A 72,089-nucleotide genomic window follows, 5' to 3' on the forward strand; every position below is an offset into this window, starting at 1 on the left:
GAAAAACTATGTTATATTTGAAAAACATCTTACACTCACTAATACAAATAATATATTTCATGACAAAGCTTTCACCTCAGGCAAAAATAAATTGAAATATAACATTAAGGCGCGCCATATTTAAAAAATAAAAAAATAAAAACAACATATTCCCTCGGTTTTTTAATATAACCGAGGGGAAAACAACTCAGGACACACTTTAAATCACAAATATTGTAGTTTATGTTTTTATTATTTTATAAGTGTAAATTTAATTATCTATCCCTTCGGTTTCCGTAATAACTAAGTGTCATACCCCAATTTTTGACCCTAAGATCACACATCATTTGCATACCAATCATCAATCAAGAAGTTTTAACTCAGAGCTCTACTTGTGGTGTTATGCTCAATTCATCTGCAAGGGAATCATCAAGCACCCATGTTTAGTCTTGTATATATTGTTCTACTAACCAAAATACCAAAAATATTGCCTTGTGCTTTTGTGTGTTTGTGTTTTGTAGGTATCAAGTCAAAACATCCATCAAAAGGAGCATTTTTCAACATTTTCACTATGCAAATCGATTTGCATAAGGTGTAAATCGATTTACACAACTGATTCTGCACCAGATTTGCTTCTGCCATCAGTGCAAATCGATTTGCATAAGACAGCAATCGATTTGCATAACTGTTTTTGCCCCAGATTTTGCCTTTTTCAGCTATGTAAATAGATTTGCATAAGATGCAAATCGATTGCACCAGTGCGAATTTGGAAAAATGAAGGCAAATTTCAGCTTTTGAAAGTGTTGACATCATTTGCAAGCATGGGAAGCATGACTTAGCTCTTGCATTTGATTCTCTACATCATTTAATCATAAACCCTCATGTGATTGCATCAAGACCATTGGATTTCATTTTTGGCTCCAAATCCTTTTCCCAAGCCTAATTCTATTTTCCAATCCTAACTCCAAGCCACAAAATTTCCCAAGCCTAATTGCTATAAATTGAGGCACTCCCCTCTTCATTTTTCAAGCTTTGATAGCCAAGAAACTTATTGCAAATTCTCTCCTCACCTCTTCCAAACCCATCACTCAAAGCTCTTTTTCTTCCACACAAATTAGTGAGTCACATTTTGAACCTCACTAATTTAGAGCTAAACCTCAACATAAACACTACTTTTCTTCATCAATTGTGAGAGATCAAGGCTTGTGGTTGTGTGTTCTTGAAGAAGATTCAAAGTTTGTGAAAGATTTGGTAAAATTCTAGATCCAATCCATAATTCAAGATGTGATCCATTGTTGTTTATGCTTGATGCACCTTTGGTGCTATATTGATGAGATTTGCTTGCTTACTTGATACATTTTCGTGCACAAATTGATCCAAGATCACAAGGTGTTTGGTTTTATGTTTAAACAAGTTTTCTTCTCTTTATTTGTTGTTTTTTTTTTAAAACTGTGTTGTGCAAATCGATTTACATCTTGTGCAAATCGATTTACACAACTGAAAACTGCGCAGATTTTGAAAACAGAGTTATGCAAATCGATTTACACTCTGTGCAAATCGATTTACACTGGGCAGAATGCTGATTTTTGTGGTTTTTGACTTGTTTTTGGTTCTAACTCATCTTCTACTCCATTCTTTTGATATTTTCTTTGAATCACAAGTTAGAGGCCTAATTTCTCTCTAATTTCAATGGACTTAGGGCGTCGATAGGATGAGAATCCAAATTCACAAAATTATGTGATTGAAATTATGGATGAAAGGAACTTTTAATGTGGTTCCATCTTTTACTTCTCTTTATTTTGATCGATGAAAGTCTTAATACCTTGAGAATTCTTATGGATTCTTGGTAAAGACTAGATCACTCACCATTTTTCTTTTCGTGCGGTATTGCTTTCGGAAAACGATCTACATATCGTTCTTCTCGCATGCATTAGCACATAAAGTTTTGACCGGCCTCGTTGTAGGGTGATTTCTACATAAATCACTTGGCGATCTGCTTAACATAGCGCAATATTTCGTGTCCCGAATCAAAAAGATCAAATATGGAAGAGAATTGTATGCGGTTGATTTAAGACTTGTGGAGGTTTTTATCGTGTAGTCGCTATGATTTTATCAAGCTTCTGATAAACCCCATTGAATTTAAATCCGAGAACATCATTCACTCACCATCGATCTTAATTACTAACTTTGATAACATACTTGACAAGTTTCAAGATGGTTATCTTTAACATCTAACAATTGACTTTAATTTCCGCAATTTATTATATCGCTCTTTTATTTTACGCTTTATTGCTTTATTTTATCATTTCATCATGTTTATATTCCGCTATTTTCTCTTTGTCCATTTGGACGCTATGTTTATGCTTCCGCTATTTTTCTTTTGTCCACTTGGACCATACTTTACTTTTATGCTAAAACACTAATAAATAACAAAAATCTAAAAAACACCTAAGGCTCTCTTTTGGACTATTGGTTACTATCCCTAGCATTTTGGAGATTCGGACTTATGGACTTAGTACCTCTGGACTCTTATGATATTGTTACTCTGTTGTTATTCTGTTTGTCTGGCATTGGATTGTTGTCTGTTTGTATGTGCAGGTATTTCCTTGAAAGCCCTTGATGGTTAATTCCAAGGCATCGATATAAGGATTTTACCCGAAAACAGCCGTTACTCTGCCCGATTTTCGTCAGAATTTTAATGTGCTTGAATGCAAAGTGGTGCTAAGATAATAAGTTCATCTGGATCCCCAAGTGATAATGTTGGTTTAGTATTGATATTCCAAAGGAAGGGAAATCTACCTTGACTCATAATGTCAAGTGTTGGCTTCTTATTTTGGTTAGACCGTTCTTTTCCTTAACTTTTATTTTACGCAATAGGATAGCCTCTTCATCTCCTCCCATTCTTAAATTTTCAAAATCTTCTCCCTTTTTACAAAACCTTCTTATGTTTGCCAACATTTTCAAAACCTTTTTCTTAAAAAATATCTTTTGCCCTTAGTGGCTTTTTCTTCAAAAGTTTAGACACTGTTAATTGTCGAAACGAGTGGTTATACCCCACGATTTTGAAATTGATTGATATAATGAGATCTTTTCCGCGTGAGAGAGCTAGTGGCATACTCGTCGATTTTATCCGAGTTGGAGCCCTTCTTTCACTAGCGATGCAAAGAACTCGTTTGTTCTCATGCTCAAGATCAATGGCTGAGTATTTCTCTCCAACGACGATAAAGTGTTTATTCGTTTTAAAAATGTTTTTCCTTTAAGCGGAACTACATTAGCTCTGACTTCTCCATTGCACCGAGGAGGTATGTAGGCACAAAGCTTAATGCTTTGCCGAGTTTATTTTTAAAAATAAAATAAACCCTTTTTAGCACACACGACACAGATTTTCAAAAAGGTTCATGTGGAGTACCACAGATATGAGGGGTGCTTAAAACCTTCCCCTTGTATAAACAACACCCGTACCTTAGATCTCTTCTTTTTGTTTTAAAAACAAACTTTGGGTTTTACGTTCTTTTCCCTTTTCCTTTGAAAAAATAAAGCGCGGTGGCGACTTTCACTGAAATATTGATTCGAGTCAATTCTCATGACTTCGATATTAGATTTTCCCCGCTACACTAAGGGATAAAATAATCATATTTTACTATAAAAGCACTCGTTAAAAAGATTTTACCCTAATCCTTACTTATATGTAGCTGCCCAAACTCGTATGCATCATTCTTTGAGATAGATTGCAAGACATGAAAAATCTCCAATGTTCTATAATTGAACAAAACATGTTTCTACCTTGCAATCTATCTCATGTGATGATATTGATGTTGTTGTATTCTTCGAACAACGCACGGTTAAAGAATGTTTGAAAAATACTCTATGATAGATTGCAAGTGCAGAAAATAATTTCCAGCTTTAAGTTGAACAAAGAAGGTATTCAATCTTTGAAAAGATTAGAATTTGGATGCATTCAAGATATGCAGCAAAATCTAGAATTACAGCGACGATGACAAATTTGGATTTGTTAAATATTTTGTGTAAACAATGTAAATCTAAAAAAAAAGAGATAATTTACCTCGGTTTTCTTCTAATATCAGGTGTTAAACAAATTTTACCTCGGTTTTTTAGGGAATAATTTTCGTGTGATTTTTTAGGATATTGATCACCGTCCTAAAACAAATCTTTGTCGTCTGTTTTATGACTATCAACGCTCAAGATACTGTCATTAGTGATCTGCATGAAACATAAAAACTTCTATTATAAAAGAATTATGAATATCAAAAGAGCATTTTGAATTCCATTATTATTCTGGGTTGGGCCAAGCAGGCCCATCGTTGGCCAGACCCAGTTCAACGTCAAGGCCCAAATGGGGCGCACGCTCCCCAAACCGTTGGAACACCAAACCCACGTGCCTCATGAAGGGCATATGGTAAACTTTCCAGAGGAAGACTCGGTCCTCCACCTCTAAACCCTACGGTCGTTTCACCTAGGGTGAGAGTCAATTGATGACTCTGCCCTACCACGTAGGATCCTGACAATCTCGTGTTTTAGGCCTCTAACAATTCAGCTTAAACACCAGACCTTGGCCCAGCGCTAGGGGCTATAAATATCCTCTTTCACTAGAGGCTCATGTATTCATTCATAATCCTACTCTTATTCTCTGTACTTGCGCTCATTTGCTCTCTTTCTCACTTTGGCATCAGAGTACCTTGTAGGTACACCCTGTAACATCCTGAATTTAATTAACTGACTAATTAAATTAAATAAGGATTTATTTACTTAATTTGGACGAAGTTTGATAATTGATTGGATTGTAGGTGTTATTGAGAAACATGTTCGGATTATTAAGTGAAGTTGGAATTTATTCGGTTAATCGAAGAATTAATAAAGTGGAGTATGTAGAGAAATAATATTAGAAATAATATTATTATTGGATTTTATTTATTTGAGATAAAGTCGGATTTAATTGGTTTAATCGGAAAATAATATTAAGGGTAATAATATTATTTGTTGGAGCATAATTATTTATTTGACTACTCTATTTCATCAATTGGGCCTAATTAGTTAAGAAGTGGAATTATATGGGTAGAGCCCAATATGAATAATATAGTAAGGGTTGGAAGAGTAGAGGTATCATAATTTTGTTCATTTGCAAAAGAAGAGGAGAAAGGAGACTAAGAGAAGAAGAAAGGGGAAGAGCAACAAGGGGCAAAAGTTAGGGTCTGAAGCACATTGAAGAGGTAAGGGGGAGAATCCTTATTATTATGGGTTAGTATGATTGAGTCAATGGGTAGATTAACATGATTAGGTTATTGTTGATTGAAATCTATGAAAATATTATTGTGTATTTGTAAATGAAAATGGAAAAATTGAATTGGTAATAGGAATTAGGGATAAATGGGTACTGTGTATAAAAAAAAAAAGAAATAAGAAGAAGAAGAACTAGAGGCTATAGTGTTCGGTGATGTTCCTTAGATACACACAGACCATACGTTTTTTTCCTTGTTTTAATGCTACTTCCTGTGTATTGCTACCTGTTTCTATTACTAGGTGTGAAGTTGGTTACTGTAGCGTAAAGAGGCAAAATGTGGTTTCTATGTATTATTTTATCCAATAGTGTAGTGACATATATCTATAATGAGAAGAGGATACAATTTATGAAACTAATCCTAATGGTTACTATAGCATAGAAATGGAAGTGGGTGCTAGTGTTAAATTTCAATACTGTAGCGCAAAATAAATAATTAAAAGCAGTCTCGTCTGATCGAATAGCGGAATTAAACGGTATAATTAGTTGTCCGGAATTTAATGAAAATTTACATGGTAGCTAAGATTAATTAGTAGATTAACATGATAGTGTTATTTTGTTGAAATGATGATGTTTTACGAACCGACCGAAATTGGGTAAATTTGAATATTTCTTATATCAAATATTGGTTTTATAATAGAAAATAATAGAGTAAATTGGAACTAATGTAAAATAATTATTTCTTAGTTGATTTAATTAATAGTTGAAATAATTTCAATGAGTTCAATTGATTGGAATAAATTTGGAATTAGATCAATTATTCGATTTGTCGGTAAATTACGGTATTTTGAGGATTTGTCCGTAATTGTGTTTTGTCTTGAATATGTATGTTGAGAAATATATATTTCCATGCCAATGATGTTGTGCTAATATTGATTCTCTGTGAGTAGTTGGTTAATATTAATTCTAATGATTAATTGCTTGATGTTGAAAATGTGTGTTCATGTATAATTGACAAAAATGAGAATTAACATGAGATAGTGTGGTTACTAGTGTTAATTGGATTGTGTGAATCGTAATTGATTAATTGACCTCTTGTATGTGAATGATGTGTGTGTTGTGAATGTTGTGTACAATTGGTGGATAATTCATAGGGTTGAATTATTGTGATATGCGGAAAGTTAAGATGATAGAGATGATCTTAATTGCATATATTTGTGACATTGTACATACATTCATATCATAGTGTGCCTTGAAACACAGGAGGATTTGCTTTGAAACACAAGCGGGCTTGGATTCTAGAGTGAATCGGGATCCGTAAACTATATGTTTACGATGGGTGGACTTTGGTCTTGTCCGGATCAGAAGTGTGGCTTAGATTCTTGAGTTATGAATCGGAGGCCGGTGAAACTCAGAATTTCACATTGGTACCACATGCATAGTGTCACATGTTTCATTGAGTCACATTGGAGTTATGTGATAGTTGATTATGTGCATTATGTTGTTATGATGTGTGCATGAATGTGATAATTGATTATGTGCATTATGTTGTTGTGATAAGTGTACGAGCGAACAATTGATTATGTGCATTGATGTTGTGATGCTATATATGTGTATGAGTTTGGTAATTGATTATGTACACTTGGTGTTGTAGTGATAATTGTATTAGTTGATAATTGAGAAGGGGTGATGTTTGAATACGTAATTGGTTAAATGCGAGAATATGTGATAATTATGGCTATGTGTATAATTGAGAATATAGTATTGAGATATTATACTCTTATACTTGGTGCATGCTTAATATATGTGAATTATGATTAGTATTAATTTCATGATTAGGCAAGTGTAATGCATTCCTATAATTGTTGATTTAACCATTCTATCTCATTATACTTTCTTCATAATGGTTTGTATTCTCACCCTTCTGTTTTAATGTTGCCCTCGTTTGGCGACATGCAGGTTTGACGATTAGTAGCTGGCGTGTGATCTAGTCGGAGTTTCTTCCGAGTTGCTTGGTAATTAAGTAGCGAGTAAATGCTCTGGTCATGTAACACTGGGTAGCTTAGACGTTGAACTCATGTTCTATTTGTTTATGCATTTTGTTATAACTTGCGAACATGTTTAATTAGTTACTTGTTGTTGAGAGGCCTTAAGCCAAATATTATGATTATGGTTATCTTATGAGTTGTTTATGGAGATATGATCATGGTATGGGACATGTATCATTTATATGAAATACATGAGTATTATTTTCCGCTGTGAATGCATATTCTGGATAAAATATGATTAATTGAGAAGTGTTATTTGAAATGACCAGCTGTATCATATATTGTAAGTAAATGCTGTCGGTTTTTAAAGGTTTTTAGTTCTTCTAAAAACATCGATGTGACGCCCTTTTGTTATATGCATGCTTATTCTCTGATTATATGTTTATTTATTTTGGGGTATAAAAGGGGTGTTACACACCCCCCATTCTCAGAAGCTCACCAAGTTATAGGTCAAGACTGTTAGAACAAGATTTGTTCTGATCAATTATCTTAGTTTTGATGATAACAATAATATGAATTTTGCTTAAGATAATATGGTACTCTAATCCAATGCAATTTCCCTTTCAGGAAATATATAAAAGAGTACGCATAATTCAGCGCTCAGAAGCTTTGTCTCAAAGGGTTCAGCATGCAACATCAGAACATGGTCTGGCAAGACATCAGAAGATGGTCGAAGCAGAATCAGAACATGGGTCTATGGAAGCATCAGAAGAACAAGAGAACAGAAGCACTGAAGTTCTGATGGTATCACGCTCAGAAGCACTTCAAGGTCAGAAGATCAGAAGATGCTATGCACCAAGCTGTTTGACTCTGATGATATTCAAACGTTGTATTCACAAACATCAGATCAGAAGGAAGTACAAGTGGCAAGCTACGCTGACTGACAAAAGGAACGTTAAAAGCTATTCTAGGCTACGTCAGTAGACACAGCGTGAACAAGGCTCGAGGTAGTTGACAAAAGCGTATAACATTAAATGCGATGCTGTACGGAACACGCAAAGCATTAAATGCTCTCAACGGTCATCTTCTCCAACGCCTATAAATATGAAGTTCTGATGAGAAGCAAGGTTAACGATTCTGCACCAAAACAACTCATATCAAACTTGCTGAAACGCTGTTCAAATCTAAACTCAGAATCTTCATCTTCATCAAAGCTCACTACATTGCTGTTGTAATATATTAGTGAGATTAAGCTTAAACGATTAAGAGAAATATCACAGTTGTGATTATAGCTTTCAAGAAGCAATTTGTATTACTCTTAGAATTGATTACATTAAGTTGTAAGTAACTAGAGTGATCGTGTGGATCAGAATACTCTAGGAAGTCTTAGGAGTGAACTAAGCAGATTGTAACTAGAGTGATCGTGTGGATCAGTAGACTCTAGAAAAGTCTTAGAGGGTATCTAAGCAGTGTTCCTGGAGTGATCAGTGTGTGATCAGTAGACTCTGGAAGACTTAGTTGCTGACTAAGTGGAGAACCATTGTAATCCGTGCGATTAGTGGATTAAATCCTCAGTTGAGGTAAATCATCTCTGCGGGGGTGGACTGGAGTAGTTTAGTTAACAACGAACCAGGATAAAAATAACTGTGCAATTTATTTTTATCTGTCAAGTTTTTAAAGCTACACTTATTCAAACCCCCCTTTCTAAGTGTTTTTCTATCCTTCAATTGGCATCAGAGCGCCGGTTCTAAGGTGCAAGCACTTAACCGTGTTTAGAAAAGATTCAGGAAGAGAAAAACGCTTCAGTAAAAGATGGTTGATGAAAGTGAAAAGTCTACACCTGCATCTACATCTGGCTCTGCTGAGCAATACAACGGTAACAATGGTTATACTAGACCGCCGGTATTTGATGGTGAAAACTTTGAATACTGGAAAGATAAACTGGAAAGTTACTTTCTTGGTCTAGATGGTGATCTATGGGATCTTCTGATGGATGGTTACAAACATCCAGTAAATGCCAGAGGCGTAAAGCTGACAAGGCAAGAAATGAATGATGATCAGAAAAAGCTTTTCAGGAATCATCATAAATGCATAACTGTTTTGCTGAATGCTATCTCTCATGCTGAATATGAGAAGATATCTAACAGGGAAACGGCTTATGACATATATGAGTCCTTGAAAATGACTCATGAAGGAAATGCTCAAGTCAAGGAGACTAAAGCTCTAGCTTTAATCCAGAAGTATGAAGCCTTCAAGATGGAGGATGATGAAGACATTGAAAAGATGTTTTCAAGATTTCAAACTCTTACTGCTGGATTGAGAGTTCTTGACAAGGGATACACCAAGGCTGATCACGTAAAGAAGATCATCAGAAGCTTACCCAGAAGATGGGGTCCTATGGTGACTGCATTCAAGATTGCAAAGAATCTGAATGAAGTTTCTCTGGAAGAGCTCATCAGTGCCTTGAGGAGTCATGAAATAGAGCTGGACGCAAATGAGCCTCAAAAGAAAGGTAAGTCTATTGCATTAAAATCTAATATCAAGAAATGCACTAACGCTTTTCAGGCTAGAGAAGAAGATCCTGAAGAATCAGAATCTGAAGAAGAAGATGAACTGTCTTTGATCTCCAGAAGGCTAAATCAACTCTGGAAGACCAAGCAAAGAAAGTTCAGAGGCTTCAGAAGTTCAAAGAGATTTGAACGTGGAGAATCTTCTGATGACAGAAGATTTGACAAGAAGAAGGTCATGTGCTATGAATGTAATGAGCCTGGACACTTCAAGAATGAATGTCCAAATCTTCAGAAGGAAAATCCCAAGAAGAAGTTTCATAAGAAGAAAAGTCTTATGGAAACCTGGGATGAGTCAGAAGATGATTCAGACTCTGAAGACGAGCAGGCCAACTGTGCGCTGATGGCGACAGAAGATGACGAATCAGAATCTACATCAGAATCAGATTCTGAAGAGGTATTTTCTGAACTTACTAGAGATGAGTTAGTTTCCGGTCTAACTGAACTTCTGGAACTCAAGTCTCAGATTAGTCTCAAATACAAAAAGCTGAAAAAGCTATTTGAATTTGAAACAAAGAAGCTTGAGTTGGAAAATTCTGAATTAAAAGAAAAACTTTTAAAATTATCCAATAATGTTGGATCACCTTTTGATTCAGAAAAATCCACTCCCAGTCTAAACCATATTCTGAAAGAATATGATTTAAGTTTCAGGAAGTTCTTATTTAGAAGTATTGGCAGAAGTCAGCTAGCTTCTATGATATATGCTGTGTCTGGAAACAAAAGAGTTGGCATTGGTTTTGAGGGTGAAACCCCATACAAACTTGAACCTGTTGATGAAATGAAACTCACATACAAGCCATTGTATGATCAGTTCAAGTATGGCCACTCCCATGATATTAGGCACACTTCACATGCTCAAAGTTTTCACATAACACACACCAAAAAGCATGTGACACAACCTAGGAAATATCATGAAACTCACATTAAAAATTATCATGCTGTTCCTCCTTCTGCTTACAATGTTAAACCTAAGTTCAATCAGAACTTAAGGAGAACTAACAAGAAAGGACCCAAGAAAATGTGGGTACCAAAGAAAAAGACTATTTCTTTTGCAGATTCTCTTGGCGACAAGGAAGATAAAAATCAACATGACATGTCACCTGGACTCAAGTTGGTCTCAACACTTGAAGGGAAGAAAGATTGTCTTCCAAGTTCTGGTTCTTAAATCTGTTGAAGAAACTATGTTTGTAGGAATTCAGAAAAGAAAGTTTATTAGTCTTGGAACCATCTGTTTTGTTTGTCTCTAAAGCATTGATGTTTCATTCTTGATTATTCTGAATGCTCTAAATGCTACAGAATATACAACATTGAAACATTGATTGTGGACGAATCAATAAATATCTGGTTTTGATGATAAACTTGTTTCTGATGAAACAAAGCATCTTAAGAATTTCTGCGGATACAATTTTGTCTTATCAGAAGCTGCAGAACAAAGAAGTGAACCTCCAGAAGCTGTGTATATCAGAAGTAATGGATCAGAAGATCATTCAAATTTATATCAGCACACTTCAGAAGGAGTGTTTCCAGAAGAGAAACTTGATCAGATCAGAAGCAGTGATCAGAATCTGAAGGCGTAAAGTCTATTCTGAAATTTACAGCTGTCATCTATTATCTGATGGTGAACACGTGTCTGTACGGTTAGTACAAAGCGTGCAGTTGAAAAGACGCCGACCTAGGTAACTGTATTAAATCATTTCATTTACTGTGTTCTCTCTCCTAATGTCATTTCTCATTAAATGCATAATGATTTCTTTTTAAATCTTTTAAATAACCCGCTTCATCTTCATTCCCTCTTTTTCTCTCTTTCTCTCTATTTTGTGCATTCACTTCGTTACATCTCTCTTCAAACCCTAGTTCTCTGATCTGATCTCAAAGCACTATCATCATGAACTCTTCCTCTTGTTCATCTTCCTCAAAAGAGAGACTTACTTCTTCACAAATCCGTCTACGAAATTATGAATATTCTCCTTTGAAAACTTGCTTGATACCCTCGAAGGACTTGGAGGTTTTATGTGAAACTGCTGTGGACATTAACAACCTTAAAGCTAATGGCTTTCAGTGTGATGCAAGAATCTTTGAGCTAGGATGGTCTAATTATCTTGATAGATTGGTTGGTCCAATTTATCCTGAACTTGTGAAGGATTTTTGGGTACACGCAACGGTTACACCAACTGCCATCATTTCATTTGTGCTAGGGCATGAAGTGGTTATCACTGAGAAGCTCATCAGGAAGCTGTACAATCTTGATGATGAAGAAGGTTGGTCTGGTCTTCAACCCAATACAGTTGACTGGACTCCAGTTGAAAAACAAATCTCTACGGTTTTTGGAATTGATTCTCATAACACAGGCACCTTAAGGCCTTTCTATAAAGTATGGGCTGAGATTATTCTGGGTTCTCTTCACCATAGAAAAAGGATGCTCTTCTCCTCCTACATCAGTCCGACTCACAAGTACACTCTTTTCTGCATTGGCAAAAAGATAGAGATCAACATCTCTCATATTCTGTTTGAGAATCTGAAAACATCTATCTTTGAATCAAGAGAAGATGAAAGGGCGAAGTACCCTCATATTCCAAGAACAACCATTCCTTTCGGAAGGATGATTTCAGACATTCTGATTGAAAGCAAAGTTGTGGACTCTATCAGAAATCGCAATGCATCGCATTCTCTTGGAGTAATTCAAGGTCCCATCTTCAATGGTGTTGATTTGTTCAGACTGGAACTCATTAAGAATGTACCTTTCGTGTGCACAAGCTTTCCTGACATTCTGTCAAGAAGAATTGCTGTTGAAGGATTCATCTCCTTGTTTCATAAAGAACTTGATCATGTTGTCAAGCTTTACTTGGAAGATTGTGTTAGGAAGCAATCAGACGTTGATCCTGCTTGGATCCGTGGCAGAGTACTCCCATCCAAAGATGATATTCTGAAGAAGGATAAGAAGGAACGACAGGCAAGGCTAAAAAGAAAGGCACAAGAAGATGAGGCTGAGAGAGCCAAGAAGTTGAGGGTCACCTATGATCCTGACAAGGTGGACTCTAAAGAACGAAGAGATAAAAGGATCAGAGATTCCTTTCGCAGAACCAGATCTTCTTCTTCTTCTGTACAAATCTCCAGAAAGGTCTTTACTCCACCTCCTTCTGTCCCTAAACCATCTTTCCAATCACCTCCACCTGAACCTAAAATAAACTTCACCTTACCAAATCCTTCTCCATCAACCTCCTCCTCTCCCATTCTAAACCCCACACCTCTAAGTATTCTTCCCCCAACTCCTTCTGATAAATCTTTCTCACCTATTCCCTTTACAAATACTCCATCCTTGTCTCAATCTATCATTTCTGATATTCCTTCCTCATCAATCATTCTCTCAGATATCCCTTCTTCCTCATCCACCGTACCTCCACCTTCTATATCCCATCCCTTACCTACCAGAAAATCCAAACCTTACTGTCTTCTCTACCCTGACTACAAATTCACCTTCAATCCGCCTGAACCTGAACCCTATACCTACCTGGAACTTTTCAGACATGAGGTGATTAGCAGTCTAGACCTTCTGAAGGATGCATTCCTAAATGGTCTGGATGATGTTTCTACAAGAAATCTCTGGAGAAGATTTCGCAAGGATTTTCAAGTAGAAGCAATGGGAGTACAGAAAAGACTAGTGGCTGCTGCCCCTGGTTACCCTGGTTACCTTTTGGAGGAAGATAATGGTATATACTACCATCCTCTCAGAAATTGTGTTGCTGCTGAGGAGAAGCCCTTTGTGGATGAATTGGAAGTATTAAGACTAGCTGCTGAAATGGAAGCAAATCCATGCAGAGATATGGTTATCTTTATTCCTGACTATCTTGTTCTGCTCGGAGATTTCAAGACTCTCTTTGACTATCTGAGGGAAAACCCGTCTGAGAAAGATCCAAACTTGGTCATTCCAGAAGTTGTTGACCCACCAGTAGTTGAAGGTCCTTCTGCTCCAAGGAATCTAGCTGCCATTCTTCAGGCACTTGAGAATGGAGACTCGGAAATTCCTGCTGCAGAATATGGAGATGCTTCTATGCAAGAAGCAGATGCTGAAGATCATATTGCTAAAACTGTTCCTGTTGAGGAAATTCCTGCAAATGATCTATCTATGGAAGCTGCAGATCAACATGCCATTCCTGTGGTTGAAAGCGGTGAAGCTTCTTCTGATGAATCTTCTCGTCTTGCAAGGACTCTAGAAGAAATTCAGAGGAGACAGGATGAGCAAAGCTCACTCAATGCTGAGTATAGCGCTTTCATGGTGAGGCAAGAAGGACACAACAATATGGTTCAAGAGATGCTGACCAAGATCTTGTCAAGACTAGGGCCATCTTAGATTGAGTCTGTGTTGTTTCTTTCTTTTCGTTGCATCTGTCTTTGTGCATCTGATCTTTCTTATCTTCATGTACTTCTGTACCTGCTGTTTGAACTTTAATGAAATCATCTTCTTCCTCCGTGTGTTTCGTTGGTTTATCTCTGAATCTTTTTTGCTTTTTGATGATATGACAAAAAGGGGGAGAAAGATAAATGATAAATGATTTGATTAATCTATCAGTTGCTGGGTAAAGCTCCCACACATTCACTAACAAGAACTGCAAGTTCTACATGGTTTAAGTGTTTTGCAGGTATAAAGAAGTGAAGAAAATCTTCAAAGCAAACACAAGAAGCAAAACCATGGAAACTGAAGCAAGCCGAGTGCTGTCAAGCTTCAGAGATCAGAAGCAAGAAAGAAGAATGAATCAGAAGCACTGATAATAGAATTTGATCCATATTTGTCTATTTGTTTTGACAAAATTCTATTTGCTCTGATACATTATTTTAGCCTATATGGCTCTGATACATATAATGTTATAGCTCTGATACATATAATGTGTTAGAATATACATTTTATGTTCTGACTCGTTCATGCTGACTTTTGTCGTTTAGTTTTTGTTCTGTAACATTTCAGGATGTAGAGATGCTCTGATGATGCTCTGGTACATTCAACAATGTTCTGATACAAATCTAGCATGAAGAGATGTTGGTAGAAATTCAAAGTTCTGAAGCTATCCGAGGGAAGCAGAAATCAGAAGCTGCGAATGTTCTAAAGATCCAGAAAACTCAAGTTCTGAAGCTGTCCTAAATGGAAGCAGAAATCAGAAGCTGTGAATGTTCAGAAGATCAAAGAAATTCAAGTTCTGAAGCTGTCCTGAATGAAGCAGAAATCAGAAGCTGTGAATGTTCAGAAGATCAAAGAAATTCAAGTTCTGAAGCTGTCCTGAATGGAAGCAGGAATCAGAAGCTGTGAGTGTTCTAGGGATCTAAAGAAATTCTAGTTCTGAAGCTGTCCAATGGAAGCAGAAGTCAGAAGCTATGAATTCTCTGAAGACAAAAGCTTATATGATCGTCTCTACCGAAATAATCAGGGAAGTCTTTTATTAAAGTTCTTCGAGTATTTATTTCAGGGGGAGATTATTTATCTCAGGGGGAGATTGTTAATCTCAGGGGGAGACATATTCATATGCTTATGTTATAGCTGTGTAATTTGTCTTTTGCCGTCTGTTCTTTCTGATCGCAAATTCATATCATTTATATATGTTTTTGTCATCATCAAAAAGGGGGAGATTGTTAGAACAAGATTTGTTCTGATCAATTATCTTAGTTTTGATGATAACAATAATATGAATTTTGCTTAAGATAATATGGTACTCTAATCCAATGCAATTTCCCTTTCAGGAAATATATAAAAGAGTACGCATAATTCAGCGCTCAGAAGCTTTGTCTCAAAGGGTTCAGCATGCAACATCAGAACATGGTCTGGCAAGACATCAGAAGATGGTCGAAGTAGAATCAGAACATGGGTCTATGGAAGCATCAGAAGAACAAGAGAACAGAAGCACTGAAGTTCTGATGGTATCACGCTCAGAAGCACTTCAAGGTCAGAAGATCAGAAGATGCTATGCACCAAGCTGTTTGACTCTGATGATATTCAAACGTTGTATTCACAAACATCAGATCAGAAGGAAGTACAAGTGGCAAGCTACGCTGACTGACAAAAGGAACGTTAAAAGCTATTCTAGGCTACGTCAGTAGACACAGCGTGAACAAGGCTCGAGGTAGTTGACAAAAGCGTATAACATTAAATGCGATGCTGTACGGAACACGCAAAGCATTAAATGCTCTCAACGGTCATCTTCTCCAACGCCTATAAATATGAAGTTCTGATGAGAAGCAAGGTTAACGATTCTGCACCAAAACAACTCATATCAAACTTGCTGAAACGCTGTTCAAATCTAAACTCAGAATCTTCATCTTCATCAAAGCTCACTACATTGCTGTTGTAATATATTAGTGAGATTAAGCTTAAACGATTAAGAGAAATATCACAGTTGTGATTATAGCTTTCAAGAAGCAATTTGTATTACTCTTAGAATTGATTACATTAAGTTGTAAGTAACTAGAGTGATCGTGTGGATCAGAATACTCTAGGAAGTCTTAGGAGTGAACTAAGCAGATTGTAACTAGAGTGATCGTGTGGATCAGTAGACTCTAGAAAAGTCTTAGAGGGTATCTAAGCAGTGTTCCTGGAGTGATCAGTGTGTGATCAGTAGACTCTGGAAGACTTAGTTGCTGACTAAGTGGAGAACCATTGTAATCCGTGCGATTAGTGGATTAAATCCTCAGTTGAGGTAAATCATCTCTGCGGGGGTGGACTGGAGTAGTTTAGTTAACAACGAACCAGGATAAAAATAACTGTGCAATTTATTTTTATCTGTCAAGTTTTTAAAGCTACACTTATTCAAACCCCCCCTTTCTAAGTGTTTTTCTATCCTTCAAAGACGATCCATTCTGATTAGGTACGATCAATTATGAAGTATCATGAAGCGTTTGAAACTATTTACATCTACCATTTTAAGGTTTGCCATGAAAAGATCTCTACGATGAATTGCAAGAGCAGAAAATTATTTGGGTTTAAGGTTTGTGTTCTTTTATATTTAATTGAGTAGTAAATAATTTATTTATCTAACACTTTTTTGTTTTATTTCAGAAACAAATAAAAAAAAAAGCAATTGAAAATATCCTGCACCTAATATTTTCTCTTCTCTAGAATTATAGGATTTTAAGATTTAAAATTTAAATCCTCAAAATATTAAATTTTATTTATGTAAACAATATAATATTCTGGATAAATAAAGTAGTTTGTAAACAAATTAATTTATTAATATTTTGAGTAAACAATGTAACGAGTTTTAAAAAAAAAATTATCTTATCCCTTGGTTTTATTGAAACACCAAGAGGTATTATGCGCTAGTTTTGAAAATAATCGGAATGCAGATGATGGAGTTCGAACCCATGTGCATATAACTTAAGCTCTCGATTTTATATTAATCCTCGTATAGTGTAAACTTTTCATGACGCCCTTCGTTACTTCGCTACTATAGTCGAGGTTAAATGCATTTTGCATCCAAGGTGGAACGTGTTCTTTGTAGTACTAACTAATTAATATTTTTCTAGCATTATGTAACTCATCATTCATCTCATGTTCTTTTATGGTTAAAATCTCTCCAATACTTCTAATTTTCTTTCAACTTTCTTCCATACTTGTTCATTTTTGCAAAGCATCAAATTTTATATGCTTTGAAGAATTAATTAATATAAAAGGAAGTTTTGAATGAAAAAGTTAAAAGATTAAAGATATTTAACCATTAAAGAATCTGAGATGAATTATGAATTACAAGATATTCAAAAATCAGTGACTAGTGTAAGTTGTTCTTCAAATATAACTTAATTGTTCATATAATTATTTAGTAAACCAATTTGAGAAGTTATATGTTCAGCTAGGGCTTGATGAAATAAATAATCCACATTAGATATAATATACTCAATCATATTTTACCTGTCGGTTAAATGTCAAAATCGAGTGGAAAAGTGCTTTTGCCATTTAAAAATTCCAAAAAGGATCTACCTGAGGATCGAAGCCATGATCTTTAAGAAGGTGCAAGAAACACAAGAAAGGTGGGGTTTGAATTGAATTTCAGGATTTAAAACAAATTATTCCCAAGTAAAAAACGAAGAACAGAAGAACAAAAATAAATGACACAATTATTTTTATCTTTGTTCACTATTAACGAAGTTAGTTCAGTCCACCCGCCAAGGTGATTTTGCTTTCTCAAACAAGAACTTAATCCAATATAACCGAATTAATCACAGACACACAACAAGGACCAACTGTCAATGTTGCAAACCACAAAGACTACCCATCAACGTCTTCTTGAGAAAATTTGACTAAACCCTAGTCTCTCAAGGAATTATCAGCTTACAAGTTGAAATACAATGAGTGTATTTACAAGGTTGCTTCTTGAAAGCAAATTACACAAGTTTAAATACAGACAAATAAGACAACAGTGTTAATAGCAAGCTAATGACCAAAAGCTCATTTCTTGCAAGTTAACGAACAAACATTCCTTGCGTTCACAAAACTTTACAAAGAATATATCATAGAGATTTGAGCAGCGTTTCAGTGTAAATTTTGTAGAGAATAGTTGGTGTCTTCAATCTTCCAAGTCTTCCTTGTATAGCAAAAAAAACGTTCGTTAGAGGGTAGAATAGGAATAATTAATTCCAGTTGTTTTGTCCACAACAGTCAGTGAGAGAGTGGTAGACGACATAGTATTGTAGTACTGTCCTTGCGCCACTATATCAAAGTAGTGGGAACATTTGTACCTCGTACTATTTCCTCATGTAAACCAATATTGATCTTATCTTCTAATCTTTAGAGACTTCTGATAGTTGTTGATGAAGCATTCTTAAAATGACCAAAATTTGAATCTTCATAATCTAAGTCATAAGAGTCTTCGGAACTTGTTCATCCAGAACCTTGTATTCATAGTCTTCAACACTTGGTCTTCAGAATATTTGTCTTTAGAATCTTTAGAATTTTTTCTTCTAGAACATTGTCTTCAGAATTTTCAGAACTTATTCTTCTAGAATCTTGTCTTCAAAATTTTCAGAACTTGGTCAACAGAATCACAGAGCTAAAGAAGTCTTCATAAGCTCTTCCACAAGAGTCACGATTGGAAGCTATATCACTTACGTTCATCAGAATAATTGTTATAGAAGCATTTTGGAACTTGATAGAGTCTTTGTAAACATCACTGATTTCTTTCCGAGAGTTCAGAACCTCGTAACACCACACACCATATCATCAGATTCAGAACTGTAGAAACAAGATTGGTTCTACATCTGACCTTAAATTTTAGTTATAAAATTTACAATTCACATTCTCTTGTTTAAAAATTCACAAGTACTTTAAAATCTTAAAAATGTTATTATAATTGATTACTGTACTAAGTGATTTTAAAAGCCCTTCCTTGAAAATCATGTATTTGGCCACGTAACACATTGGTTGTTTGTAATTGTCACACATAGAAGAAAACAATGGTTTTACATTTGGAGATGTGGTCGATACTAGAACCAAAGATTTCGTGTGGCAAAGCAATTGCTTTATATTAACGACAACTTACGAAATGTCATTGATAATGAAACCACATCTTAAGCTACGTCTGTCTTCTTCTTCTTCAAATGTTACAATCATTATCGTAGCCATGTTACCATCGCAAGCATAATTAAATTCCTTTTTTATTTCCTAAATATTGAAAATTAGGTGTTGTCGTAGAGTAAAAATATTGGAGTTGGAGTGAATTATGTGTTAAGTTGACGTTGAAAGAATATTTATGAATTTTGTTTTACTAATGAAACACTAGTTGGCACAAGTTTCACAATTATCATGAAGCAGACAAAATATTGAAAAATGAAAAACAAAGTGGTCCATAGAAAAATTGAAAGACAAAAAGTTTGGGACCTGTAATATATAATGATAAAATCTTTACAGAAAATAAGATAGGGACATGTAGCAACGATGTCTCCAATACCAACCAGTCATTGATACTTCCTCCCTCTTGTTAAGCCGTTTCGGCTTAGAATTCTCAACCACAATTTCCACCTCAAGTTTTTTATCTTTCATGCAATTATTCTCCAATCGTAGTCTCAGTTTCATTCAGTTTTGGTAAAAGATGGATGATGCTAAAGTTGGTATGAGAAGAGTTAGATCAGTTAAAGATGTTATTAATCTATATGATGATAGGAATCATAGGAATGCTGAGACTGATAATTCTTCATTGAAGAAAACTCAGATGGATTCCTCACTGGTAAGTTCAAGCTTAAGAGACTAGTATTTAATTTGTAGTCTATTTGAAATTTGGATTAGCTTATTTATTAGCATAGACACTTGCGAGATTGGTTCTGAGAGCTTATGAAAACAACTTATAACATGCGCATAAGTTGTTTTCAGCTTGAGGGTTCGAATACGTGCCCTTGCATCTGGTGTCCTTACACGGCTATCAACTGAGCTGGCATAACGGGACAACAAGTCATGTAACTTTGTAGATTCATTATTGTGATATTCTTCTATTAACTTGTTATCTTTTTTTCTGTTTTCTCAGAACCCTACTTCAAGAACAAAAGAACTTCACAAAGCTAGAATGGATATTGGAAAGTACAAAGAGACTAGATGGACAGCAGAAACTACAAAATCTCAAGCAGAATCCGAGCTTTCAAATGCTAAAAAGACGATGAAAAATCTTTCTTCGATGATCGAGGAATCGAGTTACAAGGCTAAAGCGAGAATGAGGGATATAGAAACATTAAAGAAGGGAAAGAGTCAAGAACATGGTGCTATGGTTGTGAGCAGGAATGAGAGTTATGAATATGCAAAAGTGATGAAAGAATTGGAATATATCAAGAAGGAATTGTTCAAGCTAAAGCTTGATGTAGCTTCTGTTTTGGAAGAGAAACTGCGAGCCGAGAAAGAGATCAAGGCGTCAAGCTCGAAGATGATTGCTTGTTCGAGTAAAGCAGAAGAACTTAGAAAGGAGATTGAGGAAGCCAATGAAGAACAAGTACTTGCTGAATTGGCTAGGATTGAGGCTTTGAAAGAATTCGAAGATGTTAAAGCTCGGAAAGAAAGCAAAGAAAAAGAGTTTTTAAGCAAATTGGAAACTACAAGAAAAAAGATAAAAGAGGCCGAGGAAGAACGAGACGAATCAAAGGAACTCGAAATGAAACTAGCTATGACAGTTTCAGATGTTGAGCTCTTGCAGAATCAGTTGGTTTTGGTAACAGAAATGGAGAAAAGAGTTCAAGGAGATGAAAGTGTGAAACTATTAGAAGGAGGTTTAAGAAAAAGCGGCGAATCAGGCGAATTAGAAGAAGATTCGACTGAGTTACACGCCATAAAAGAAGAACTCGAGGCGTCAACGAGAGAATTGGAATTGATTAGAGCTGAAGGTTTTCAGTTTATGGCTTCTATGGATGTTATAAGAAATGAACTGAAGCATATAACTAAGGAAACGGCTCGCTTGAAGAAGAACGATTCGTCGGCTCAAAATCTCACTTCAAAGCTTCTAAGAATGAAATCTAAGCTAGAAGCTGCATCTGCTGCTGAGGAAAAGGCGAAATCGTTAGTTATAAGCCTATCTTATTCGCTCGAGAATCTGAAGACAGAAACCGATGAAGCTAAAAACGAAAAAGCGATTATAAGTCAAGAGATTATAACAACTAAGGATGAGATTCAGAAAACTGATTATGAGATCGACGCGAATGAGGAAAAACTGCAAGGCGTAATGAATGAGCTAGAAGAAGCAAAAGCGACCGAAGCATTGGCATTGGAGAAGCTTAAAACACTCTCCGAGACTGCAATGCGAGAAAGAGCTATAACAGCAAAACATAGTTCATTGATCACTATCTCGAAATTTGAATACGAGTATCTAACTAATCATGCAGCTGCAGCAGAAGAAATTGCTGATAAAAAAGTTGCTGCAGCCGAGGCATGGATCGAAGCGCTCAAGGCGAGCGAGAAGGAGATAGTAATGGAAACTAAAATAGCTCAAAGAGAGTTCAAGGAAACAATGTTGAAGGAAGAGAGGGAGTTTTACATCAAAGAAAAGAAAATGGTTGCAAGAAGAGTTGGGAGTGAGGAGTTTGATAGTACGAGAATACGCGATAAGAGTTCGGGGAAGAATTTGCAGAGAGCTTTTTCGAGGAAGAGTTTTAAGTCTAATGGAAGTTTAACTCCGGCTAAGAGAGCGAAGTTTCAGATGTCGTCGGGTTCGCCCGCGCCTCGGCATTTAAGTCCTTTCGCTCTCAAGAAGAGAAAGAAAGTTATACCAAATTTGACAAAGTTGTTCAGTGGCAAGAAAAACAGTAGGAGTATAGAGTAAATTCAACATCAATAAGAGTTTCATGTATTGTTTTAAGTTAAATGTTAGGTTACTGCACTTTGTATACTTGATGAATTTATTAAAAATTTGATGTATGAGAAGGCTAAAGAATTTTACACTTTTACTAGAAATACACCTTGTTTTGTTTTGATGCATGTGTTGTGTGCCAATTAGAATGCAAGGCTATGTTAGATGTTTCAAAGCAAAAAAAGTTGTTTGATTTGTTTTAGAATTTGGAAATTTCCTGGAAATGGAGATAATGAGCCTCCTTCATCAAAGCAATGACAAACAAACATATATTCTTCCAATTTACAGGCATAAGTAAATTAGATTACGACCGATGGCACAAAGAGATAATTATGATTATTTTTAGATTATGTTTGGATATTAGTGGTTTAGAATGAAACCAAGTGGAACTCAGCCTGATGAAATGAAGTAGCTGAGAATGATTATGAGATTTTTTTTAATAATTTAGCGACCGGAGTTCACCTAATTAAAGATGAACAAGTGAGATATTGCAAGTTCGAACTCACATTGATGTTCCTATACAACTTCTAACTGGACCGTCTTAATATTCTACTTCCTCCATTTTTGTATAAATCTAATCAATAGAATCTAATTATATACCTTTTCATTTCATTCAATTTATCTAATTCCATTTCATTGTGAGAGATAACTCGACTAATGGTTAAAAGAATTGGTGTTACATAAATTTTAAATTTAAAAAGTCAAGAAATTTGAAATTCATTGACGGTAAGAAAGAAAAATCTTGTAGCTAGGAAGAATATTGGGTGGAGACAAAAAAAAAATTACAATACTTGAGGGCAAAAGTGCAATTAAGCGGAATGTCACAAGACTAGACTATAGAGTATTACTATCCCCTTTTCTCCCCCCAATAATTAACCTAATTATTTTTAGTAAACAACAGAGAAAAAAGATTTTGAGAAGCTGCGAGTTATGATCGACAAAGAAACCCTAATCAATAACCACAATCTGATGAATTAAGTACCCAAATTTTTAGGAAGATGTAGTATATAATATAAGAAGCTTCATTTCCTTACCAGTTTCGTTTTTTGTTTTGGTATATTTTGATTGAATCACACGGAACACAATCAATCAATTATGATATCTTCCTTCGTAATGTGACCTAATCAGGTGGGTCCGTTTCCAGTTATAATCGTGTCTTCCTCTCTCTTTCTTTCCATATCTTTTTATTGTGTTCATAAATTAATTGAATTCGAGATTCCTTTTTATTGCTTCTTCTTTTTCAGGTCTCATTTTTATATTTGAATGGTTTATATTGTTTCTTTATACTATGGCTTGGTGGGATTTAAGACCCTTTCAATCTATAACCACCCGTTTTCAGGTCAGTACTTCCCTTCTTCTTCTTCTTCACTCTCACTCATACTTGGTAGAGAATTTAGTTGTATTGATTGTATTCAATACAGTTACAAGAGATATGGTATTTATATAGACATGCTAATCCTACACCTAATCATAACTAAAGCATAACTAAATCAGATAACTAACTCTGAGTTAGTTATTGCGGGCAATGCAATAAGCTAAAGATGCAAATCTCACTTTTAAGAGTACTACATCGGACAATATATAGCCTGGAGATGTGTTTTTTACAAGCCAGTTTTGCTGGGATGATTAGCCCCAACCTCATTTCTTGCTTAAGATCCATTCTACCACCTACTATGAAGTTTTCGATATCAGGCCACCCACCATTTAATTCCATACTCCAAATGTCGAGGGCGTGTGTCCCACATCGGACATTCTATGACATGAACATATGTGTTTATAAGCGGGGGCAATTCTCACTTACTAGCTGGTTGGATGGACTCTTGTTTTTACCAACTATTTAATATTGAGGAAATTATGGGTCAAAATCAAACTGTTAAGAAAGATTTTGATACCAAACTATGTGGCTGACTCCATTTTAGTGGAAAAAATAAAGTTTGATTGTGGTTATTGTATTTATGTTTACAGTATAGCTTGTAGTAGACATCTTGTTGGGAATGGGTGTATATGATAATTCATAGGTTTTGATGTGCATCTTAAGTTTACTGTTATGGCCATAAGCCATATTCATGATTGATGTTTATATTATTGTTTATTTGCTTGGAAAATTCTGCACCATGTTTTAGAGATTTCATATGCTGTTTCTGAGTCATGTGGTTAATTTAATTTACTGGCTGCTGATTTGATTAATGAATTATTGTTTGGGCTTATAAGTCTTATATTACAACTCTTTGATTTTGAATGTATATATCGCTTTGTGAGAATTGTGATTCATTTGACCTGGCACTCTATGCTTCTATTGATAGTCGTTTTTTCCCCCCTTTAGGATAGTGCCATCGCGGCATCTCTGTCATTTCTATGTATGTAAGCAGGTTGTGTTATCTGTATTTGATTGATTTCCTAGCTTACCTTTGAAGCTTACTATTATTGAAGACTAAATTGAATTGCCGATCTTGATTTTTGGTGCTTTTCCCGAGTCATTCTCATTAACCTATTTGTTGATGATGTTGCTGTTTACTTGTTTGCAATGGACAAATGCTCTTGCATATACAGCCAGCTATGCTGTAATTCTTTCTATATAAATTATAGATTTCAATAATATTTAAGATGGTTATATTTTACACTAAGAATTTACAAGTTTCTAATTTGGATACTTTGCTACATTGTTCAACTTTAATAACGAGAAAATATAGAACTTATATGTTGTAAGAAAAGCAAAGCAAATCAGGGTATTTTCATGAAATTTGTCCCTGAAAGTGCTTTTTTTGAGGTTACCTAGGATTTATCGAGAAGGATGCTGGGGTTCTCTGCTACGACTAGTGCTCACTTTTCATCCATTAATTCTCCACTGATAGACAAAAAGAATGAAGAGGTACAATTTAATTAAAATTTTCTTAATTAACCAAAGGACATTGGTTAAGCTTGGCCATTACCATATCGGCTAAGAGAAGAGGTATATGAGTATAACTTGTTTCTAGTATTTTCTTAACAAGGTAGTTGTGGAAAACGGATTGACATATAGTCTAATATCGATTTGTTAATAAGAATATATGTGTTCTCATGTCCGTACAACTAACATTCGCTAGTCTCTTTCCTATACTACTTTCTGTTAGTCATCAGCAATTTCAATTTGGAGCCAAACAAACATAGGCTCTGTTTGGTAAATTAGCGGTTGACTGATAAGCTAGCTAATAGTTTATATCTTATGGCTGATAAATAGTAGCTTATAGCTTTTGGTTGGTGAATCATAGCTGATAAGCTAATTGAATTGTTTGGTTAATGAAAGTTCAACTAACTTATAAATATAAGATGACATAAAAAGCATTCAACACATAATTATTTATTTTAAATTATAAAGGATAAAAGTGGATTTTTCTTAAAATAATATTGACATGATAATGTTTAGTATTCCCCCATTATAACAAAATATTAGCTATTATTAGTTGTAATTATTTTAGCATCTCCTTAATTATGGAAATAACTTGTATACATTATATATAGAGGAATAATACAGCAGAGGGACACACAGTTTTACTATTCATTTTTATGTTTAACATTTGTGACATCTAGGAATTCGGGCAGCGGGAAGTCCAGCTTGATTCACACACTATGAGTTCTCACGGATATGCAGTTGCTAGAATACACATGCATGATTGGATCATGCTATTACTCCTTGTATTGATTGAAATCCCCTTATACATGATCCATCCTTTCTATCGCTTTGTTGGGAAGGAAATGATGACTGATCTTAAATATCCCCTGAAGAGTAATACAGTTCCTGTTTGGGCTGTTCCGGTAAGTTTGCCGATTAAGATACGACACATGTAAATACGTTTTTCTTCCTCAATAATTACTTTAACATTGTCATTTACTATCATGGTTAGATGCTTGCAATGGTATTGCCTATCGTGATCTTTATCGTTCTTTATCTCCGAAGAAGAGATATCTATGATCTTCATCATGCCATACTGGGTATTAACTTTTAAATACTTCTTATTTGTTTGATTTCTAAGAAGAAAATTATATTTGAGATACTAAAACAGTTAAAGTTGATGACAATAAATTATTTGCTGGTATAGGTCTACTGTTCTCCATTTTAGTAACAGCGGTGATAACGGATGCAATAAAAGATGCAGTAGGACGACCTCGGCCAGACTTCTTTTGGCGATGTTTTCCAGATGGAAAGGATGTATGTCTTCCTCGAATTTTAGGTTTTCAGTTCATGTTTGTCTGAGAGTATTTCTCGTCCAAGGCATATTTAATTGATAATGACTTCTTATTAGGTTTATGATAAATGGGGAGATGTCATTTGTCATGGTGACAAGAGTGTCATTAAGGAAGGACATAAGAGTTTCCCAAGCGGCCATACTTCATGTAAGTATCATTTATTACGTATGACTGGTTTTGCCGTGATCACGACTTGGCCTGATTTAGTTTCATGAGAAAACTCAAATTTCGTTCGATGTTTGTTTAAGTAATTTCAACTTTTATATGCAGGGTCATTTGCTGGTCTGGGTTTTTTATCGTTGTACTTGTCTGGAAAATTAAAAGCATTTGATCGCAAAGGTCATGTTGCAAAACTTTGTATTATTTTTCTACCACTACTTGCTGCATCACTTGTCGCCGTTTCTCGAGTTGACGACTACTGGCATCATTGGCAGGATGTGTTTGCTGGAGGTCTAATAGGTTAGTTCATTTTTCGCGTTTCACTTAATTGCAGATTAACTTAACTTACAGATAAACCAAAAAAAGAAATACTACTTAGCAGTGTTTGTTGATACTTGACTATGGGTGACTTCTTCTTTCAGGGCTCGTAGTAGCTACTTTTTGCTATTTACAGTTTTTTCCACCTCCTTATCATCCTGAAGGTATGCCTCAAATTCAAGTGCATACCTAGATTTGAAAGACATCGATTCAAAGAATTTTACATGTTTGTGTCTATTACGATTACGAATAACGACCTATGCTGACAATGTAGCTATGTTGTTATTATCTTGTAGGTTGGGGTCCTTATGCTTATTTTAAGATGTTGGAAGAATCACGAGTTACGTCACAGGGTCCTAATGCTCAAAATGGTGCTCAATCTGAAAACCAAGAAGGACAAAGTCAACATGGGTGTATAGGGCTATCTTTAGCAGAGAATCAAACTTCAACATTAGAAGATGAACTTGAATCAGGGAGGAGATAAAATCTGCGCACATCACGATTTTGCTCTTTGTAAATTATATCCTAGGTTTTGTTGAATATGATTTCAACTCGGTTGTAGCTACTAACTTTGAAGACTACTTTTTGTTTACAAGAGTCAGATTTAGAACAGTCTGTTATTTTGTGAATAATATGGACATAAGGGTCCTGAATTGATAGCCAATTTAATATATGTTTGGTAAATCATCAAGTTAGAGAAAATTGCTTTAAAAAGTCATGTTAACGCAAAAGCTTCAATGTATAGCTTCTATTTTTCACATAAAAAATGCCTCAGGTATGTAAAAATGTCATTCCAAACGCCATACCAAACATATGTCATTTCAAACGCCATACCAAACATACGTTTAGAGAGGCTGTTTGTTTTCAAGGTAGATTAGATGTTAGAACCCAGCCTGTCGATGTAAAGGTTATAATGTGTAGTTCTTGTCTAGTCGCTCTATAACTGCAAAGTGATTTGAATTGTGCAAAAATATAACCATGCATCTATGAAGCGCAAACATCTTAAATCTTAAAGAGTAGATGTGTCGTGGTATTTGACACGCGTATGACACATGGCAAGAAAGTTTTATAAGTGTTGAAAAAGCCAAACAAGTGTCCCTTCAGAATATGTTTTTTTCCCTTAGTTTTGAGACTATTTGAATGTATAACACTCAAATAGCATATATTGTACAATTCAAATAAATATTTAAAAAAGTGTTTATTTTCTTTATTTTTGTATAAGTTAGTACATATTTTTAGACAAATCTCTAACTCATCTAAAATGGTGGTCTCGTTAAATCAACTCAATTGGTAGTTGTGCATAGACGCAAGTTCAAACCTGCGACACTCTATTTATTCATCTTCTAAAATGGTGGTCTCGTTAAGTCAACTCAGTTGGTAGTTGTGCATAAACGCAAGTTCAAACTGCGACATTATATTTGTTCATCTTCTAAATTGATGGTTTCGTTAAGTCAACTCAGTTGGTAGTTGTGCATAGACGTAAGTTCAAACCTGTAACACTCTATTTATTCATCTTTAAAGAGTGAATTCTAGACATTAGACTACTTTAAGAAATGGTTACACACATATTGCATCAATGATATCAATGCACGTAAATAAATGAATGTTACATTCTATCATATATATGGTGGTGTACTAAGTTTTTGACATAATCAATGCCCGAATGTCTATATGTTATCCCAATGTGCATGTGAGAGTATGTGATTCATGACTCTACACACCCTTATTCAAACACAAATTCATCAAATAAACCATATATATGACTTGGGCATGCTCATATAGTCATATAACTAAATACTTAAGGGATAAAATCAAATCAAATAAACCACATCATCTCATATTTTACATGATTTAGTGTGCCGCTCATAAACATTTTCCACAATTCAACAGCAAAATATGACTAACACAAAAGTTTATGAAAACAAAACGAAAAAAGTGCAACAAGGCTCATTCATCACAACTGAAAAACAATAACTTTGTTGGAATCAGCAAAACTTTTCTTAGATTTCGCAGACTTACGAGTTTGGTAATCAAAACTGTACCCAATCCCTTGTCCAAAACCATAGCCAACACCCAAACCACAACCCATTCCAACACCAAAAACTAAATTCAGATGGTTGAATAGCGACCCTCCATATCCCAACCCACCAGTCAAACCCAAGCCTATTCCAGCACCACAGCCGAAGCCAGCTCCGAAGCCAGGACCCAACACTGATGATGTTTGAGGTTTGTCGGATTTGTTTCCGAGGAACTTGTCTATCGAGAATTGCTTCTGTTGGTTGTTGTTGGCGTTCCAACTCCATTTTGATTCAGCATCCACTTTGGTTTCCATTGCGTTGTTGATTACGATTAAAAAATGTTGCTCAATTTCCGTGCTTGCGAAAGGATAATAACTTCTGCGCTTTGGGCACTTTCAATATACAAACACAAAAAATGCAACTTATCTTATTCTTAAGATATTATAAATCACTTTACAATTCTTATAAAATATTATTATTATTATTATTCTTATCAATAATTTATTGTTTAAGATTTTTTTTCTTTCAATTTATTTACTTTCTACTTTTATTTATTAATAATAATGGATAATTGTATAAAGTTAGTTATAATTTCCTTTTACCATATAAAATTAATTATATTTTATAATTTGTATAAAGTTTCTAAAATAATTTTTAATTTGAAACACGAGGAGTGCTTTCACTTGTCTAGTAATCAAATCATACTATATAAAAATAGTCTTTAAAACACATAAAGTTTGTTAATTTAATTCTTAAGCTAAATAAAATTCCATCATTTTATTTTTCGAATATCTTAATAGAAACAGAAAGTGTCTTAACATATTATAATAGAAACCATGTTTCACTAAATCGTGGTTTTGTTTTGATATCATATTTGTAAAAGTACATCAAAGATAAGTCTACTTGTGAATGACATTTTTTTCTCGCGTTCTTTTCATTATATATAGCCATTTTGACTCGTCTTACATGAAAACTCAATAGAGGTCAATTAATGCTATTGATTCTAATTGCTATGACATTTTAATGATGATTGAAAATCAAGTTTGATTGTTCTGAATTCCAGATCTTGATATCCTCCATTAGTAATAAATGTCTTCTAAATCATAGCTTCACCTCATATTGGCCTATGTCATATTTGGGCCGATATAAACCAATTCCTGCCCATCAATTATTTTAGCCTGGTCACGATCTCTTGAATATATTACTTTAAACAGAGCGAGCTCTATGGAATTTAGGTTGAATCCGGCCCTCTCTAGAACTCGATCTAAGAGACCACACATATACATAACCCCTTGTATAAGGGCAGAGTTCTTCTCTAAAGTCCTATAAGAAAATGAACATGTACACAATCCCTTAAGGATGAGTTGTGTAAAGGAGAAATGATTCACTAAAGTCCTTTTAAAAAAACGAACATGTACACAACACCTCAAGTAAGAGTCATGCAAGGACGAAGTACTTCACTAAAGTCCTCCAAGAAAACAAACATGCATACAACTATTCAAATAACATCCGTGTAATAGTGAAGTGGTTCACTAAAGTCCTCCAAGAAAACGAGCTTGTACCTAGTCCTTCAAGCATGAGTCAGCTAAGGGTGAAGTGATTCACTAAAGTCCTCCAAGAAAACAAGCATGTACCTATTCCTTCAAGCATGAGTCGGGTAAGGGTGAAATGCTTTACTGAGACTAGGTAACCATTAATCGGTGTGTCTCAACGAATCTACTTTTCAGGCGAGTTCTCCCTTATTTCTCAAAATGTGGTGGTCTTGGATTATGGTCGGCCAGTGTCTTTTGGTTGTTTGATTGTTTCACTTCACCCACACTGTGATGATGTCCAAATCTCTTGGGAATATGAGCCATTCATGACCTACTCTATTTCCTCCAACTCTAATTGGATAGCCCTAAATGTAGTCGTCACTTTTTCTGTCATTTAAATCTTATCAAATGGATATCTACGCTCTTATTTTTTCTCTTAAACCCTTAAACTTTTACCAAGCTTTTCTGCGCCATTCTCTATTCCAAGTTTCAAGTCTTAGACAAAGCTTGCAAAGTCCGGTAACACCCTATTTTTTAGTGGCTTTTCTTTCTTCTTTTGTGGTGTTTATTCAGGAGTATGACTCATACTACAACATTTTCTCCCTACGGCAACGCTAAAAAACCGTTGTAAAACATGAAAAAACCGTTTCCTTATGTTATAAGAACGGATTTCCAGCCGTGGCAAACCGAGGCGTTGCCTTAGCCTATGAAAACGGTTTTTTATCATATGACAACGCCATGTAAATAACCGTTGTTTAAGGTATCGTTTGAGAACGGTTTTCAGAGTTCCCAGTGGCAACGGCTTCTACGCATTCTCATTATAAAACCGTTCCATTTGGTATACTTAAGAAAACGGTTTGTTGTGACAGCAGTTTTTCATGGTTGCACATAAAAACCGTTCTAATAGAATCCATATCTATCTAGCCACCTAGCCTCTTGAGTGGGATACATTACGCTTTAAAAGCTACGCTAAGAGTTTTTCACTGTTTCAACAATTAAAGTTTTTGCTTTATGTTTGAATAATAATAAAATGTGGTATAAATTAATTTATTATGAATCTTATAAATAATTATTATTATTATAAGACTTAAGAACAATAATTTGATTAAAATACTATTCATATAAAATTTTAATATAATCTAAAAATTACATAACAAAATACTATCTTCAATGACATCATTTACATATATACACTATTCACAATAAAAATAACATCTTCAAAATAACCATCAATATCTATTAAAAATACTTAAACATCACTGAATGGATAATTCAAAAAGTGTAATGACTTGTAGACAAATATTCTCTTAATCTACCGCCCAGATCAGGAACATCAGCATTATATGTTGTAAATGGTGAATAAATTTCTTCTGCTTTGAGCTTTAATAGTCATGAATAATTTCTTAAGTGGTGATTAAACTATCTATAGACTTCAAGGCACTACATTTGAAGGCTCATGACTTGGCATTTGGGCACAATAATTGATAATTCCCCAGCGGTAGTCCTCTCTAACAAATGCACACTATTCCAATGAAAACCAACCTGTTGATAGAAACTCCAAAAATAACATTAAAGTGGTCCATCTTAGATTAGTTACTTATTCATGAGAACTTCTCAATTAAATTTAAGTTCTTTTGTTTTGCATTTATGAAATAGTTGAGAAACTATTGTTTAAAATTCCATAATTGTGATAAAATACTTTAGAGTTATCCAACTAAACCTAAAAACAAAACATTGCAACAAAGTGAAAAGAGAAAGAGTGTGAGAACCTGAAGTAATTAATGATTAATACTATGAAGTGCCAAAGATCAATAGTTTCTTTTCTCCTTTTGTTGACCACATATTGGCTGCATCATCATACATATATTTAATGTTAAAAAAATAAATAAATAATGTCATTAGTTCTAACCACCTATCTCTTCCACTATACCCTATAATGCAAATCAAAATGAATTAGAAAAGAGGTGTGATTCATTACCTTGTGGCAATAGATTTATATTGTGATGTTCTTTTTCCAGAAATGTCAATATATTTCCAACAAACTTGATAATTCTACACTGTAAATTATCTTGAAGAACCTTGTAACACTAGATTTATATTTTAATGCTCTATGTCCAAAAGTGTCAATATATTTCCTACACACTTGAATCTTCTGTACTGTAAATCATCTTTAAGGGTATTACATCACCTAAAGTATTTTTCACCTCATGGTAAAATTCAATAGAACTAGAATAAATTTAATGAAATTTTGAATTCACAATATGTGTACATTGGATTCTATCCAGAATTGCAGCTAAAAACTTTAGTACTTTGCTCCCAGTATCAAAAAGTCCATTCATCTTGCCCATAAACCTGTGACAGTAGAAAAAACAATCATAATTATTCTTTACTGCACAAATACACATATTAGGACATAAAGCTAACCAATGAATAAAATCGGCATATGAAATATTACAATTTCAATATTACTACTGAAATTTACAATAGTACACATTTAATGGGAATATCTATGTTGTTTAATCAAAGAGAAAACAAGAGAAACATTGTTACTTCCCAGAACTGCAAATGCAATACTCCAACCAAAGTTATGTAAGTTATTATTCATATATCAAAAAGAAGAGAAATATACATCAATTTTGAAACACCTATCCACAACCATGTTATGATCAAGTTTGAAAATCACTCTATCAATGCCTCTGATGGCACACAAATTTCTACACAAGTATCCTCTTACAGACAGAACATCACATTTAGAGGTTCATGACTTGGCATATGGGTACAAGGAGCCAAACAATTAGAGACAAATATCCATGATTATGGTTAAGTTCAACAGAAGCAGAATAAATAAAATGAAACAGTGGATTCACAATATCCCGACATAAAGCCACATATCAAGACAACCGAACAAACAATCATAATTATTCTTTACCACATACAAAGACACATATCGGGGCATAAAGCCAACATATGAATATTTACGATTTCAGTACCACTACTAGAATTTACAATTTACAATAATATACATTTGATCGAAATAACTTTGATGCTAAAAAAAGGGAAAACAAGAGAAACATTTTGACTTTTGACAATTTTAAGGAAAGAGATACTATTAAGGGACCTTCTATGCAACCAACATCCATGAAGGTGTAATCTAAATAAAATTGAAGCAAACTAAGCATAAGAAAAAAAAATAAAGATATGAATTTGTGATCTGTTCAGGCTTAGCAGTTGTGGCTAAGTTAGATGCTTTCTTTCTAGACACTATTGTTTTGCACTGTTTCAACTGATTTTTGATGCTACCAAGCCTTCATTCACAAGAGATTTAACATATCCAGCCAAACTTTGAGTAAAATTGAGAAGTATTTTAGCGTCTGCAACTTGTTCTCGAGGCTTCTTAACTTATTAAGGTAAACTCATCAAACTCGCTCTGAGTTGAATCGAATTTGTCAAATCTAGCGTTTATTAAATATATAAGAGACTTGAGTTTGAGAAACTCAGAGTGGATGATTATGCAAATTGTGGAGTCTTGCTCCTCCATGGTGTTGTCGTTGGTATTGACACAGTCTCTCTTCATGCACCGCAACCCTTAGCACAACACTAAACTGCACTGTAAAATAATGAATACAACATAACATGATAAGATAATGAAAAAATATCTAATTACTCAACAAGCCAAGATGATTGTACAACAAAGTTCCTATACCAGTTTTCCATGAAAGTCGTCTCAAAAGAAGAATCTCTTCACCTAATTTCTTATATTCTTGGTCTTGAAATTGATTACGTCATCCTTCCCTAATGGAGTATAGGCGAGAACATAAAGTATATATCTAAATTCTAGTTCACCCTGCAACATCACCACCACATCACAATTATTAATTTAGTATTATGATTCCTCTTTAGAGAAAAACTAAGGTTATCAAGCTACTTCTTCTAGATGAATACAAATATATATATATATATATATATATATATATATATATATATATATATATATATATATATATAATTAATCTTATAAAACAAATTTGCACTTGAAAAAGAAATCAGTGAGAATTTCAGGATTTCTACGAATACTAAAATGCCAGAGCATGGAACATGTGAACGTTGTGGTATATTAAGAGAAATCTTCACCTTCTCAATAATGTTAAGAGAACCATCATGTTCTACACAGATTTTTGAATCATTGCTTAACATAGAAGTTTCAGCTTGTTCCCAAGAAAAAGACAAATCATGTATAAAATTAACTAACCTCCTTATAATCTCCACGTAGATGAGGATCAATGTATTCCTTGACACAAAAGGCATAGATCTTCATTCTGTTGAGCCAACAAAAAGAAAGCTGCATGTAAAAATTTTGATAAGGGCTAAGAGCACTCTAGCTAACTAATCTTAAATTTCTCTATATTGGGTTCAACACAAAATAAGTACATGTCATACACAACTTCACAAATAGATCTCCTTCAACAGCTAAACATGCAATGTTTGGTAGTTTCAGAATTGATTATGCTATGGCTTTCAAACACAACATAGGTTGTGACAGTAGAAAAACTCCACACACAAAAAAACTACCGGTTAAGAATAACAGTAGATAGCCCATTAAGCACCTTAAGAATAACAATGAGAGAAAAAGTAATTCTAATAAAAACTAACTAAACATAAAAAAATATCAAAAACACTCACTCTAGTGCACACAGGGTGTTCGTTCAATGTCAAATGAGGATGCATAACACAACCAAATCAATCAGCAACACCTCTACAATTCAACCAACAACGCATTTTAGCTCTAAAACTCTACAAGTTATTGAGGAAATTTTCTCTACCATCAATCTCAACTAAGCCACCGAATATCAAAAATCCCAAATCAGAAACCCCAATTTCTAAACCGCTAATCAGAAGAAATCACAATGGAGCAGAAAACCTATCACAGTTGAGAAGGAGAGTTGCATCGCTCGAAGAGAGGAAAGTATGATGTAATGGAGGGGAAGGTTGCAAACGAACGCGAACAAGCGAGATGGAGAATACAAGTGGCGTGATTGAGGAGGATAAATGGAGATGCATTTACCATTTTCTATGGGAGAAAAGGAGTCGACACAACACAAGACGGAGAAATTTAGGGTTTGTCACCACAAACTCAAATGACCTTCGTTCCATTTCACAGAATTTTTTGAATTTTTATTTTTAGGGTTAGGTATATGAGAAGAATTACACAGAAGAGAGCTATTTTGATAGTTGGGAGGGAACTGTGAAAATTCAGAATGGCGCTAAGTGAATTTCTATCAAAAAGGGGCGCTAAGTGAATTTTGTTTAGTAAAGAAAGTAAAGGGAACGGTGAAAAAGTAAGCGCTCAATGAAAATAAATTAATTTAATAAGTAAAGAAGAATAACAAACGATATGGTAGGTGATGACCCCTGTTCGACTCTAGCAACAAACATTTTTTCTAGAAACTTTTTTTTACTATAACATATGAGAACGGTGTCATATATTAAACATTTTATTAAAATAATTAAAAATTATATGAGAACGGTTTTAACCCGTTGTTAATAAATGCCGTTCTCTTTATACTCTACAAGAACGGTTTTGAGCCGTTGCACAAAATTTACCAAAAATCAAATAAGCTACCGCAACAAAATATAAAATTTGTTGCTTATTATTCTCTACGAGAACAATATTTTTACCTCCCAAAAATTAGGCGTTGCTATAGGATAAAAATGTTGTAGTGACGGTCATAGATCCTCAAAATGACGTCGAGGTGTGCGACTTTTGGAATAAATGCTTGCAAAATTTCAGACGGGGTATATGTGTTGGGTCACCGTGGGGAGCATCCACATTTGGTCAAGAGCAACACACAAGTGAAAGAGACACCACATATTCATCCAAAACCTTAAGGTGATAGGTGTATGGGTCATCTTACTTATAAAATGCTCAACCTCCACTTTTCCAAGCAATATGGGGCTAACAACTCACACTTGCACACAACAATCTCCCCCTTAAGTGTGAGTCCATCCACTATGTTCCCCCTTAAGCGGAAGCTCTTTTCATCCATATACACTTATATCATCGTTGCGGGCTCTACAACGGGACACACCGCCTAACCACCATATTGTTAGGAAGACTTTCAATACAAGGAGTCGGTTTCTTAATTGAACCATAGACTCTGATACCACTGTTGGGTCATCACGGGGAGCATTCACATTTGGTAAAGAGCAACACACAAGTGAAAGAGACACCACATATTCACCCAAAACATTAAGGTGATAGGTGTATGGGTCATCTTACTTATAAAGTGCTCAACCTCCACTTTTCTAAGCAATGTGGGACTAACAACTCACACTTGCACATAACAATATGGAGATTAGATTGGAGATTCGATGAAATTAAACTCTTTGGAAGCTATGAGAGTTCTTCTAGTGGTATTTCTAAGGGTGGGTCGCTTACTGATAATGAGACTAACTTAGTGTCTTCTTCCTTAGGTCTGATTAAATATGTCATGGCAAACATAATATTGAACCCGAGCTCCTCCTATCAAGGCCGGTCCTTTGAATTTTGGTGCCCTGGGCGAATCAAAAAAGTGATGTCCCTATAATTTTTTTTAACAATAAATACATAAGGATAAAAGAAATAATTGGATAAAAAAACATTTTCATTTGACATTGTTCAAAAATAATACAAGTATGGATCTTTAAATCAATGTTTATACTACATCAAAATATAAACCACTATAAAGAGACTTCTTCTTCTTCTTATTTGGATATCATCCTCTTAGCATTTTTTGTTGCAAAATCATTAATAATTTGTTCATAATCAAGGTTCTTCAAAAAATTATTTTCAATTGAAATCAACACAAGACTATTTAGTCGATCTTGTGACATAGTAGATCTCAAATAAGATTTTAATAATTTTAATTTAGAAAAACTTCTCTCAGCAGATGCAACACTGATAGGAATAGTCAATATTATTCTATAAGCTATGCATGCATTAGGAAAACAATTAAAAATCTTCAAAGAACTCAATAACACATAGCTTGATTTTGATTCAACTGTTAAAACTTCTCTAATAACTTTCAATTCTTCAAACAAAATTTCACCATCAAGATCAAGAGAATCGTCATGTTTTAAACAAGTTTCAAGGTGTTTACAACATGCTTTCAAGTCCCTATAGATAATTAGCTAAGCCTTTCAATACTAAACAAGAATCCAAATATTTTCATATGTGCTATACTGCTCAAATCTTCGATCAAGTGAGCCAATTATTTGATCTACAATATATAAGAAATAGTGATTTCAAAAATACTCTTCAGCAGACTCGAGATTCAGTTGTTTGGGCTGAGATGGATTTTTATCATATTGTTGTTTTCTACAAATTTAACGTTTTTGAATAAACACACATTCAATCTCCATTTCATTCTCAATCTTTTCAGCACTAGCCTTAGCATTTATAAATCCAAATTCTCTATATTCTTTTATTAATTTTGACTTTGTAGTGCCCCTATATATTTGTTAGCCAGTATTTTAAAAAATATATATAAATTTTAACAAATATTTTTATAATAGAAAACTCTTATTTTAATATATATATATATATATATATATATATATATATATATATATATATATATATATATATATATATATATATATATATATATATATATATATATATGGATTAAAAATTTTGGTGCCCCTGAAATTATGGGGCCCTGGGCTCCCGCCCCGCGAGCCCATGCTCAGGGCCACCCCTGCCTCCTATTAAGTGGCCATGAGTATTGACTCAATTTTCCTGGAAGATGATTGGATTCAAGCCTTCCTGCTATACCTAGAGCTTTCCAACACCGAGAACGAGGCCGACATGATTTTAAAGTCGTTTTTCCTTTTGACAAGGTATGCATGCTGAGGCCTCAAGGGGGTGAAGGGTGAGTATATCTATTTTTGCATTAGGGATGATCGAGGACTTTAGGATTGGTATCCTCTTTACCATTGTACATTCCAAGATCTTGCAGGTCATTAAAGTTGCCCATTCCTAGCTACATCTGAATAGTTGGGTGTTTATCCGGGCCTTTGAGATCCTATGTTTGGATCTCAATATTACTCCTATATCAGCCATATTTTCCCCATCTATGAGACCAAAGGAACTAACAGAGTTGGATGGGTCTTTATAAGTGCCATCCTTTGGCAGGCTATTCTCCCCTTACACATTTAGTTACGAACACTAGAAATATAAGTTTGTCTGAGTCATAGATAGTGATCGATTTCGTGAGGTCATGTATGAACAAGATGTGACTAATATATTTTCTCTTTATTAGATGGTCAAGCCCTTTGCTATAATGGATTACGATCAGACCAAGTTGAGCGAAATAGAGAGAGCAACAATCGACCTATTGAAGAGATTTCCAATTATAAGGTGCAAGACCTGCTTAGGCTCGACAATGATCTCCTAACACTAATGATTTTTTTTTTTTGCGTAAGTTGCTTTATTGATGTCTTGAAGTCCCCATTATTTCCACTGGAGGTAAGAGGTTCGGGGATAGCCTTGGTGTGGTAGACATATTGGAGGATTCATTATCTTATGGTGTTTAGTGGGGAAAAATACTCCAAAACTCTTTTGGTGGGCTTGAATTCAATCTTTTCCCGAATAGGTACTGGGTTTCGATTCTCCTGCTGGCCATACACTTCAATCTTTCCGCCATCCTTTTCTTTTGCATCCTAACTTTTTTTCTTGGAATTACACTTTTCTTCCTTTAATGTAACATTTCTCCCTTGACATGATCTCTTCCATCAATATTTTTGCCTTTTGGACCAAATACTTTCCTACTATTTGTGACACTTTCCGGTATTTTCCTTTTCAAAGTTTACAATATATTTTTGGGCTGGACCATGTTCAATGACATGTTAGTGTTAGAGACAAGTTTCTTCTCTTCATAGTCCATACCACAAATCATATTAATGTCCATGTATTATTCGCCTTGAGGTACCCGTACGACTTAAAAGAACACTCGTATTTCCTCGTTTTGATATCATCGCGTTTCAACTTCCTGATAGGGGCTATAAACTTGCCACTTCATTCACATCTCATCGTCAAATACTTGTCTTCTATCTGAACCAGAATGTGACCTCATGATTACAATGTCGAACCCTAATTTTTCAGCCTCCATGCGAACCCATTGAAGCATATGTTCACGTATAACAAACTCCTATTTAATTGTAAATCGTTTTCCAACATCTACATGGACATTATCCGGTTTAACATCGACAGATAAAGTAGTGTTAGAAACATCACTAGGGTGTACCAATCATAACAAAAGACAATTCGAATTCCATAGCAGAACAATATTTCAATTTTCTTGACATAGTGTGTCAGAATTCGAATTTCAAAATTCGAACGCAACATACAAATTTCAACTAAAAAACCAAATGATCTAGAGCAATGATCAATATAATACATGTACATCATATGAAATTTCAACTTCTTTTGCTTATTTGATGTCAAAATAAAGAAAAATGTTGTTTTGAAGTAAAAATCTGAAGTGCTAATGGAAGGATAATTTTGTAGGATTTTTCAAATAAAAGTGTTTTGATAATGAAAAACATAAAAAATGGCATACATGCAAAGTGACAGTCAAATTTATTTTTCCGCATGAAATTCCAAAGATTGTAACTCCAAGTGTATCTGAAATTAAACTTCAAACATATTTAAGGGAAAAATGAGCGCTCCTTAGTCATGAAGTGATCTTGTTGTTCAATGGATGTGTCTAAAACTCTAAATTACGAAATATAAAGATGATATTTTAGGGTTTATAAAGGGAGTGTGGTCTCTGCATGGAGTATAGTAAAAAACAAGTAATGTTTTGTTTTCTTACTTTTTTTTTAATAAAAACTTTGCTTGATTTAACATGATTCAAAAATGATATTATGAGAGAAACACTCTCTCATAACTCAAACCTTTATGGTTAAGTCAAACCTTCATGTTAAGTCAAATGTGATCAAAGTTAATTAAAAGAGAATTTATATCATAATAACTTCTTTTTTCAAAAAAAAAATCTAAACTCGTTGAGTTAGTTAACTTTATAGTTTAGCTAATTGAGCTTATGAATTTGTATCCCAATCTACCAGTTTGATATTCTCGCATTTCAAAAAACTAGTTCAACGGCGGTCAAATTTTACCAGATTAATTCAATGTCTAAACAATCCTTATAGCCACATACAAGACAAGTTGAACAACCAGAGGGAAAACTGGAAAACCATCAGAGCCATTTCACAGTGGCACTTTCATTGAACCAGTTTGGCGTAATCATTACACTGTCATACCCTTTTTGTGATCATGTTTTGCATCAAAGAAATGGCCAAAAAGGAAGAATTATACTCAAATCTATTACGAGCATATGCACAAGACTCAAACTTTCTGAAAGGAACAGCAATTCACGCTCATTTCATCAAAGGGTATATCCCTTTTACTCTCTTTCTTCAAAACCATTTACTCAACATGTATATCAAAATCCGGGACCTTACTTCTGCACTCCAACTGTTTGATGAAATGCCAGATAGAAATGTGGTCTCATGGTCTGTTGTCATGGCGGGTTGTATCCGTAACGGCTGTTCTTCTGAAGCTCTTTCTTTGTTCACCAGTATGCACCGTGAGGGAGTCACGAGACCGAATGAGTTTACATTTGTTAGTGCTCTCCAAGCTTCTTCGTTGTTAACCGAGAATGAGACGCAGGCTTACCAAATTTATTCGTTAGTGGTTCGGTCGGGACTTGAGTCTAATGTATTTTTGCTGAACGCGTTTTTGACAGCTTTAGTTAGGCATGGAAAATTGACGGAAGCCTTGCGGATTTTTGAGACGAGTTCTATTAGAGATATTGTGACATGGAATACTATGATAGGGGGTTACTTGCAGTTTTCTTGTGAACAGATTCCGGTGTTTTGGCGCTACATGATTTGTAAGGATGTGAGGCCGGACGAGTTCACTTTTTCCAGTGGTTTAACGGGGTTGGCTGCCATCTTCTATCTTGAAATGGGAATACAGGTTCATGCAGAGCTTGTTAAAAGTGGTTATGGGGATGATATCTGTGTAGGGAACTCTTTAGTTGACATGTATATAAAAAATCAAAAGTTGGAGGAGGGTTTCAAAGCTTTTGATGAGATGCCTAACAAAGATGTATGCTCTTGGACACAAATGGCGGATGGATGTTTACGGTGGGGGGAACCAAGAAAGGCGCTTGCGGTCATTGTACAAATGAAGAAAATGAGTGTTGAGCCAAATAAATTTACCTTGGCAACTGCTCTAAATGCTTGTGCTTGTTTGACTTCATTGGAGGAAGGGAAACAGTTTCATGGCTTGAGGATGAAACTTGGAAGTGACGTTGATGTTTGTGTTGATAATGCTCTTCTTGATATGTATGCAAAATGTGGATGCATGGATAGTGCACGGGCACTTTTTCGATCGATGAATTCTCGTTCTGTTATCTCATGGACAACAATGATAATGGCGTGTGCACAGAATGGTCAATCTAGAGAAGCTCTTCAAATTTTTGATGAAATGAGGGAAACGAGTGTAGTACCAAATTACATCACATTCATTTGTGTTCTTTATGCATGTAGTCAAGGTGGGTTTGTTGATGAAGGGTGGAAGTATTTTTCCTCCATGAATAATGACTATGGAATCATTCCCGGAGAAGATCACTACATTTGCATGGTGAGTATCCTAGGCCGGGCTGGGCTTATCAAAGAAGCTAAGGAATTAATCTTACGAATGCCGTTTCAACCTGGTGTGCGGGTTTGGCAAACATTGCTAAGTGCTTGTCAGGTTCACGGGGATGTAGAAACCGGGAAACTTGCAGCAGAACATGCCATAAAACATGACAAAAATGACCCGTCATCCTATGTATTATTGTCTAACATGTTAGCTGAATCAAGCAATTGGGATGGTGTGGTGAGTCTGAGAGAACTAATGGAGGTAAGGAATGTAAAGAAAATACCAGGATCCAGTTGGATTGATATTGAAAAGATTTAATTATCAGGAACACATTACACATGGTTGAAGGAGAAGTTGTTTAGAGGATTCCCTCTCCTTCCTTTGGGTGTTTGTGATATATCCAGTTAGTTTATATATAGAGGGCAATATATTAATGTACACGCCTCGTCCTCCGAAAGAAGCTCAGTTTTGTTAGGATGTTTTCACTTTTTGGATGTTATTTTGTGCATCTTAATTTTTATAACATTTTTTGTTTTCTGTATCTTAAGAATTCATCATTCTTGATAGCTAGGATGAAATACATCTAATGCTGGCATGTAAGTTATTAGTTATAAGAACTCTGATTCGTGCAGTAAGAGAGAAAACACACAATTATACAGTCAAAACTAAGATACAATTGAATTCATTCTGTAACATTTCCTAATAGGGAATCATTTGGGAGTTCTTACAATAAAATCAAGAAAACAAAAAGAATCAAACAATTATATGGAATATAGTTCATGTGAAGCAACCAAGTTCTTAGAAATCTCAAATATAAGCCTGGCCTCAAATGCATCACTAGAATAACCTTTAGAAGACCCTTGCCGAATCGTTGGAGCCCCTTTCACACCAAACTTGTTATCAGTGTTCAATGCCCCTCCTACATTACCAGCCAACTTCAACATAAAGTTCATATAAACATTCTTAACCTTTCTCACCAATTTCACTGGTGATCTTATCATCCATCTTAGCTTTGGACTTGTTCTGATCCTCCAATCTCTATGTGGACCTCTAATCCGTATGATCTGCATCTTCTTTCGTTGGCCGGTGGTGGTTGTGCCGTAGTCGAGACGCCGATAGCCCCTTCTGCTTAAGTATCTCTTTATTTCCATATTCTTAACAGGTTGAACTTGGAGAAGGTGGTTGTGAATGAGGATGAAGTTTATGATGGTGTTTTCACTTTATGTGAATGAATAAAGATTGTTGCTTGAATGAACTATGCTAAGCTTATTGGACTATATATATGAGAGAGAAAAATTGAAAAAGAATCATGTTTAATTTGGTCAAAACATAGCAATCACATACATAGCGTAATTGTTCAATATAAAAAATATAGAAATGGCTACATTTTTGACAAGTAAAGTCAACAAACAAACACTTTGACACGAAATAATGCATATGTCTATATGTCTGACCAAGACCAACCATCCTTTCCGTGAAAAGCTTTCTTTCTTTAATGCTGATATCAACAAACAACATTTAAACAGATGAATTTTGTGTTCGTTTCTTCTAGATGCTTTGGTTTGCTATCTTTTTATGTTTTTTAAAAAAATCATTTATGATTACTTATTTATTAGCGCTGTTAAAAAAAAAAACAATCAACTAAACTCAACCGCAAAACTGAAATTAAAATAATTGAACCGTTATATTTAATTAGTGAACCAAACTATATTGCACAGACAGTTCTAAAATAGAACCGAAATTGAAATCAAACTGAACCGAAAAAAAATTGTAAATTAAAATAATAAAATCAAATTTTTAAATTTTTTAAAAAAGTTTAATGGTTCAGTTATTTAATAAATGATTCGGTTTGAAAAAAAATAACTTTTAACGATTTGGTATGATTCAAAATTTTAAAACGGTATATCAAACAAATAATTTTGATCCAATTTAGTTCTGAATAAATTGAAACGATTCATTCTAATTTAAATAATTTTTTATTATTGTTTAATTCTGTTCAGTTTAATTTTTTCATTGCACCATACCATGAACCGCCTAGCTCTTATTTGTATTTTTGTTAGATGTCAAAGTTAGACATTACATTGTGTCCTTATATGAAACTATGACAAATATCATAAATTAATTTAAAAGTTTCATAGATATGCCTAAAATATTTTGAAGCCCTTTAAATTAATTTATGGTATTTATTTTTTTAAGAGGCAATATATATATATATATATATATATATATATATATATATATATATATATATATATATATATATATATATATATATATATATATATATATATATATATATATATATATATATATTTCAAAATTTTAAAACGGTATATCAAACAAATAACTTTGATCCAATTTAGTTTTGAATAAATTGAAACGATCATTTTAATTTAAATAATTTTTTATTATTGTTTAATTCTGTTCAGTTTAATTTTTTCATTGCACCATACCATGAACCGCCTAGCTCTTATTTGTATTTTTGTTAGATGTCAAAGTTAGACATTACATTGTGTCCTTATATGAAACTATGACAAATATCATAAATTAATTTAAAAGTTTCATAGATATGCCTAAAATATTTTGAAGCCCTTTAAATTAATTCATGGTATTTATTTTTCTAAGAGGCAATATATATATATATATATATATATATATATATATATATATATATATATATATATATATATATATATATATATATATATATATATATATATATGAAGAGGATGGACCTATGTCGATTGGGCCGGTTTTGTGGATCGTGGGCCAGCTCGAAACAATTGTCTTCCAAGTTTTTACTATAAGTCATAAAAAGAGATTGCTAATATAAGAGTATATGAAACTGATCGTACGTGATTAGAATGAATCGTTTTGGCATGCAACTTGATGAATTTCAGAGAATGGATGAGGTGTACCTGCAAGGTACTCCGATGCCAAAGTAAAAAAGGGAGCAAGCGGAGCGCAAGTTCAAAATGTTTAGAGTGAGAATGAATGAATACCTGACCATCTAGTGAAATAGGATATTTATAGCCCCCAGTGCTGGGCTAAGGTCTTCATATTATACTGGATGCCCAGACCCAATATGGAGATTACTAGGGTCTACGTGTGTAGTGGAGACCAACACGTGGTTCCTAACCTGGTTCAACTACTGCGAAATACATGAGAGACGCGGTCTTTCTGGGGCAGGATGACTCCGTAATATTCGGAGAGACGTTGCAACAAACCCTACAAGGAGGTATCCTCGTCGACACATGCGAGGGAGGTAGTTGCCCGAGATGCACGAGCTAGAGCTTTCGTATGACGAGGGCTGTTCGGGTAGCCTCATCCTCCTCGCCTGCCGGGCAAGTTTGGGCCTTTCACCCAATAACCTCGGATTTGGCCTTGGATTGCCTATTGGGCCGAATGTCGGCCCAATCCAGAACATGAACCAATTCAAGAGTCTGAATCGTTGTGATCTCGTCTGTTTAGTAGGGTTTGTTGCTTAATAAGAGTGATTGTCATGGGAGAACATGGATTAAATGCACACATAGTTGATGAAACATGTTTTTATGATGATGGCCTAAACGCGTCCCACACGCGTAGCGGGGAAGGTGATGCGCCCAGACACACTCAAGTGCAATTATCGTTTCAACATGTGACTCGGGCTGTTGGATGCCTACTTTGAGCTTCTAGTGGACAATTCATTATGTCTAGCTATTACTTTGCATATAAAACTAGCTTTTTATCTTATTCACACTTTTTCATAATCTTTTCGTTCAAGGGGCTTCTTCATATGAAACTTAGAAGTTTTGTTTGCTTCGTCTTTGTTGGTGGAGGTTTCCAAATTTAAAATGCTCGTTCCATTAGATGCTTTTTCACTTGATTTCTTCGGTTAAACAATGCTTTAAATTCAGAGTATTTCCTTTTTCTTCCCTTTCCCATATTCATTTATGAGATTTATCTTGAGTTGAACATGAATAACCTAAAAAACTTACTTGTAGGAGTCCTTTTTAAAGAGCTTAGTGATGTTTCTTCCACCATTAAATTAGAAATGATCGACCTTGTTCCCATTGATAGAGAGCTTAATTCCATCCCTTAACAAGAACTAGACCGGGGCAATATTTATTAAAAATTTCATGGATAGCCTAAAAGTGCAAATATTTGCCAGGCGTCTAGAGCGTAACTTCAAGGGTCTATTTAATGTTGAAGAAGTAATATGGTGGTTTAATGGTCTTCATATTTTGCCCTTAAACAACGACGAGAAAATGGGAAAATAACTTCTTCACCTAATCAAGAACTCTAAGCCAATGCTGAAGGCTATCGCTGGGTGAATAGTGAAGTCTTGGGATCCTAGTCTTTCTACCGCACCGAGAACAGGTTGGAATGGGTATGTCGAGATCCGGGTTGTCCTTCAACTGACATGTAACTGTCTTGGAGAAGACATAAGAATCTGTACCCATTAAGAATGCTTATTGACAAGCTTCTAAACCTTACAACAACAAGACCATATATTTCTTTTTTTTAATGTGCGACCATATATTTATTGCCTTTGTTGTACAACAACTTAGTCAATATGGGATCAGGATACTATGACGTTAGGGCGCTAAAGTTAGAGTGCCTTTTGAAGCTTTTGCACCGTTAGATTAATTAGACAAATCTAAAGTAGCCACGTGCTTTTTTACTTAAAAATACAAAATATAACACGACTGAGATACTGTTGGCTGGAGATTTCGATTGAAGAAAATGTTCTTTGAAGAATTAGAGTTCGAAGAAGAATGGCTTCAGATGGCCATTCCCGAGAATAAATGGCTCCTGATGGCCATGTTCGAGGATGTTATTTAAGTTGAAGTAAAGATGATTGAAATCGAAGCTGAATCGAGATAGATTGTCATTGAGACTTAAGTGTTTTCTCGAAATACGAAGAGTACTGAAGCTTAGCGTATTTCGTGGCATTCTCGTTAAGGATCACGTTGCCATGTATCGAAAGAGAATTCAGGCGGGAGGATTTGAATTTTGAATTAATCTGTATAACCGAACGAGGACAGATGGTGCCCCAGGGATTCGAAGCGTATGCATGTGAAGCAACGTGGCATTTCGTTAGTATAGGACCATTAGGGTCGAATTAGTATAAATAAGGGTCTTAGTATCAGGATCCAGTGTGTTCATTTTATACAAATCACTCACAAAATTACTCAAGTATCAAGTGTTAAGAGAAAGAGTTCGCTGAGAAATGTACGTATGACACCAACACCACTTTAAATACGTTTGTATTTTTCTTTATTCAAGTATCTTTCCAATATCTTCATCTTTCGTTTAGTTTTAATTCGAAGTTTTTTCGTTCACCGTTATTTTACATTCCTGTACTTTACTTTCTTGTACTTTACATTTCTGCAATTTATATTTCTTTTACATTTCGTCAAAGTTATATTTACGTGTATAACAAGTTTATTTCGCAAGATTATTCACATGATCACACCATAAACAAGTTTCGAAGCAAAAACCAACAAATATGAACCAAATTATATTAAAAGACAACTATTTGACTATGTCCTAGGATCAATCTAGTCGATCCTGCGAGTAACCAAAGTATAAACTATAGTTTGGAGGACTAGCGATTGTTTACCGGAAATCACCGTAAACAGATACACCGCCCATCACCGCCATAAAACTATCGTCGAACCGCCACTCCCAAAGTCCCTATATTTCTTTCAAACACTCGTAACATTTTTTCACCACCACAACCAAATCTTCTGATGAATGAATCAACTCACCAACACTTTATTCTAATTTTAAAAGGCTTCATGAATAAAGACAGCGTAATTTTTTCATCGTATATTTTCATCGTATGGTAGCCTCTTGACAGTGTAGGGAATGATATATGGAAATTTATGCCATGAAAATTAAGCAATCAGGGGATGCAAAATTTTTCTTATTTTACCGAAAGTGTAATGGATGGAATGGAAACATGCTCCCAAGTGGTCGGAATAAATAACACTTTGGCGACATTAAAATGATGTTGCAACCAAAAAAGTTACTTTCGGGGCGGCGGATCTGCAGCAAAGTGGTAACAAATACAGCCTGCTATATATATTTTTTGTTGGTAAGAACAGCCTGCTGTATTGTGTATAAAATTGTACTTTAAAAAATGGAAGAAGATAAATAGTGAAACTCACGTGGCATATTTGAGATCATTTGATAGATCAGACGGCTTGAAAATAGCGAAAGTTAGCCTGACTTTCCCGCAATAAAGTTAGATAATCCGTTTCCGTCAATATGTCTCCCAATCAAAACAACTACATTTCCAAATTTCCACTTGTGGGCTACTTTATCTTAAATCATGTCATGCAAGATTTTTTCTATTATTCCTTTACTAATATTAATTTATCTGGATTTTTTAGATTTGGACTGGGCTAGATGTCTCACTGCTAAAAGATTCATTACTTAGTATCTATACTCCGAATATGACTCTGACATTGACACGACAATACTGATAATATTTTTTAAAAAATAAACATAATTACAAGTATCGATACAAGTGTTTGATATCGACACAGACACATACAAGTTTGTTTCTAGAAGTGTCGGTGCTGCATAGCTTATTATGTTATTTCCTTTAGATCCTTCCTCATTTCCCGGAAATCCAATGGAAATCCAAGAAACAAACCATTTTCTCTAAATCCTACTCCAAGGCATAATACATAGCCCTAGCTAGTCTCACTTGTGAAATTCAGTGGTTGTACTACCTCTTGAAAGACATGCACATTCATTTTCAGCAAACCAACTTCAGTTTTCAGCGACAATAATTCAACAATATACCTAGCTTAAAACTCAACTTTTCATGAAAGAACAAAATATACCGACATAGATAACCATATTATTAGTATAGAAAATAGAACAAAAGTCAATCAAACTTTTTTCCCCTACTTCACAAGTGGCTGATTCATTCACCAACCCTCTCTTCAAACCATTTTTTTATTTTTTAGAGTGAAGTCTCATTTTAGTCCCTCACAAAAACGGTAGAGGTCGGATTAGTCTCTGAGGGAAAAAAAGTCCCTATTAAATTCCTTAGAAAATTTAGCTGAGCCATATTAGTCCCTCTACTAATATTTTTTTCAAATCGATTTTTTTTACTTTTAAACCATGACTGGACCACCAGTGAAGACCCATTTTAGTCTCTCACAAAAAAGGGAGAGTCCAAATTAGTCCCTGAGAAAAAAAAAGTCTCTATTTAATCTTTTACAAAATTTAACTGAGCCAGGTTAGTTCCTCTTTTAATATTTTTTTCAAACGATTTTTTTTCCGTATTTTTAATCTATGACTGGACTTGACAAAATAGACTTGCTTTCATTAAATACTTCGTTATCATCAAAACCTAAGTGATATGGTATAAACCAATTTCCTTCCAACATACCATGTGTATTATTTTCGCCACAAGTATTATTTACAAAAGCAAGAAATTATCCTAAATCACCTTAGTAACAAAACTAAACCTTCCTAAAAGATCATTAACAACTAAAACAATAACGGCACCTAATACACAAGAATACATAACAACAAAAACCATAATCAGCCACCCATAAGCCTGATATTAAACCAAACAAAGAAAATAACGTCGTGGTATCGCGATGATTTATCTACAATTCTTTCATAAATAATTTCAATTCAAAAGTCGAAAATAGAAGTCCAGTCACAATTTAAAAAACAATCGATTTGAAAAAAATACTAAAAGAGGGACTAACATGGCTTGATTAAATTTTGTAAGGGATTAAATATAGACCTTTAATATATATATATATATATATATATATATATATATATATATATATATATATATATATATATATATATATATATATATATATATATATATATATATATATATATATATATATATATATATATATATATATATATATATATATACCATTTATGCATAGAAATAAATGTAACGTACACATTAGAATATTAGGAAATCTCTTACTACATCCCTTGGGGTTCTTAGGCACCATGTGTGTTTCCAAATTTGTCTCTCTGCTTTCGTAGATATACATCCGGAAGCATCTTATTTACATTTACGTGAAAACCTTCCGTAGATACATAAACGGAAAACTTCCTTAAGTGTATCTACGGAATAAACCAGATACAGAATACTGGAAAAACAACATTTGCAACGATAAAAACTACATTCATAGATTAAAATCGGTATTACATCGATAATTTCAACAGCAAATTAAACATTATGTTTCAATAGTCTGGTGGACGCTTGGACATATCTAAGATTTGCTCGGCCATTCTTTGCACTGTAGCTACGAACTCGAGCGGGATTTTCTCTTCGAAATCGAAATACGTTCGCCACATCGCCAAAGTATCCGCTTGGTTCTTGAGCTCAAAGTTGTTGTAAACGATGTTCCATCTGTTGTCAAATGAAGGTGAACGATACTCGAGCTTCATAACCTTCCGTTTGTCACTGTAAGGTAGACAGTAGTGAATTTCGTCAATGATAACATCGAGCGAGGTGTACTCATTGAGTTTGAACATGCGCCCGGGTGTTCTACTGTTGGAGTAGGAGACACTCGCGACATACCAACGGACGGTGTACTCATATTGAGACATATTTGTATTTGTGTGAAATACAACATTAGAAACCCCAAATTTATAGAAAACCTAAGTGAATATGGACCACTCATTTTCTGTCACAGAATGTTTCGTAGGTATATCCACGGAAGGAACCTAGATATTTTGTTTCCGTAGGTATATCTACGGAAAATACTCATGCAAATTTTGATCATTCCGTAGATACATCTACCGAAATTTCCCTGTTACTTTATTTAGCATAATAGAATTATAATGCAGTCCAAGATTTAAAAAGACATAAACACCAAACCAAACCTTCTATTAGAATTTATAATTGACAAAAAATGTTTATATTGCAATGTTAAAGAGTGCATATATTACACTTTGAAACTACAAAACACATCTAAAGAACTATCGCCGGTTAAATCTATTGGTGGTTCCAATTTTGACTTTTCCTTATTCGCTTCCTTCTCGATGTTGTTTAATCTTTCAAATTCGCGCATCCTATCAACAAAAAGATTCGGCCACGTCTCGACATCTTTGGAATGATGAAGGGCCCATTCCGATGACGTAGGTGGTATGGTGCATTCCGGTTTCAAGTAAACTTGCACAAAATGACTCGATTTTGAAAGCCATCCAATACACATGATGCGATCATTTGAATTTGTAGGTGGTGCGGTGCGGAGGGGGAAAATGTTTCCGAAAAACCATAACGTGTCAAGTTAATGCAGACCCTATCATACACGCATGCAATAAGATGTCTCATTTCCTGGAATTTCATCAATTTTGACACTAGTGCGTAAGCGACCAACCAAGGACCAAAAGCTTCGTTAACCGCTTCAAATTTAACTTCATCACCATATAACCGCATGTACGATTCTTTACGCATCTTCAACTCTTGGATAAGTTGATGACAGACAAGGGTATGGTTATCCTCTCTATTACCTAGCAACGCCGAGACGGTGGAATAGGCATCTTCGATGATTGGAATTTTCGACGGAATAGGTGTCGGAGGCGACTTGCTTATACGAGCTCCTTTGTTTGAACTTGTTTGAGATTTTTGAGATTTTGGAGTCGGTGAGTCGGGAAAAACGGCGGGTTTAACCTTACTTCTCATATTACATGTTATGTGATATCAACAAAGTAATGCGTTAGAAGAAGGAAATAACTTTGCAACCGCATTCATCAATACGGTATCGATGTTCGTAATAATCGCCTTAGGCATCTCGATTTATTCTTTCAAAAGTGACCAACACACCTCTAATGTCCACCTAAAATTATGCAAGCCACAAATAACACTAAATTTCCACTTCTTGCTAGCAAACATGTAACAAAAAAATTTAAAAGGACATTCACATTTTCTAGTACCCGTGTCGTCTATTTTAAACTTCCTTAGAGGAGGATGGTATTTCCCGCTTCTTTCACACAACATTGTTACGAACACGTTTCTTATTTTCGTACAATTATCCGATCTTCCTATTACCGTACCAAAACCAAGGTTAGCTGCATTTCAACGAATCCATGTGAGCATGCTATCACGATCATCAAACTCTTGCTTGTTATTAAAGTCATCGCCGACATCGGCCGTCTTTACGACTATCCCTTCAACCTTTGGTGAAACATCGACGGAAGGAACTAATTCTCTTGATATATTATCGGGGTGCACCATACCTATTGGTAAACAATAACATAAATAACACAAAATCATAAGACTGTTGGAAAAAAAAGCACAGAGACACGTTCTGCAGATGCACTTCTGAAACGTGTTCATCTTCTACACGTTCCGTAGATGTACCTACGGAAGCAACGTTACTTTTTTTGATAACAAATTGATGCATATTGAGTCTTTTCTTGCTTCCTTTGATTTGTTGCACAAAAAAGTTGAAGTTTTGGAGTAAAAAATGATATTGAAGATGTAGGGTTTTTAGGTTGTGGAGAGGAAGTGTTGAAGAAGAAATGTAACAATGGGGGAATGATCATGTTGGTTCAAAATATACCAGATACTTTCGTATGTGCATCTAGGGAACATTCTAGCGCTAAGTCATTCCGTAGATGTACCTACGGAATATTCTCTGAACTGAATTATATTTGTCATTTTCCCCCAACGTTCACTAGTTTAAATTATTTTCGTAGATGCACTTACGGAAAGATTCAATTTTTGACCCAAAAAAAATACTTCCGGATGTACATCTACAAAAACAACATATTTAAAATTTCGCCAAATACATAAGAGAATCAAGGGGCGTAACGAGATGTCTTCTACTATTATTTTTTTTTCATATAATAAAGAGAATGTGGTATATACAGATATTTTGGCATATTCCTTTTTTATATCAACAGTACCCTAAACTAAGATACAATTGAATTCATTCTTTAACATTTTTCCTAATTGTGGGAATCATGTGCAAGTTCTTACAACAAAATTAAGAAAACAAAAAGAATCAAACAATTACATGGAATATAGTTCGTGTGAAGCAACCAAGTTCTTAGAAATCTCAAATATAAGCCTGGCCTCAAATGCATCACCAGAATAACCTTTAGAAGACCCTTGACGAGCCTTTAGAGTCCTTTTCACACCAAACTTGTTATCAGTGTTCAAGGCCCCTCCTACATTACCAGCCAACTTCAACATAAAGTTCATATAAATATTCTTAACCTTTCTCACCAATTTCACTGGTGATCTTATCATCCATCTTAGCTTTGGACTTGTTCTGATCCTCCAATCTCTACGTGGACCTCTAATCCGAATGATCTGCATCTTCTTCCGTTGGCCGGTCGTGGTTGTGCCGTAGTCGATACGCCGGTAGCCCCTTCTGCTTAAGTATCTCTTTATTTCCATATTTTTAATTGCTTGAACTTGGAGAAGGTGGTGGTGAATGAAGATGAAGTTTATGATGGTTTTCTCACTTTATGTGAATGAATAAAGATTGTTGCTTGAATGAACTATGTTATGCTTATTGGACTATATATATGAGAGAGAAAAATTGAAAAAATATCATATTTATTTGGTCAAAACATAGCAATCACATGCATAGCGTAATTGTGCAATATAAAAGATATAGAAATGGCTACATTTTTGACAAGTAAAGTCAACAAACAACACTTTGACCCGACTTAATGCATAGTATGCGCGAGTGAACAAATATGACCTAGACAAATTGTACTTTTCTTCCTTGAAAAGTTTTCGCTTTAATACTAAATAAACGGTATTAAAAAATGAGTTTGCATTCTTTCCTTCTAGATGCTTTGAGTTTTTTTTTTCTTTTTTATTTGTTTCTTGATAATGGTTTGTTATTTCTTTTTAAAAAATGAGTGAACAATGTTCTTGTATGTATTTTTATTTTTTTTTAGATATCAAATTTAAAACATTATGTTGTGTCTTTTACTTTATATTGTAATTCTTGAAAGGTAAATTCTAGAGGATGTTAATGTTTATTAACTACATTGAATCAAATCACATTTATAGTTCGATTTAATTTGTAATAATAATTCTAATAAAAATTCAGTTAACTATTAAAATAATTTTAAATTAATTTATTACTAGTTTAGAGTCAGTTTACAATTTTAAATTCTTTTAAAATCAATTTTTATATTAAAAAATAATATTCTTAGACATAATATCTTTGATTTTTGGGACAAAATTGTCTTTTTTATTTTTTTGGAAACTTTTTTCCAAAATTTGTATGGAAAAAATAATTTTTGAATTTTTCAAGAAAAAAATAATTCTTTATTTTTTTTAGATTTTTTTTTGTTTTCATGGAAAAAATTATTTTTTGAGAATTTTCTTTTGTAATTTCAAAAAAAAGTTTTTTAATTTTCTGATATATTTTTTATTTTTTAATTTTTTTGTCTCAATTGATTTTTATTAAGAAACTAATTTATATAATAAAATCAGTTTATAAAAGAAAATTGATTCTGAACCAGTTTTAAAATGAGTTTGAATTGTTTAAATTAAATAGTCCAGGTTAATAACTATTTAAGTGATTCAATTTTTTTATGGTGCAATACAGTTTAATTCAAGTATAAAATTTAGTTAACTATATTTTTGAGCACTCATACTAAATTCTCAGTTAACAATGAGTTTTGATTGGTTATAAGTAACATTTAGATAACTACACGCTCCTCCATGTGAGACTTACATAGGATAGGTCTAGCTCTACTCAAACATTTGACGTGCTTAGCTCAACTTATCCATTCAAGTTATTTTGAGGTTTCACCTTGACCATTACAAAATTTTCCTCAAAATAAATCTCTTCCTAAGATTTTCTTATGGCATGCATGTCACGTGTCCTACACGGACGAGTGACGTAAGATGTGAGTGCTCAACTCCACATTCCTGCATATACAAGTGAGGTAAGATGCGTATGTTCAATTTTACGCTCTTTTACAAACGAGTGATGTAAGCTACGCGTACTCAACCCCACGCTCATGTACAGACGAGTTGTGTAGACATTAGACATAAAACCTAATGTACATGTACATCCAAATAAAAGAACATTAGGTCAAGACAACGTGTATTGTAAGAGATGAGACTTAGGAGAAAAAGGTAGATTTTGGAATCTAGGAGAAACAATGGATTTTATCATTAGTAATTTTCTTAGAGTACTCTAGGCATTTTGCCTAAGGTTTTCTATTGAGTAGCTTATATGTAGAAACTATCTTGTGTTGTATTTACATACATGAACATTGGCGTCCATAGTGGGGCTACCGTAAAACTTTCCAAATACCTAGCTCCATTTGCTACCTACATACCACCATTGCATGACTCAAGCCAACCTAAACCTCTTCCGATTATGTGTTTAACGATGATTCTAGCTCACAACTAGCTCAACTTATGAAGGCAATACAAGAGTTTAAAGAGCGAAATATGGAGCAACAACAAATGAGAAGTAGCAATGTCAACGAGAAGAAGCTCAACTTTGGGAGGCTAAGCTCAAGCGACAACTAGAGGAGCGAGAGAGTGAACTCATGGAATAGATGGAGGCCATGGAGAGAGAGTTGGGACAACAGATCGGGCTCTTAACATGGACGGACCTACGTTGTGGCAGGGTGTGGCTATAGCCACACCAGTTTTCAATTTTTTTTATATACTATATATATATACACACACACTTAGTTAATTAAAGAAACATGCATTCAAGCTTAACACTAACCTACTGAAATGCTTTTTAGTTTACAGAAACCCTGCCTGCAAGTCTTCATATGGTTAGTGGCCAAACTTAAACAACTTACTTTATTATTAAATATATATTTTTTGTGTTATATTATTTTATTTAGAATAAAAAATCTGCAATCTAAAATACTTGAACACTTGACCAATATATTCATAATAATTATATTATGTAATTGATAATTTATTATAATAAATATTAATAATATTTAAAAAAATTATATAATACATAAGTTTGTGAGTTCTTGTCAACTCAATTTTAAATAGATTTAAACTATAAGTACAGTACTATAAATTTTAAAAAATTATAATAAAGACATCATAAATTACAACTCTTATTCACTATATGTTGTTAAAATTTTTTTTATTGAGCGTAAATAAAAACTTATAATAATTGGCATAAATTCAAAAATATTTTGTTAATTAAATTAACAAATCGTGGAGACGACCATCATAATCTTAAAAAAATTCTTTAAAATAAAACTGGTAGGAAACTAAAGTTATCAAATAGAATTTAGACACCTCTAAAATTTCAAACAATTTTAAATTTAAGAAATATAACTACTCATATAACTTATAATTATTGTGTTAATATATTTTAAATTTTTGAAAAAAATGAATGTGATTATAATTTTTTTGTAATTATAATATTTGTTGCTTTTTGACAGATCCGCCACAAGTAAATATACTTCATTAAATTATATTATTTTTTATTTTGAATATAATTTGATTTATACTTTCTTTTATATTTAGCCACATCAATATATAATGTCTGGATCCGCCCCTGGCTCTTAAGGAAAAATGTCATTAGAACCGAAACAATTAGGTTGATACATGAGGTTTTCAACATTTTACAAAGGCATTCAAGAAGTAGTTATTCCTTACCACTTTTGGGAACTTACCATTGACTCTTATGACAAAACAAATGATTCTCAAAGTCATGTTTCAACACAAAATACAAATGTTTATAAGTGGAACTCATGATACGCTGAGCTGCAAATTTTTTGCAAGAAGCTTGAAAGATGAAGCTCATAAGTGGATTGTATGGTTACTTGCTAAGTCCATCACGAGCTTCAAAGATCTTGCCACTCATTTTATTGTTCAACTTTTCGATAAGCAAGGTTCATTGTCCCACAAAGTTCTACTGAGTTTTTGAAAAGCTACATAGTCTAGTTTAACAACATTTCCCTTAAAGTGGTGAAACCAAATAAAGATATATTTTCACGGCCTTCGAGAAATGTTTAAGCCCAGGAACTTTCATCGAGGCTTTAATGTTGCACCATTCGTACTCGATGAATAAGATTCGAAAGTGAGCTGAGAAACACATTGAGGCTAAGGAGATTGCTCGAGAGAATGGGTCCTCGAAGATGCGAAGCAGAGATTTAAAAAATGAAGGCCGAAGAGAAGAGGGAGCGAGAAGGATTGAAGAAGAAGATAATACAAGGAATGCTCGGCAAAGGCAAGGAGGCCGACCAGAGCGCGAAGCACCGTTTAGAAGAAATCCTAAGGAAGAAAACTTCACTTTGAAAATAAGGACGACCCAAATACTCAAGGAAATAATGAACAATCAAATCATCAAACATAATGGTGTCAATACCATCGAACACAAGGACATGATATTGATAGTTTTCGTACCCTTAAAATTTATATAGAAAAATTGATAGAGGCATGTCACCTAGAGAGATATGTACAATGACGAGATGGAGGTTGACCCTACAAAAGACCATTATCCAAAATATTCTTAAGTCGGCCCCCAAAGCGGATACATGGAAGAGAAAAGACACTAAGACAAGAGTCAAGAGGGAGGAGATAAGATACATAGTTGAGGCATATTCAATAAGATTGCAGGTGGAATCTGGGGGAGGTGGAGCTTCTAGCTCGACAAGAAAAAGATAATCACATTCTACCTAGTCTTGCAATATGGTTGGAGTACATGCATTCACCTCAAATTGTATTCGCTTTCCAAAATATTAAAGTGATACATCCTCATGATGATGACCCTTTGGATATCTCGATGGTCACTGCCGAATTTCAAATTAAAAAATGTGTATCCACCCCTATATACATACCACATTTAAGTAAGAATGTGTTTCTAATTCTAATTTGTCCCGCATTTAATGAAAAATGTGTAAAGAACCTTACATTTCTACCACATATTACAAATAAATGCACTATAAACACATTCAAGTGAACCACATATATTTGAAAATGTGGTCCACCCAAACCATCATTCCACATTTCCATACAAAATGTACTATTACCCTTAAAACCCACAAATATCATACATTATTACGATATTTTCTATTAAAATGTGGTTAATTTGCACATCATATATACTACGGATTCAGATCATCTACTGCCATTTCTCTGCAGCATTCTCTCATATTTTTTCCTATCTCTCTCATCATTTTATTCTCTCTTCTTTATTATTTATATTTTTAATTCTAATTTCTCTCTCTTCACTCTCGAAAAATTAGAGCAAAGCATGAAAGGATCTAATTCCTGTATGCTACAATTAGTAATACATGATATAAATGCATAAATTTTAGGTAAAATATTTTTTTGGTCCCGTATGTTAACCTCTGAGTTCATTTTGATCCCTTAACTTTAAAAAATTTCATATTGGTCCCTTAACTCTTCAAAATGTGTCATTTTAGTTCTTTTGGTCTAATTAGCGACGGAAAAACTCAAAAATCGGTTGCTAAATCAGTCACTAATATGACAAAAAGACTAAAATGATACCTTTTGCCTAAATTTTATATTTTATAAAAAAAAGCAAACTTACTTTTTGTTTATTAGCAAAATTATATTAAATCGAGTACTAGGGGTACTCAACCCAATACAAAGGGAACCATCTAATCAATAACCTTATATATTGTTCAAGAAATCTAAAGGAGAATGGATCCAATTGTATAAATTTGTGACATGCTTTCCTCTATTGCTAAAGGCCAACCAATTCCATGAGTCAACCTTAACATTCATCACTAAATCTTCAAGGATGTAGCTGCCATTGTCAAAGATAATGTTGTTTCTTGTAATCAAAATGGACCAAAGCACAACTAGCCATAACATGTCCATGTTCCTCCTCTTGATTTTACCAGCCAAAGCAGTAGTAAATTGAATATAATGACTTCCCCCAACATACTCCTCAACCATGTGAATGCGCCTAGTTGATTTAAAAATGTAAAAAATTTACTAAATTATTTGCAAAGTGTAAATGAGGTAAGAATTTTTTTATTGCTTTACTTATTTTACATTAAAATTAAAGAGAATACGGTCATTTCATATATCATATAGGGGGTAGGAGTGCCAAGTAGATTTTTGGGTTAATAGCCAGTTTACCTCCTGCCATATAGGTGAGATTTGATTTTTGGCCATGGAATCTTCAAACTTGGTCTGCCAAGTGGCTTTTTTAATTTTTTTATAAATTATTTTTATAGAGTATTTATTAGTTTTTATGAATTGTAAAAATTAATGTATGGGCCTAAGCCCTTACTTGTTGCATTATAAGCCCATTTATGGGAGTCTGTTTCTAATTCAAATGTATGTGTGTGTGTTTGCGTTATAAAGACTCCTTTTGTCTTTGTAAAAATCGATGTAGGACTTGTTAATATACATACAGCAGTAGAGATGAGTAATATACATACAACAGTAGAGATGTGGGACTTGCTTAACAAGCTGCAAAGAAAAAAACATAAATCAACAATTTTGAAATGACAATAAGCTCCTCTTTCTTTGAAGTATAAGGTGATCTGTACAAAGCTATATAAAATTGGCCAAAGAGAAAATGAGGCGCTAACTAATTTTTATAGATAATGTTAAGGGTAATACATCAAATACAATATTTCTACCTTGCCGAGATGACTAATAAACTCAAAATCATCAACTAATTGCTTCCTTAGTGTTGGTGGAATCTGAAAGTTGACAAGTTTATCAGGAAGAGCCACAGTTTTTTCCTGACATTAAGCAAACAATAAAACCAATTATATTGTATCATGTAGTAAGAAAAATTGTAAGCAACCATTATTCCCTCACCACATACCATACCAGGGACAAAACATGAGCAAAAAGATTGAAATATTTCATTAGAACTTTCCAAATAATTTAACATAGCTTATCCTGATACAAATGAATTACATAAACTTCAATGATGCATTAGTGCATATAATGTTTGATTATTTCCCTGTACAAAATAAAATTTAAATTAGAGAAAATACCTTAACCAGAGAATCACTCTTTCGTTTCCTGCCTCTTGCTACTGCAATACATTTTTCCCAGAATGTCTTAGAGTCGGTTTAAACATATTTTAATGAAGTAAACTTCAATGAAAATAACAACAACTTAAAACAACAGCAACTTAAAACGCCTTCTCGGCGTGCCAACAATGAGTGGATCGGATGCAAAACCATTCTCTTTATCCGAAAAAACCAATCTCAGAGGAGACCTCAATCCTATAGCAGTGTGATCTGAAGGACCCCTTTTATCAAAATCATCTTTTTGAACGTGACAGATATGGAATAATGGAAGATGATAGTGCATGCAAGAAGATGTGAGAAACAATAGAAGAAGAGATGTAGGGGGTGAAGCATAGTGCAAACTGATAGAGACGTCCCACATCGAAAAATAATTTCTAAAATGCAAAAGTTTATAAACCCCTTCCACACAATACATTTCAAAACTTTATTTAATGGACTATATGAATTAATATTGGGCTTTAAAGCCCAAGTTTATATTTTAATAATAAATTTATAAATATAATTTCATAAAAAATATTAATAGAAATAATTTTAAAAAACGTAAAAAAATTTAAAAAATGACATAAGCCTAAATTTTTTTATCCAGGCTTCATTCTCAAAAGTTAAAAAGGTACAAGGATGGTGAAAGTAGTGATAATGGTTCATTTTTTAAAAAAAATGTATTCTTGCAAAGTACTCCAAATTAAGATACACTTGAATTCATTCCTTAACATTTCCTAATGGGTAACCATGTGGAAGACTTTACTCTAAAATTAAGAAAACAAAATGAACAATCAATTACATGGAATATAGTTCATGTGAAGAAACCAAGTTCTTAGAAATCTCAAATATAAGTCTAGCCTCAAATGCATCACCAGAACAACCTTTAGAAGACACTTGAGGAGCTTTTAGAATCCTTTTCACACCAAATTTGTTATCAGTATTCAATGCCCCTCCTACATTACCAGCCAACTTCAACATAAACTTCATATAAATATTCTTAACCTTTCTCACCAACTTCATTGATGATCTTATTATCCATCTTAGCTTTGGGCTTGTTCTGACCCTCCGATCCTTACGCTGACCTCTCATCCGTATGATCTGCATCTTCTTTCGTTGGCCGGTGGTGGTCGAGCCACCGTAGTCGAGACGCCGGTGGCCCATTCTGCTCAAGTACCTCTTTATTTCCATGTTTTGAATGGCTTGAGCAGGTGAATGAGAGTGAAGGTTTTCTCACTTTATGGGAATGAATAGAGAATGTTGTTTGAAATTAAATTAACTATGCTATATGCTATGCTTATTGGACTATATGTGTATTAGGGATATATTAAACAAATAATTGCACGTTTAATTTGGTCAAGACATAGCAAAAGTGGATACATAGCATAGGTGTGCATATATATAAATAATAAAATAAAGGGCTGCATTTGAAAAATGAAGTCAAAAAACTACATTTTGACACTATATAATATGTTGGAGTAAATAAATATATGAGTGTGAAAAACGAGATACAACAATTCAATTCGCATCTTTTCTTCTAGTAGCTTTGAGTTTTTAAATATTTTAATTCAGTTTTTAAATATTGGAGTAACACTTAAAATTTAATATAATTGTATAAATGAGAGTATCAAACATGCCGCCTTTAAAGACGGACATACAGACTACGACACATAGCCATAAAAAAATCTTCTGAAATATATGTTACATATGTTACAGTTAAGGCCAGTTTGTTTCAGCTTTAAAATAGATTTTTTTTTTTATATTTTTAAAAATAGATTTTCTAAAACTGTTTTTTAAAATATTACAAGTTTTTTTATATTCGTTTTTTCTAAAATGAAACACTTAATTTGACATCCTATAACATAAACATACATATAACATAATTGAAGACCAAAATTTCGTCAAAATCATAATTTTTTAAAAAAGTTGTATTTTAAAAAAAAAATTTATGAAAATCTATTTGAAATAGCTTTAAAATTAAGTGATTTTTTGAAATGTTGATATCCAAATTTTTTCTTCATAAATAGATGAAATACTTAAAATCACATTTTAAGAATAACTATTCAAACAAAATTTTCATTTAAAGCTTTTATAAAAAGTTTCTTTGTAAAAATTTTTTTCACAAAATTTGATAACACTATAAAAATCATTTTAAAAAAAAGCCAAAACAAACGGGCCCTAAATCATAATAAAATAATCTCGCATTATTTTTTTTACAGTTAATCCATGATAAACTTACATAGTATCTCCAAAAATTTAAATGACCTGGTATAAAACAGCAATGTTCATATGTTTGGTTAACCCATTTAATATAGAAATCGTCCGGAAGAATCATTTTATCAAATCACTTTTAGAAGGATTTTTTTGAACAAATATGAATGTTTGTCTGGTTCTTATGCTTAAAACATATATAAATATCAAATAGTGCATCATAATATTGTCAATTGAGTCTCTGAGCTATCAAATGTTGTTGGTCTGCATGTTGAGGTACTAGAGGTTGGTGAATCGGATGTTCATAAATTTAATGTTGAGCTAGCAATTGAGTAATAATTTTATTTAAAAGTTAATATTTATATTTTTAAATCACAAAATTATTTATTAAATATAATAATTAAATTTGTTCGATATTTCAAATAAAACTTCAACTATTTTAATTTTAAATTTTTTGACTCAAAATTTTAATATGATTTAAAATAAAATACTAAATATTTTACAATGAACATAGATATAAAAAATTACCAAAAATAAAATAATTAAATAAATATAAAGATTTTACATTAAAACTAATTAAAATAATATTAAATAAATAAAATCTAATTATGTTTTGTGCAATACTTTTTTTGTTCTATTCCAAGAAAAAAGTGAGAGCACACTTCTAAAAAAAATTGATAGTCAGAATTTATATTAATTAAAAAAAACAAAATTAATAATATAACAATATGATACTAACAAGAGAGAATTTAGTAGATGAGCAACAATATCATGATTTTACTTGAAAAAGGTGAATAGATCCTCTAATGATAATAAAATGTAGTTATTCTATCAATGGAGTATTGAAAAGGAACAAATAATTAAAATGAAAGTTATTAGTTTTTGTTTTCATTGACAGGATCTCTAATTAATTAAGTAGTAATAGTAGGTAATATGAAATTAAATTTTGAAGCCTAGGCATATGTCTAGATTGCCTATAGCTTAGACCGGGCCTGTACATACACATCTTTGCAACATATCAAAAACATTGTCCGTTTCACCATGTGTCTTCTCAAGAAACTCCGATGAGCTAGACTTGAGGGTCTCCCTTTGGCACTGACAACTTGTAAGAATATGACACTCATTAGATGTAGCAAATGAAGTTAGTTGATCGGCTAGCACACTTTGTGCCGCCTTTAGAACCAAGTCTTCTAGGTAGTCCTTAAAAAATATATCAAACATATGTACGATTCGATGCAGGAGGCTCAACAATGGTGGGATCCTTCGAGATATTCCGTCCAAACCTAAACTACCTTAATGCAAGCTCCATAAATAAGACTATAGAGTTTTGTCTTGTGGGATAACCACTATGAGTACTAGAAAATATCCTTAAATGGTCCTGTATGACAGTGATTGGCGTATGGAGAGAAAAAATGTCATCCCCCAAAACACAGTCTAGAGAATGAATATATGGCATATGGGTTGACTTGATGGTGAATAGTTGAGACATAAGAGTACGATACTGTTAAGGTGTCGTGTTCAAATCCTACTAGATGTTAACAATTCATGTATTTGTCCAATCCATACATAGCATTACCCTGACATCAACTGTGCCTTTCATCAATTAGTGGGCAATTGAATCGGTCCCTCGGAGTAATCGGTCCTAAGGCCGGATACCTGATAAGTGCCAATTTGTAGTTATTTGTGTATAGTTTTGCGACACTTATTTTCTCTTTTTCCTCAATTTAGACGCGTTTTAGTGTATATTACATACAATATGTAACTTTTGTGTTTAATCGAGTTTTTGATTCATCTATGTACCGACTAATAGATTTCATTCATTTTGTAGGTATTTGAGCATTTATTGGAACATTGAGCAATAAAGCTTCAAGGGTGCAATTTTGGATCAATAAAAGAGTGGCCATTAGAAGAAGCAAATGAAGAATAAAATGCAGACTGGTGTGAGTCGCCCGACGGAGCAATTGGCTCGTCGGGCGAGCGTGGAAAATAAATTGCCAAGTTACTGTTTTGGGCCGCCTCATGGTCGCTGGGCGGAAGAAGAGGGTGTCGCCGGGCGAAAGAAGATATTTTTGCCCACTTGTTGACGTGGCGCAGGCTGTGTGGCTAGGAATAAAGGTTTCGCCGGGCGGAGCAATTGGCTCGCCGGGCGGAAGTAGCGTAGCAGAATTTGTATATAGTTTCTTTTTAGAACATTTTAGGTTTTGTGTGGTTGGTTTTGGGGATTTTTGTGCTCCCAAGCCAATTTCACCCATTTTTCTTTAGGATTAGCTTAGATAACAACTATGGGTCTTGCATTCGGTGATTCGGAGGTGGATTGCTCATCAACCGGCGCTGACAAACCAGAAGATTTGTGGTTTCTTCTCTATTTCTCTCTATGTATTTCTCATATTTGAGTTTTTTATATATATTTACTTTGAAATCATGTATATTTGTTGATCATGGTGTTATATAAAGTTTGCTTTACAAATCTTTGTTGATTGTTGTCTTAGATTTTTGCTCTGTGCTAGGGATTTGGGTTATTTTAGAGATAGACTTCTTGAATCCTTATCTAGGATGATTATCTGTTAGTTTCTGGATTTTAGACATAGATTTAGAGCTAACAATCTTTATGGGTGTCGAAGCTTAATGCTTCTGTGTTGGTTGTGTCGGTTGAGATATCGTCGATACGATTGATATGGATGTCTGCTGTGTCGTTGAGGTGTGCTGAGAGATCGTCGCCGAGATGATATAGTAGTTCTCTCTACTTTGGGTTAGAAATGACTTAGGGTGTGAGCGATGCCGGATAACATTGACGAGTACTGTAGGTTGAGTGTAACTGGTCGATAAGTTTAAGTTTGTGAGAAGTAGATTATATACCAGGCTTGATAAGTCTCTTCTTTCTGAAAAATGAACTCTTTTGTGTTGATATTTACTTTTCCATTTTTATGTTTTAACTATTCAATCCAAACTCATAACTTTGGAAACTGTTGAACGGCAGTTCAATGCACTAGTCCCTGTGGAGACGATAATTTCCCGGATAAATACTTCCAAAAATTTTATTGCTTGCCGCTTTACCGCTCCCATGCCAATTTCACCCATTTTTCTTTAGGATTGGTGTTTTATTGAACTTGCATCGCAATAGTTTCTTTTGTTTTGAGTTTTGTATATATCGCACATATTGTATAGTGTTACTTGTTTATATTTATACTTATAGTTGTGAATTTGTTATATCATTGTTTGTTCTTTTCACGTTTGCTTGTGTGTGGTTAGGAATAGCCGGACGGAAGTAACTTGAAGGAACTTTCTTTAATAACAGGCGTCGAGCTTACGATGTAAAACAAGCATGTGTATTCTTTTTAGTTTTTGTTTAGTTTAGATAGTGTGATGCAATTGTCTAAACAAATTTAGATCGGACCAGTTCTTAAATTTCAATTCTTCACTTTTAAATTTGTTTAGACAATTTCATATGGTCTTTTAATTTGTTAAAATTAATAGTGCGTGTTTGCCTTTGAGCTTGTTTTAAGTAGCTTATGGAATTGGAGGTGATTTTCCAAGTTTGATTGTTTCGACTTGCAAGTGTATGGTAATGATTTTGTTAAAGTTTTGTACATGTTCAAGGTATGTGTTTATCGCTTTCTAGACTTTAGCATATTCATAATACTTAGGCTTTTTACAACTTCTATGCCATTCATTCTTTTGTATACTTGTTTGTTTGTGAATCACTTTAGTTCCTACCCCTTTTTGTGAGGTAGCTTTCCATTGTTCACTTATGCTGGAGACCACAATTCTTGTTTTAGCTGGATTTTATTATGCTTAATATTTTACGTGTGTTGATTGTATAATTACACGAAAGTGATCATGGCATTTTTGTTCCATTTTGAGCACAACTACCTTGGCCAAATAGTCAATTTACATTGTGAGTGTGTGATCATTAGTAACCCCTTTGAGCTTTTTGTCAACATCCATGTTATTTTTGAACTTAATGCTTGTCTATGAGTTTTTGGTTTTCCTTTGTTTATGGATGTTGATTTCTCTTTTTTCTTGAACCCTCAACTTTGTGTTGTTGTATGAATTTTTACCTTGCCTTAGAAAGTAGGGAGTATTCATATTATGATGTGGTTGAATTCAAGTAGGGGAGAGAATGGTTGTGCACTTATTGGTTGATTGCTATGAGGTTGAAAGAAAAGAAAAAGAAAAGAAAACAAAATGTGAAAAAGAAGTGAAAAGAAAAGGAAAGAAAAAAGAGAAAAATTTTTGAAAAAGAAAAAGAAAAGTATGGAATAATATTGTGTTAATAAGTAAGTGATTGGTTTGATAAATTTGGGATTATGAAGAAGTTTGATTGAAATTTTGTGTTTGAACTTTTGCGAGTTGACCACTCCCTTAGGTTTGGGCAAGTTTTTGTTTCGATTAGCCTTAGGAATTATCCCTTGTTTGTTAACCAAACCACGTTACAACCTTGAAAAGTTCTTGTGATTCTTGCGTTTGTGTTTTCAACATGAATTTTTGGATGGTTGCATAATTTAGTCTTTTGTTTGCAAGATTGTTGGATGAGTGAAAATATCTCATTTTTGTGTTTTTCATCTACCGATGAGTGTGTGCTAGGTGTGATTCATTTTTGAACTAGTTTTGTTTTAGAATGTTTGGCATATTCTTTGTATTTAGCATTTGTGTCATGTTTATGTTATCGTCGTAGTTTAGTGGTAAGTATGTTACTTTGTGTGTACCGTTTTGCTTTTGAGCCATACATTTGTTTCCGTTTTTCAAAACTTCTTGAATCGTGATTTTTGGATTTTTGCGTTTGCTTCCTTGAGTTAGTTGATTCTTGTTTAGGGACAAACAAGTTTAAGTTGGGGAGAGTTTGATAAGTGCCAATTTGTAGTTATTTTGTGTATAGTTTTGCGGCACTTATTTTCTCTTTTTCCTCAATTTAGACGCGTTTTAGTGTATATTACATACAATATGTAGCTTTTGTGTTTAATCGAGTTTTTGATTCATTTATGTACCGACTAATAGTTTTTCATTCATTTTGTAGGTATTTGAGCATTTATTGGAGCATTGAGCAATAAAGCTTCAAGGGTGCAATTTTGGATCAATAAAAGAGTGGCCATTAGAAGAAGCAAATGAAGAATAAAGTGCAGACTGGTGTGAGTCGCCCGGCAGAGCAATTGGCTCGCCGGGCGAGCGTGGAAAATAAATTGCCAAGTTTCTGTTTTGGGCCGCCTCATGGTCGCCGGGCGGAAGAAGAGGGTGTCGTCGGGCGAAGCATTTCGTTCGCCGGGCGAAAGAAGATATTTTTGCCCACTTGTTGACGTGGCGCAGGCTGTGTGGCTAGGAATAAAGGTTTCGTCGGGCGGAGCAATTGGCTCGCCGGGCGGAAGTCGCGTAGCAGAATTTGTATATAGTTTCATTTTAGAACATTTTAGGTTTTGTGTGGTTGGTTTTGGGGATTTTTGTGCTCTCATGCCAATTTCACCCATTTTTCTTTAGGATTAGCTTAGATAACAACTATGGGTCTTGCATTCGGTGATTCGGAGGTGGATTGCTCATCAACCGGCACTGACAAATCGGAAGATTTGTGGTTTCTTCTCTATTTCTCTCAATGTATTTCTCATATTTGGGTTTTGTATATATATTTACTTTAAACTCATGTATATTTGTTTATCATGGTGTTATATAAAGTTTGCTTTACAAATCTTTGTTGATTGTTGTCTTAGATTTTTGCTCTGTGCTAGGGATTTGGGTTGTTTTAGAGATAGACTTCTTGAATCCTTTTCTAGGATGATTATCTGTTAGTTTCTGGATTTTAGACATAGATTTAGAGCTAACAATCTTTATGGGTGTCAAAGCTTAATGCTTCTGTGTTGGTTGTGTCGGTTGAGAGATCGTCGATACGATTGATATGGATGTCTGCTGTGTCGTTGAGGTGTGCTGAGAGATCGTCGCCGAGATGATATAGTAGTTCTCTCTACTTTGGGTTAGAAATGACTTAGGGTGTGAGCGACGCCGGATGACATTGACGAGTATTGTAGGTTGAGTGTAACTGGTCGATAAGTTTAAGATTGTGAGAAGTAGATTATATACCAGACTTGATAAGTCTCTTCTTTCTGAAGAATGAACTCTTTTGTGTTGATATTTACTTTTCCATTTTTATGTTTTAACTATTCAATCCAAACTCATAACTTTGGAAACTGTTGAACGATAGTTCAATGCACTAGTCCCTGTGGAGACGATAATTTCCCGGATAAATGCTTCCAAAACTTTTGTTGTTTGCCGCTTTACCGCTTCAATAATACCAAGTTTCCAAAATTAGCAATTATATGACCCTCGATGTGGAGAAATGTAATAAGATCGAAGAAACACTTCATTGTATCCATTGACAATTAACAAATGTGAAATATCTAGAAAAAGTTGAAGTATTTATGCTTAAAAATAGGTTAAACAAAAATATTAAAAATTATATAAAAATATCAGGTTACACGAATATTACCTAAAGGAGAAGATTGTTTTCTTCAGATTTTCCCAAAATTCGGAGATGCATCACCGAAAGCACTTAAATATCAAATTTAACGTTGGATTTTAATTGTCGGGTATTTTTTCGGAGATGCATCTCCGAAAGCACTTAAATATCAAATTTAACGTTGGATTTTAATTGTCAGGTATTTTTTCGGAGATGCATCTCTGAAAAAATTCTTCCTAAAATTTGTGATATTAATTAATTCAGATATGCATATCCGAAATATCCCAATATTCTAAATTTGACGTATAAAATTTTATTAACACACAAATTAAAATACAAACTAAATAAAATAAAGATGATAAACCGAATATATCGTAAAATAAAAGAATATTATTATTCCAAATATGTCATTGGTAAATTAATCGATCAATTAAATGCTACTATATATATTAACACACAAATTAAAATACAAACTAAATAAAATAAAGGTGGTAAGTCGTACATTGAACCAAAAACTAAAAATACATCGTAAAATAAAAGAATATTAATATTTTAAATAGAAAGGTGGTAAATCGTATAATCAACAAAAAACCAAAATTACATCGTAAAATAAAAAAATATTAATATTTCAAATATGTCATGATAAATTAATCGATCAATTAAATGTTATATATATAATATTTAAAATAATTAATATTTTTTTTACTTTATTATATTAAATAGATATTTTGATTAAAATAATATATATTTTAATTAATACAATAATTATACTATTGGTTGTATTGATTCACCTTGATTTTTATTTTTTAACAATTATTGAAGTTTTTTGGATATGCATATCGGAAACATTCCAAGATCAAAAATTGGAATATTTCGGATATGCATCCCCGAAAACACTCCCTCTCCAAAAAAAAAAGGTGATTTCGAAAATGATTCTCCAAAAACATCTCTTTTTTGGTGTTTTCGGAAGTACACTTCCGAAATTAATTTAAAAAAAAAAAAGAATTTCGGAAATGCATCTCAGAAATATTGGGGCATTTTAAAAATTTCGCTGCGGATTTTTAAAGAGGTTTCATAAATTCCACATGTAGAAAAATCCAATAGTCATTTTTTGATAGGAAGATGAAATAGACATGAAACATTGTTTCATTGAAGATGAAGTTCATCTCACTAATAAGATGTCTCAAAAAGTCAAAATTATATCTCTCAACAACCACAGGCAACAATATTCGTGTTTGGTTTGAGCTTGTGGCTAACCACGAGCGTGTGACCTTGAGATTGAGAACCATAACCTGAGATGAATGTTCTGGATTATGCCTGAAATTTTGACTTTCATACTTAAGCTTAAATACCATGCTTACACTCTTTAAGGCCATAAAATAGTGTGAGAACTAGCAAAGTTATTAGATACTGATAGTATTTAATCAACCATATGAGTTGCAATTAAACAACCATGTCTTAAAATAGTGATAAAGCACTTTTAATTAAGGGTTAATAAACTCCATGATGGTATTTTACAACTTGTAAATTAGTGGCTATCAATTTACTGGAAGGTACATTCAAGAAGCATGCAAACCGATATGGGAGTTAATATAAGGTTTTCTATCTCCTTAATCCTTTGTAAATAAAATAAATATCAAAAACTAGAACATATATGATAGAGTGTTTCATCATGAGGAGACTTTTCACTACGCTAAATTTGTCTTTTAGCAGCACCTCTACGAAAGCGCTTTTAGGAAAAAGCACTGCTATAGGTTTCGCTAAAAACAAACTAAAAATGAAGGGAAAAAAGCGCTGCTATAGGGAGTCCTACGAAAGCGCTTTTTAAAAGCGCTGGTATAGGGATGGTTACCAAAGCGCTTTAAAGAAGCGCTGCTATAGGGCAGGTTACCAGAGCACTTTTAGAAGCGCTGGTAAAGGGGTAGGTTACCAAAGCGCTTTCTATCTAAAAAGCGCTGGTATAGGGCTGGGTACCAAAGCGCTTTTTAAAAGCGCTCTCGTAGGGTATTTACAATTATATTTTTTAAAACAAAACATTCCCAGGTTATTACGTTTTTCAGAAATCAGGATACCATTCTTCTTCCCCAAACGTAAACCTAGCATATCTCCATGAAAATCTCTGCCTTCCACGATACTGAATCACCATTCCATCCTTGAATTTCGTTTGGGGCTGAATTTCGATACTGAATCTCTGAATTTCGTCTTCTCCTTCCACCTTCGCAAAGCTCTTCGTCTTCTCCTTCACTTCGTGGCTGAGTAACAGCGATAAACATCCGCCTCCGGCTGACTTCGTCTTCCCCTTCGTCTTCTCCTTCTCTTTGTCGACTTCTCCTGTCACACTTCTTCTTCTCCCTCGGTGAGTCGATTTCACATTCCCTCTACTACTCTACTAGCAGTACTGTTAATTTTTATTCAATGTAGTTGATAGCCCTTGTGGAATAATTAGGTTCATTAGCATTGTAATTGATTGTGGGATGTGATATATGACTTAAGAATGAAAACATTATTGAGTGATTTAGCACTGAGGTAGTTGCTGGTGTATTGTTAATTAATACTTGCTGTTTATATTACATGTTATTGTTATTGCATTGGAACAGAGAATTTTTGTTTCAGGTTAGGTATCAAAAGGAAATATTTACATATTGATATTGATGATAGTAGTTTTAATATGCCATTTTCTTATTTTTCTCAATTCAATTAAATTTTTGGAGCAAGATGTTGGTCTGAGCATGTAAATTCTGAACCAAGCATTTTGTGATTTGAGTCCTATCTTAGAATGGGTTGTTTCTAAGTTGATTTTGTGATTTGAGTCCTATTTGTGGCCATATGGGTTGTTTCTATTTGTTAATGTCATGTTAAGGGTATGTTTGTATTGGAAAATGTCATGACGATGACGAGGGATCTCTCTCGTTTTATTTTTCAATAGGCTTTAATCACTTAGTTATGTTTAACTTAGAACAATATTGGAAGGTTCTACTTCTAGCTATGTTTGCAGGTCTAATTAGAAGTAAATTCTTTATGGTTGTCTGTTGCTTCCTTATTGATATTTTGAATTTTGAGAGAGTGTCAAAAAGTTCAGCCATGCAGTAGCTTTCTTAGTAGAAGTACCCATAAATAGTTTTCGTCTATCTTTCTGTTAAGTGTTTATATCAATCCATATTTGGCCTGCTAAAAATGAAGCAAAGTTGAGAGCATAAAGGTACTTACAGAGTTGTTTTCGCTGTGGCATAACTGAATGTAGAACCTCAAAAGTTATGGTTAGCTTGAAGTTCGTGGGGGCTTTTGGATGAATTTAAACCAAATTGACATTTAGTAAGGTTTAAGAGTCAAATAAAGTGGTAATTGCATATTTGGATAGTTTATTCTTATTGGTTTTATTCAATTGTGTTCCAGGTTGTGTAGGAGATCAGTTTTAATTAAGTTGTTACTTGTAGGTTTATAAGATAACTGTAGGAATGTGAAAGGGAAAAGG

At 34.0% G+C, this 72,089-nt stretch overlaps 6 protein-coding genes and 1 long non-coding RNA gene across 11 annotated transcripts; 3 read left to right on the forward strand and 4 right to left on the reverse strand.

Annotated features, from left to right (window-relative positions):
- Positions 1–19,655: 19,655 nt before the first annotated feature.
- LOC131626969 (protein PLASTID MOVEMENT IMPAIRED 2-like) lies at positions 19,656–22,157 on the forward strand. The gene is made up of 2 exons (XM_058897802.1): positions 19,656–19,969; positions 20,264–22,157. The coding sequence occupies exons 1-2, from the start codon at positions 19,835–19,837 to the stop codon at positions 22,037–22,039; spliced, it is 1,911 nt and encodes a 636-aa protein (XP_058753785.1). The 5' UTR covers positions 19,656–19,834; the 3' UTR covers positions 22,040–22,157.
- A 754-nt stretch (positions 22,158–22,911) lies between these two features.
- Positions 22,912–27,451, forward strand: LOC131626970 (putative lipid phosphate phosphatase 3, chloroplastic). 4 transcript variants are annotated; one of them, XM_058897803.1, is made up of 10 exons: positions 22,912–23,194; positions 23,311–23,405; positions 24,843–24,935; positions 25,634–25,858; positions 25,948–26,035; positions 26,143–26,252; positions 26,347–26,437; positions 26,561–26,749; positions 26,872–26,931; positions 27,064–27,451. In XM_058897803.1, exons 2-10 carry the CDS (start codon positions 23,355–23,357, stop codon positions 27,249–27,251), a joined length of 1,095 nt encoding a protein of 364 aa, XP_058753786.1. In that variant the 5' UTR covers positions 22,912–23,194; positions 23,311–23,354; the 3' UTR covers positions 27,252–27,451. The 4 variants fall into 4 exon arrangements, with proteins under 4 accessions (XP_058753786.1, XP_058753788.1, XP_058753787.1 ...); XM_058897805.1 differs by lacking the exon at positions 24,843–24,935 and having other exon boundaries at positions 22,913–23,194; XM_058897804.1 differs by lacking the exon at positions 22,912–23,194 and having other exon boundaries at positions 23,219–23,405.
- Positions 27,452–32,093: 4,642 nt separating this feature from the next.
- Positions 32,094–35,558, reverse strand: LOC131626930 (uncharacterized). Of its 2 annotated transcripts, none has more exons than XR_009291346.1 (4): positions 34,998–35,558; positions 34,567–34,633; positions 34,021–34,161; positions 32,094–33,924 (listed from the first exon to the last, which is right to left on the reverse strand). It is a non-coding gene; the product is annotated as an uncharacterized LOC131626930 (long non-coding RNA). The 2 variants fall into 2 exon arrangements; XR_009291347.1 differs by having other exon boundaries at positions 34,567–34,656.
- Positions 35,559–40,326: 4,768 nt separating this feature from the next.
- On the forward strand, positions 40,327–43,032 carry LOC131626931 (pentatricopeptide repeat-containing protein At4g33170-like). The gene has a single exon (XM_058897766.1). The coding sequence runs from the start codon at positions 40,633–40,635 to the stop codon at positions 42,322–42,324; it is 1,692 nt and encodes a 563-aa protein (XP_058753749.1). The 5' UTR covers positions 40,327–40,632; the 3' UTR covers positions 42,325–43,032.
- Positions 42,580–43,280, reverse strand: LOC131626933 (uncharacterized). Its single transcript, XM_058897767.1, has one exon. The coding sequence runs from the start codon at positions 43,155–43,157 to the stop codon at positions 42,768–42,770; it is 390 nt and encodes a 129-aa protein (XP_058753750.1). The 5' UTR covers positions 43,158–43,280; the 3' UTR covers positions 42,580–42,767.
- A 9,178-nt stretch (positions 43,281–52,458) lies between these two features.
- LOC131626934 (uncharacterized) lies at positions 52,459–53,482 on the reverse strand. Its single transcript, XM_058897768.1, has one exon. It carries the CDS (start codon positions 53,399–53,401, stop codon positions 53,012–53,014), a length of 390 nt encoding a protein of 129 aa, XP_058753751.1. The 5' UTR covers positions 53,402–53,482; the 3' UTR covers positions 52,459–53,011.
- A 7,283-nt stretch (positions 53,483–60,765) lies between these two features.
- LOC131626935 (uncharacterized) lies at positions 60,766–61,189 on the reverse strand. Its single transcript, XM_058897769.1, has one exon. The coding sequence runs from the start codon at positions 61,156–61,158 to the stop codon at positions 60,766–60,768; it is 393 nt and encodes a 130-aa protein (XP_058753752.1). The 5' UTR covers positions 61,159–61,189.
- Positions 61,190–72,089: the final 10,900 nt, after the last annotated feature.

This window comes from Vicia villosa, unplaced genomic scaffold, assembly GCF_029867415.1.
Source record: "Vicia villosa cultivar HV-30 ecotype Madison, WI unplaced genomic scaffold, Vvil1.0 ctg.000339F_1_1, whole genome shotgun sequence".
Taxonomy (NCBI): domain Eukaryota; kingdom Viridiplantae; phylum Streptophyta; class Magnoliopsida; order Fabales; family Fabaceae; genus Vicia; species Vicia villosa.

Excerpts from the sequence above, each read along its gene's own strand:
- LOC131626969 (XM_058897802.1), top strand. The coding sequence starts at position 19,835 with ATGGATGATGCTAAAGTTGGTATGAGAAGAGTTAGATCAGTTAAAGAT. Across the intron at positions 19,970-20,263 it reads CTCAGATGGATTCCTCACTG|AACCCTACTTCAAGAACAAA; the intron begins GTAAGTTCAAGC and ends CTGTTTTCTCAG.
- LOC131626970 (XM_058897803.1), top strand. The coding sequence starts at position 23,355 with ATGGCTTGGTGGGATTTAAGACCCTTTCAATCTATAACCACCCGTTTT. Across the intron at positions 24,936-25,633 it reads TAGACAAAAAGAATGAAGAG|GAATTCGGGCAGCGGGAAGT; the intron begins GTACAATTTAAT and ends TGTGACATCTAG. Across the intron at positions 26,932-27,063 it reads ACCTCCTTATCATCCTGAAG|GTTGGGGTCCTTATGCTTAT; the intron begins GTATGCCTCAAA and ends ATTATCTTGTAG.
- LOC131626931 (XM_058897766.1), top strand. The coding sequence starts at position 40,633 with ATGTTTTGCATCAAAGAAATGGCCAAAAAGGAAGAATTATACTCAAAT.
- LOC131626933 (XM_058897767.1), bottom strand. The coding sequence starts at position 43,157 with ATGGAAATAAAGAGATACTTAAGCAGAAGGGGCTATCGGCGTCTCGAC.
- LOC131626934 (XM_058897768.1), bottom strand. The coding sequence starts at position 53,401 with ATGGAAATAAAGAGATACTTAAGCAGAAGGGGCTACCGGCGTATCGAC.
- LOC131626935 (XM_058897769.1), bottom strand. The coding sequence starts at position 61,158 with ATGGAAATAAAGAGGTACTTGAGCAGAATGGGCCACCGGCGTCTCGAC.